The sequence below is a fragment of the Melanostigma gelatinosum genome (genome assembly GCF_949748355.1).
Source record: "Melanostigma gelatinosum genome assembly, chromosome: 8".
Classification (NCBI taxonomy): Eukaryota; Metazoa; Chordata; class Actinopteri; order Perciformes; family Zoarcidae; genus Melanostigma; species Melanostigma gelatinosum.
In genome coordinates, this window is record NC_136641.1 from 18796786 (window position 1) to 18868874 (window position 72089).

Sequence of the window (72089 nt, forward strand, 5' to 3'; positions counted from 1 at the left end):
CTGCCTTTACTTCCCACGGCTCATTCATGCTACGTACTCCCGGACTGCGCCCTAAGGGGAGAGCTTTGGTCCCAGATTGCGCTTCACATTTTACAATCAAGTTTGACAACCTGTTAAAAAAAAAGAAAAAAAGAGTTGCCTGAAACTCTGTCTCCTTTCCATGCTTCTCCTGGCATAGGTAGTCCTGGGATGAGAACTGATCTCAGGCTGAGCCTTGGTCTCAGACTGCACTTTTAAGTTTAAAAGCCTCCGCTGGCTTAGACGGTTGTCTCGTATTCTAAAACCTCTTTGCTGCCCATCATGCTACTCCTGTACTGTATCCTCGGGCTGACGGCTGATGAGGTCTCCAGAAGCAGAATGGTTTTGCGAAGGCGCCGATCGATAAAGTGCGCATCCCAGGCCGGGTATCGCTTCCTTGGGAGGTCGATCCGGATCACAGGTCCCTCCAGTGCACGAGATGAGGAGGAGGTCCTGTGAAGGAGTGCAGGAGAAGATGAAGGGGAGGGACGTACCTGGAAGACAGGCAGGCAACTGTCCCTGTCTCTGTCCTTGTCTCGCTCTCCGGGAACCGGCTCCCCCGTGTCTTTAGTCCTGGGGAGAGTCCTCGGAGGGCTGGTAATGACCATGTCTGTTTGGGAGCCTTGGGATGGGGTGATGCAAGCATCAATCACTCCCGCTACCCCTACCACACTCACCACACCCTCGTCCACACACCCTCCCCACTGTGAGCCCAGAACGGGCCCATCCGGGTGCAGCCAGCAGTAGTACACCAACATGAAGAAGGTTCCCAGGGCAAAGCTGCAGGCCACCAGGCACACCACCACCAGGGCGTAGGAGTCGGAGGTGTGTGGGCCACGGTAAGTGTACCAGGCGGCGGTCAGCGCCACATTCTCAACCAGCGTCACAGAATAGTAGACGGTCATCCGTAGGCGACTGGGGCCTTCCTTGACATTGAACCAGCAAAAGATGTAGATGATGCCCACCACCATGTTGTAGATGATCTCCTCCCATTTGGACATGCAGAAGTCAGTTTCACCTTGGATGATCCAGAAGGTCATGACACACCTGAAAGAACATAAACAAAAGCCTTAATAACGGCACTATGAGTCCTGCTACTAAGAATAATGAGGTCATTCGGATGGACAACCTCAAAAGGACTTTGTAATGACGGTGTATTTTCTATTTTCTAAAAGATAGCACCTATTCTTTGTTTTAATACTGACATGCATTTTATTATTTGTACTACGACCATCATTCAAGTTAAAACTCTAATGAGCAGAGGGACATGAAATTCACTGAGCACATTCATATTCTCTTTATTTTGGACACCTGTATATGCACCCCAATGTCATAACATAATATAACTTGTAGTCTAATGAACTGATTTCAATGCAATTTAGGGAGCATATTCTCAAAATGTGTACGGTGACACGTTTTAACACCTACTTCATAATAAAATCATATTTATTATTGTGTATTTTATGTTTTTAGTGTATTGTTTTTATATATGATGATTTTAATGTAAAGTGTCTTTGAGTGTCATGAAAAGCGCTATATAAATAAAATGTATTATTATTATTACTTCCCAATAACAATGAGATGGGCAACGCAGGTAATCATAAGAATTATCATGTGATGCATGTTTAGTGATTTCAATCTATTACCTGGTAATGGAATGCATTTTTAGGGATTTTACTATAATTGAGAGTTTTCTCCTGATAACTATTAAAAAAAACTTGTCAGTCTTCATCATTTTGTTAAATACTAAGCTTCTCATTGTGGGTCCAGACTCTTTTGCATCAGGTCACATGGCGCACCAGTGGCTGACGATGAAAATTCCGAAGTAGAGCTGGAAGACGGAGGCGAAGAGGGCAAAGGCCACGGTCCTCGCCCCGATGGTGAAGAAGTGCCACAGCATCTGGGTGATCACGGCCTTGTAAGACATTGGCAGCTTGTCGTCGCGGGAATCCCGGAGAACCTTCTGGTAAGAGGCGATCATCCAGGCCAGAGAGACCAGGGAGGCCGAGGCAGAGAGCCCTGGAAGGACAGATGAACAGAGAGAGAGAGAGAGAGAGAAAACAATAAGAGGAAGGGAAGAAACAGGCACAAATTAAAAAACATTTGGGTGATGAAGGGGAAAGTTAAATAAAGAAAGGTAGCAGCTGGCTAATTATAACAAATACACACTGACATGAAATACCAATATTTCAGTCAAATTAACTGTGAAACTTTGATATTGAATGTAAACAAGTGTCTCCAATGTGACAATTTTCAACCATGACAATCACTGTCAAATGTTTGAGACCTTTAAGATATCTTTTCCTGGACCAGAACAAACTGAACAACTGCGAGTGAAAACAACACAATGGTAAAGAATTTCTGTTTACCAAAAGATGGCGTAACGTCTCAATTGATGCTAAAATTCTAATACGGCACCTTTAAATGTTTTGCTTCCTCGCTCATTCAAGTAGACCTGGACTCGTTTCCAATCGAAGTAAAAGGATCATTAGCCCGCACACGTAACTGTGAGGCGCACTGCGAGCCGCCCAGAGTGCAGTTTAAACACATTAAACATTCATGTGCGTTAATCATGCAGGCTTGTCTCAAATTAGCCATGAATCACACTGAGAAGGCATTACAATTTGAGCAGAGAAAGAGCTGCACCGACTTTGCATTTTAATGTAATTTCTTTACGAAGAGATCGGGGAGAACTTGAATATTCCTCTCATATAGAAACTTACTGATATTTTTCTTCTCATCTAGTTTTTCTGTGTGTTGTACTTGAAACACCTTGAATGCCCGCTCATGCACTTTAGCACAGACATCAATTGCAAAGTCGTTAGAGATCGGAAAAAACAACAACAATAATAATTGTACAAACAAAACTGATTGAAAGATAACTTGTGTTCTTCCGTTGTGGAATTCACTCCTCCATGTTTCTGTCAGGACGGCACCTTTGAGAGCGCGTCTACTTCACAGAGTGCTAAATGATTCCACTTTTGTTTTGATCTCAGTTTGTTTTAATATTAATTTCTTACTTTATGTTTTTAGAGTGTTTCTTGGTTTCATGTTATTAGTGGTTCGTTCCTCAGTGTGTTCTGCAGCAGGAGAGATTTCTCTGGATGTTTCCACCATCATCCTTAGCTTGATACATTTTTTCCTTTTGTACAAAATGGAATTTGACATCAACCCAAGCTGACCACAGCCAATGGTCTCAGGGAACAACCCCCTCTTGCTGAGTTGATAAACCCCACCTGGGTTTACAAGCCGGACCAATGACATGACTCGTTTCCTGGAATTAAGGAAATAAACCAAAGCAGCTACTGAAGAAATGAAGCAGAGGGGATTATGGGTGGAAAGAGACAGATGCAGTTTGTTATGCTTGGAATACCCAGCACGTCCCAAATATTTGGAGAAACTATAACCAGCAGGGATTTATAATAACAGATGACTTGAATGATTAATTGGCAGAACTGAAAGTCGGTTAATTTGACTGGTTTGCTGACCAATGAGCCATATCAGCACCAAGGTGATATCAGCTACGTGGGAGAGTCTGTATTGTGTACTGTAAGTGTTTGCTCCTCACTTCTTCAAAAGTCTATTTGAGCTTTAAGACAAGGTTTTAGGGTTTAAGTTAGAATTTTGTTACGGCTAAGGTTAAGGTAAGTAATAAGCAAATGAAGCAAGATCACGAGCAAAACTGATTTTCAAATGTCACACGGAGAGCGATTCGATTTTCAGCAGGAGTTAAGAAAGGTCATTTAGCCTGGCACCGTGGCTTATGCAGGCAGATAGTTCGAACATCGAACAAGAGATTTATTTCTCTTCTGTGGCAGTAGACACAACAAAAGATGACAAACAGTGGTGTTAACATTACCACGCTAAACGATTATACTGGCTGTCCCCCTGCACACGCCTCTTGTATATGAGAACAGCCAGCACAGCCACCACACAGGTGAGCTATCTGTGCAGAAACACTCTCACAGGGCCATACATGTTCTTCTAGTGACGGTCAAAGCTCAACCACGAACTAAATTCGTGGTTACGCGTATTTTCAATCTGTCTTTTGTGATTGCATCCGCCGGATCTGAAAACAGCCGTGTCCTAATCTGTGTGTCCACAGTTGACAGGTTGAATGCAACCCGCCAGATCAGATAGTGGTCAAAGGTGTGGCTTTAAAACGGTGGATAAACACATTTCATTTCCTATAAATTCTTCACAATAAAAGTCCCTTGTTATTTTTACTACTCACTCTTCCTCCCTGCAGTATAGAGTTGTTTTATTGAAGGACAGATGTGAGACCTACAGTACGTTTGATAAACTGTCCCGATCGTGCCCACATGCTGTCCACACCTCCCTGAGGTCTGAGCTTAGAATGAGACAGGCCCCCTCTGCGTGTGGTCCGGCTGATCCGATATCCCAAAGCGAGCAAGATCTGCAAAAGACTTGACAGCTGATGCGTCCTGGCATGATCGGATGACAAAAGTTGCAGTGAAACGACAAGCGTAACCACGGCCTAAGATCCCGGCAGTCGCTGCTCATGTCATGCATGCCGTTGTGTTACACTCAGTGTGTGAACTACAGAATACCACGGGGCTTTGGAGAAGCTCACTTTCTTTTCTATTGCCCTTGTCCCTTCTTTTTGACATATCTGTATGCTGCTGACTAAATACAAAGATAACATTTTTGATATTGCGTCACCATACTTTGCTGGTCATGACAAGCCGGTATCTTTATGAAAGTAAAATACTGATGAATTACCCTCCTTAATGAATCATACATCGATAATAGCCTCATTTTACGCATGATCCATGATGATGAAAACACAGAAAAATAGAAATGCAGGGCAAAAATAGCATATTGTCAGTAGTTTAGAGACCGCCAAGATTTCACAGATCATGTTTTCAAAATGACCTCATGTCTTACTAAGAGAAGCCAAGCTCTCCCTGGCTCCCCTGTATGTTGTACCTTGGCTACACTGAGATGTTACGCACAGTCACTGTCCCCGTGTCCCCTCGTAGAATACAAGTATGGACTTAACAACAAATTATGCATATCACTCAGTTTGTAAGCTTTTCTGTTGGTCATGTGTTGTGTATTTAAGCTTTCATATGTGTCCCGTGGTTCGTACAATTCAAATATGTGTCTGATTCTTCACTTCGGTGCCGCCAGGTGTGTGTGTGAATGCTGAGTGTATACAGTGTGAGCGTCTGTGTGTGTGTGTGTGTGTGTGTGTGTGTGTGTGAGAGAGTGAGTGAGTGAGAGAGTTTTGTTTTATTCATCAAAGGCCAATCTGCTTCTTCTAAGAGGTGCATTAATAAAGCATAGACTCCACTGCTGATATCTGCTGTCTAAACATGCATATGCACACACACACACACACACACACACACACACACACACACACACACACACACACACACACACACACACACACACACACACACACACACACACACACACACACACACACACACGCTCTCTCTCTCTCTGAGGAGAAGCCTTTGTAACAACCAGAAATTGCAATAAAATCCAATAAAATAGGTCCAATAGAAAGTAGATAACCATCAGGATAATTCCACCCTATTGCTACTGGGGTCTATATGTGTTCATAGTTTTCTATCGTATTTTTTAATTTCTTAATCAGTAATAAAAACATTGCACTAAAACTGTGGTAAAGTAGTTTCAATGATCTGGCTTCCTGCTGAATCTGACATGGCTCTATAGCTGTGTCACAAAATGTCAGCAACTCGGTGAGTACAACTCCATCATATAAATCAAAGGCACTCTGTCGGTGAAACCTGCTTCCACTGACGTGTCACACTTTCCACAGCGGAGCAGGAAGTGCATCTCGCTCACCTTGCAGCGGGAGGACGATGTTTCCGTGGATCATGATGCTCAGCTGGAGGACGAGCTGCGGGGCCGACTTCAGGAAGGCCTCCAGGAGGCGCAGCATGGTGATGTCAGCGCTCTCGAACATCAGCCGCCAGCGGAAGTGGCGACGGGGCCCGTTGCCCTGCCAACGGCTCTGGGCACCAAGGTAGAGAGCGTGGACGTACCTGAGGGCGAGAGAGGTTCAGAATAGTGATGCTCGATGCTTCTTTATCAGCCCTGCATCGCCACTGCTTTCAGAACATCATTTTACAGGACATTTGAGGGATTTCTGTACATTTGACCTCATGCAAGACATTTTCCATATTATTAACTTTCACTGACTGGGCCGGTACGAGTGTGCCACGTCAGATATACTTTAACTTGAGATAACTATGTAAACGACCATCGTAAACACAATGAATGCAGAAATAAGTTCCTGCTAGAGCCGAGGAATGGAGAAAACAATGAGTGCTTTTAATGCCGTGTCACCTGAGCGGCGTACTGTCATTGAAATAAAGAAGACACTGTTTGATATGAAAAACGTCTCGCCACAGCGATCAATGACTGCAACGGGAGGGGGTCAAAAAATTGCGTCAAAGTAATCAAATATTGAATGCTTTAGTGAAAAGATTAAACTAAAACCAAAACTGGTAAAAGAAATGGAAAGAAATGATTTTCCAGCACGACATATAATGCAAAAAAAAAGAAGGTACAAGACTGTGTCAATAATTATTTCAAGAGTGAAGGAACTATATTCCGTAAACCGTTGTGAATGGTCGCCCCTCGAAACTCCAGATAAAACCGTTATCTAAAATGAAGAAAGACTCAGTAACTGCCTGCCTTATTTCACGCCTCAAACACATCGTACAGAACTTCCAGGAGCTCACTGTTGAGCCCTGAATAATCACTTATTAAAAAGTGAAAAAACAACAGGCTGTCAGTCAAGGAGGCTTTTTGTTCACCCTGAGGTGTTTGTGTATGATGAAGGTAGTGGCAGTGCATCACTATTGCTAAACAAAAATCTCAACAGTTTTCTTGCTTATGTCAGAGCAGCAATCTAAATTCAAACGGGTGCAAGGCTATAACAGTAAACAAATTGAAATGACATATTCCAGGAGAAATATGAACCCTCACCACGCTGTTCTCCTGGGAGATAAAAACACCTGAGAGTGATGCGTGAAGCTCCAGGGAAAGACCTTTACCCTCACCTGTCACTGTTTAACTCTGTTGTGCTTTTGTTTTGCTGTTTCTTTTGTGTCCGCGACAATATCGGTCGCCAGGTTGCAGCGGGTCAACTAGTATCCTCGTTTTTTGGAGAGATATTTGATGTGAGGAGAGGACGAGGCAGCGCCGTTCAAAGAACTGAGATGGGTCTGTTTTGTTGGAGGTTTTATGTGAACCTGCTGGTGCAGCACAAGGGCTGCATTAAAGAGCCGTCAGTCGGGAACAGGAGTGGAGTAAGAAAGTGTGACAGAAAAACACAAGATACTTTTTGGAAAACAGGTTGTTCGGCCTTATAAGGCAGAAGTGGTTTTAACGAGAAGTAAACACAAACTGTGCCGTGGGTTCAGTTACATGAGTGGTCCAAGAGGTCCCTAAGACACGCCTGAGAGGTCTCTGGATCTGCTTCATTTTTGCGTGGAACTTGATTCATTACAGTTAAAATAAAGATAATCTGCCAGTGCAGTAAGAATGCTTCTTACCAGATACCTGCCTTCTTCTTTCAAGACACAGGCACTTTCTATAAAAACAGTCAAATTCTCACTGTTTTCACTTATCTAAAAAAAGAAGAAAAAGGACAACGGTGGAGGTTTTTAAAAAGAAAATGACTTAAAACAACTCTGAGGTAAGAATCTGTGACTGCAAGGTTCGTCAAGTACACATTGCTTCATTTTAAGGGGTCTCATCTCAGATGGAGGAGGAAAACAAGGTGGCTGAAATGCATCTGGTGTTGGTGTGTATTCGAGGAAGGAGTGAGGCATCATGGGAGTGAAAGGATGGCAGACAGCAGTGCAGCAGGACGGATGAGGAGAGATGAAGCTATGCTGGAGGAAAAGTGAGACGACACTCACTTCCTGCGCTTCTGCATTTCAAGCAGATTTTAAATAGAGGGGTAAAAATAACCTAGAAGTGTAAGCAGACGCACACACACACACACACACCCACACGTCAGCATATATGACGCTGTTCAAGTCTGCAAAACACAGGCAAGCACGGATACACATGTGTATGTGTTTGACATGCAAACTGTCTTACACACCTAAATACACATGCACACACATGATATGCCTCACATGCATATTCTAACACACACACACGCACACACACACACACACACACAGAGAGAGTTACAGACAGGCAGGAAGGCCAACGAGGCAGCCTGGAAATCTGTATCTCTGCAAATAATTTGCTGTCCAAGCACTACTGGCACTCCTCCATTCAGTCCCTGTGTGTCTCTGCCTCTATCTTAATCTCCACCTCAGTATCTGTTATTTTTGACTTTCATTCATTCATTCCTCTACCTTTTTTTCTGTGTTGACACATTTCTCTTTGTTCTATTTATCCGTTTAGACTTATTCAAACAATCCCTTGTTGTACTTCTTGCTGAGTAGGCCTTTCTCTTTCATCCTCTATACTTTTTGTGTGTTTTCTCTAGGAATTGTTCATAATCCCTCTCTTTTTCTGCCTCCTTTCCTTTGCTTGTTATCTCTTATTTAGTTTCACTCTCAATCCAATGTCATGCAGCTATTGTCTCTTTCTCTCGCTCTCCAACCAATTTATTTTGTTCTTCCCTTGAGCGTGCTCTCTTCTTCCAGCTTCCAATCTATAAAATCTATATAAATCGTCTCTCTACTCTTACCTCCGTCGCTCCTCTTTCTCCTTCCCTATTTCTACTTTCTCCTCCTCCCCTTTCATTTCCTCTGGGCAAAAACTCAAGGAGACTATCTACAAGGCCACAGTTGGACCTCTGAACATGTGTGAAAAGAGCGAGTCGAGTCTTTGGAGAATGTCTGCCAAGTGTGATGGTGAGCCAAGAATGAGCCCAAGGAGCGAGAGAAGAAATGAAACTGTGATACACACTTCATTTAAATCTCCTTTAGATATATTTTACAGGTCAACAGAAATACAGTGATCAGCAGCAAAAAAAGGAAATGGAGGCAAAGATTTGTAATTTAACTGAAAACACCAGCAGCTCTTTTAATATCAGCGCGGCCCAATCAGGAAGCTGTGGGATTACATTTGAGGTACTTGTACTTGTCTTTTCTTTCATGGCACTGTCTACTTCTAAATCTCTACATTTCTGCCAAAAATGTAGAGATTTGTTTGATTGCATTTGTTTCATGGTTACTTTACAAATTAAAATGATGGCATACAAAACACCGTTCACAGGGATTCAAGACCTGCTCACATTTTCTGTGCATTATCACGCTTATTATACAGCTACTTACAAAAGAAATCAATCATTTGAAAGCTTTAAAAATGCTTGTAATATAATGCAGTGTAGTGTAATACAAATAACAAAAGTAAGGCTCTATTCATACACTATATGGCTACATGTACAATGGTTCAACCAGAATGACAATTGTCTACATGATGTCAAACAAACACGAGAGGTCATCATGTGGCTGTAAATGCATTCAAGATTATTATGTTGTTGTTGTTAGCAGACATGATGAGCGTTTCCGTTTTTATAATTACGATCATGATTATAATAATTATTGACACTGTTGAGGCATCGATTGACTGTCCGCAGATTCCATCACTACAGCTCATTGACTTGAAATGGATCAGCTTACAGGACACAGTGAGGCGCAGTAAACAAAGGCCAGGAAACAGATATTAGAGGAAGGAATAATTAATGATTTGTTTCCCAAATGACAATAATAAAAACTATGATGATAACTGAAGCAGATAGTTGGCACCAGGAGGCTGTTATGATGTTAAATCACTCACTTATTTCCTCATGATTATTTTTATATCTACTGCTCACAAGACTAATGACATCTCTGTATGGTTTCTGATGTTATAACTACATCTTAACCGCTGTGACATCACTGACAGCCAGGCCATTACTGTAAATCCTCCATTGACGAGACAGAGAGGAAATGGAGAGAGAGAGAGAGAGAGAGAGAGAGAGAGAGAGAGAGAGAGAGAGAGAGAGAGAGAGATGGGTGTTTATTAATAACTCGTCCCTGATTTGATCAAAGACTGGACTGGAGTTCTGACCCGCCCCCTTGTCAGTCTCTACGGTGATAAATTGGTACCGGCACCAGGCTTTTAACGAGCCACTGATCTATTAGTTGACTCGGGCACATCCGCAGCATATTTCTACATATCCGGCGAATCTTTCAGCCGTTAACAGGGGAGGGAGGGAGAGGGAGAGAGGGAGAGGGAGAGAGAGATAGATAGAGAGAGAGAGAGCTCTTTAACCTTCATCACTTGTCTGAAGAGACTCTCAACCTGCCCATTATCACGCCAGCAATCAGTGGCATTTATTACCGCTCTATGTGTGCACGTCTCTCTGTGTGTCGATATACACAGCATGATCTAATGTCTCTTATGAAACACACTGTGCTGGTTCTCACTTCTGATTGGTTGAGTCACATTGGAAGACGTTGTGCAATAACTGAAGAATATATATATATATATATATATATTTGTATATATATATATATATAAATATATGTTACGGTGCATTTGGCGACTGGAGGATGTGGCGTTTTTCGTTTGAATTCCTTCCTTCAGAGCTCGCTCTGGGTTACATGTTGAGTCTGCTGCACCGATGCTGCTGCTGAGCTGAAGTTACACAATAAAGAAGGGGTCATCAACTACATTTGTCCAAGGGACAGAATGTTTCTAGGCAGACACTGTGAGGGATAGACTTTCAAACAATGATAAAAAAACTAAAAAATACCACACCACAGTTGTATGCCTGTCTGTCCAAAAAAGACTTTATCATGTTATCCTTATCGACATTTGTTAGAAATTGTCATGACAAGCATAAGAACTTTTGAGTACAACTTGAATGCCGAAATCATATTGTTGAATGACACCAAATCTGTACGGCCGACCCCAGCTTTAAGTCTCACCTCATCTTTCCTACATGATGTGTCTTTTGGGGACATCAAGTGACATCAGCATAATAACAACAACAACAACAACAAATGTAATTCAGACAAATTAGGCAAACGTAAAACTTGTGGGACGAGGACGAGCTTGCAGTCTAACTTTGAGAATCATGTTTTTTTCTTTTTCTACCTCTAAACTGGTACAAAATGTAACTTAAAGATGTTGAATATTTAAGAATGCACTGGTGTAATGGAGCCACACAGGCATACGTTACTGTGACAGCATCATGGAAGAGCACAAGCAGTCCCCCCCCCCCCCCCCCCCACCCCAGCAGGGATGACAAGCCCCCTGCAGTGGGTGGATGGAGGTTAGAACAGTCAACCGCCTGCTAGTCTGTGAATAATGCAGCTGTCAAAGATCTCAAAATGAAACACACTGAATACACACAGGACTGCCCTGGGCTCTGTTCCATACTGCAGCGCACAAATGCACACGTGCACACACACACACACACGCGCGTACACACACACTCACTCACTCACTCACTCTACGTACAACACATGTGCAAAAAACACACATTGTATGCATGCAGGCAGATACACACAGCCTATAATGCACATTTAATGCCATACATGCACTTTTACAAATGGGGGGAATATAGTCACACTTTCACTCACAAACACACACACACACACAGTACTAAAAGTAGTGCTATGACAAAACAAATTGTACCTTTTACTTCCCATATTACGGAATATATATTCCCTTCTTAAAGGAACAGTGTGTTACATTTAGTGGGATTTATTGGCAGAAATGGAATATAATATTCATATGTTTTCATCAGTGGACAATCACCTGAAACTAAGAATCGTTGTGATTTTTGTTAGCTCAGAAAGAGCCTCATATATCTACATAGGGAGCAGATCCTCTTCCTAGCACGAGCCTTTTGCATTTTTACATGACCAGATGCATCCCTGCGATGAGTTCCTCAGTATTAAGTATTGATAAGCTGCATCGTTACTCTTGCTTTTTTATCAGTTATTCTAAATGTTTATGTGTAATTTATTATTACGCTGCAGAGTGCATCTCCTCCACTCTCTCTGTCTGCAGTCTCTCATCCACAGTCTCTCAGCCCCTCATAAAGTCAACTTCTCAGAGGCCTTGACCGGTCCTGCTGGGTCCCAGCTAAATGTTGCATAGATGTCAGGACCTGTAGAGTTCAGACTGATGTGGAGCCAAGGAGAACTACAAAGCGTGGACCTGATATCCAGCTCATAGGGTCCTCTGGGTTTCGGTGATTTAGATCGGCCCATAGATCTGTATACTGAGTGCAGAGAGGTTGAGCCACTAGCAGTGAGTGAGTGTTTGTATGGAAGCCCACACAGAGCAGAAATAATGTCTGTGTAGAGCTCAGCTGTCACCACCGACCTACTTAGACTGCCACACTGACAAACCCAGCACAGAGAGGAGGATGTGAGATTATGGGAGAGTGTGAGGGGAGGAAAGAGAGAAAGACAACAAGACGAAAAAGCACAGAGGAGAAGAATAGAAGAAAACCGAGGTTATGAGATTATGTGTGAGTATGAACGATGGAAAAATGCAAAATGAGACAGAGAGGATGAGAAGGAGGAAAAAGTGAATGAATGATGTAGAGAGAGCGAGGAGAGACAGGAAGGGAGGACATGATGTGTGTGCGTATGTGTGTGCTTGTCGGTGTGTGTGTGTGTGTGTGTGTGTGTGTGTACAACGGAGGCAAACGAGCATTGATCGCTGCTGCCAAAGCTGCCGAGCTGCTGATCAGATAAGATCACGTCGAGCGCTGAAGTGTTTAATTGGAAAGTGTGTGTGTGTGTGTGTGTGCGTGTGAAGCGGGTGATGTTATCACTTGACTTTTATCTCTCCGCTGCTCTCTGTCTCTCCGTCTCTCCCTCTCTCATATCCGTCATTCAGGAGTTGTACAAAACTCCGAGCCGTCGTTCTGCTGTGTGACGGCTTCAAGGAGAAAATGAACGGGAGGAGGAAGAGGAGGGGTAAAAGGAGGAAGAAACAGGAGCAGAGGGAGATGTACAGGTTAAAGGGAATCGTCATCTCAATTCTAATATGACCTAGTAATCTACTATCGTAATCAAGATCCCAATGTTTGTGTTTCAGTGTCTTTGCAGCGTCATTACTCCTCAATGGTTTGAGACATTCCTGTTAAACTAGAGAAACAGTGCTTAAGGCCAATTCCTTTTTTGTCCATGCGAGCTCTTTACTTCAGTCAATAAAAGCCCTGTAAGGAGGTGTAAAAAAGGCCATATATGAGGCTTGGGAGCTGATTTTTCAAGGCAAAGATGTCGAGGAAAATGGCGACGAATCTGCGTCCGACTCGTGCTATTCTGAAGATGAGGGGATTTTTTGCAGTGAGATCCTTACGAATACCAGTAAGTAATCCACATTGTGATGAAATATGTAGGCTGTGGAGTATAGGGAAAAATGATTTGATGATTTGATTTGAATTGAATTGAAGAGGAGATCGCGGTTCGTGTCCCGTGTGAAACCGAGTACATATTTTACCGTTGTTTGGTTACGTCACGTGCATGCTTAACTAGCGTCCAGTTGTTTAACTAGCGTCCTTATTTTACATAGTTATTTCAAACCAAAACACAATCTTTTCCTAAACCTAACCAAGTAGTTTTGTTGCCAAAAGTGAACACTTTCATGTGAACACAGAAGTAAATTCTGAAAAGACAGTAGGCATGTAGCGAGCAGAAACTGACACGCCGTCCCTGACACGTCCAAAACAGACGCTGGAGAAAACTATGGTATGGTCTTAATGTGGGTCTCAGGGGGTTTAAATAAGGAGAAAATAAAAAGATTGGAAAGGAGGATAAAAAAAAGGAGAGGAGGGATAAGAGAGAGAAAATGGAAAAGAAGGAGAGACAGAAGAATAAAAAGAATGAGTGACAGGAAAGGACAGATAAAAAGAGTGAGGAAAGGAAAGGGAAGGTAAGAAAGATGGGAATTAAAGAGGAGAAATTCAAGGAAATAAAGAAGAGGGGGGGTGGAAAAAGCAGAGGGGGAAAGAGAGAAAGAACAAAAGAGAGGACAGATCAAGGAAGGAGAATAGAGTTCAGAAAATAAAATTTAATGAAATAAAAATGAAAGGGAGTGGGAATTAAGCCAAAGGAAAGATAACGGAAAAAAGTTAATCAAAGAAAGAAATGGGAAATCAAAATAGGAAAATAAAAAGAGGAAAAGGGAAAGAAACAAAAAAGTTAAGGAACAGAAAGAGGGGAAAAGGAAAATAAAGTAGAATGCTGAAAAAAAGAAGAAAGGAAAATTCTAAAGAAATTGAAAGCATATCAAAAGGAAGCAGGAAACCAGGAACTTAAAGGCAAAACTGAGGAGATGACGAGTTGAAGAAGAGCCTGAAGAGAGGACAGGAGGGAGGAGAAAGAAGTGAAGGGGAAAAAGGATGAAGAGGCAAGGAAAGAAACTAAGGACAAAAATGAGCCAGGTGAAGAAAGATGCGAAGAAGTGATAAAGAGACGCGAAGGGAGGTGAAGAGGAACCGAAGAGAGAGAAGGAGAGGAAAGGTGAGGAGATTTATGGCGTGAAGAAAGGGTAATGAAGGGAGAGAAGAAAAGGTAATGGAGGAAAAGAGAAAAGAGGAATGGAGGAGGGGATGATCGGTGAGCTGCTGCCTGCGCTGATCAATCACTGTTTATGAATGGATCAGAGACACAGAGAGGGGGATGGATGGAGAGGGAAAGATATTTATTACACAGAGAGAAATAAACGATAATGGGGCAGTGAAAGAGAGATGGATGCTCAGAGTCAAATTCCTATTTATTTTTGCCTTTCCCTCTTTGCTTATTGTTTGTCTCTGTACCTTTTTTTCTCTTTCCGTTTTGCTCTCCTCTCATTTATCGGCGTATATATTCCTCTCTCTGTTCTCTGTGGCTATTCAAATAGATCTGGTGTTGTGTTTAATGACGGCTGTTTCCTCCAAATGGAAAGAAAACAACTCAAAACACTCGTGAGCCAATCACAGCTCTGTAGATGGGATCAAAAATTTAGACATTTTCTTTGTGTTCCGGATTTCTTTTTAAAAAGGTGATAAGTGTGAATAAGGTAAAAACAGCTCTACAGATTGTTGTGTGAAATATTAACACTTCAATCAACATACCTCCAATCAAATAAACACATGTTACATTGATGTGGCACTCCAGCTGTTTTGGATAGCAACAGTTACCCACGTAAACCACCATGTTCTCAACACACACATTACAAACTAACACCAGCAACAAGTCACGTTTGCTTTTTGGAACATAACAACAGCAAAGTTAACACAATACTCAGTCCAGCACTGCATGATGGGAAATACTGTATGGGCGGTTGCTTGCATCCAGCAACGAGAGCGGGAGAGGGAGAAGGAGAGAGAGAGATTATTTGATTCTTTCAATCTTCCCTCCCTTCTTTCATATTTCCCATGTCGTATCCATTTTTCTTCCTTCTTCTCCTTCCTCCTCCCCCAGCTTTCCTTCTTCACCATTCTTCCTCCATTATCCTCTTCACCTTTCTTACCCTCTGTTTGTCTGCCTCCTTTTCTTTCTCCTCTTTCCTTCGTTCCTTCCCCATGCCATTCCTTCCTCACCTTCCCCCCCTTCCTTCCTTTGTTCAGTTTCCATATTTCCTGCCTTTCTTTCATCTTTCACCACTTTGCTTCAGGTGGAATAGGGCACCACTTCTCCTCTCCTCTCCTCTCCTCTCCTCTCCTATCCTCTCCTCTCCTCGCTGTGTCGCCTCAGATTTTGAAGGTCATAACTTTCACAACATTTAATCACAGTAGGAGGCTGAGTTTCTGCATGGCCTCCTGCAGCTAAGGGTCAGCCCAAAAACATTTCAACAGTCATTCCCAGTTTTAAACAGATTCAATAACTGCCGTTCCCCTTCCACTCATCCTACCTTCCACTGCAGCGAGACAAGCTTTATTAAAAACAGTCTTTTTGCTTTTTAATCACGTTCATCATCTGAAAGCTGCTTGTACAAACTGCCTTACATGAAAAGAACAGAAATGGAACAAAATAAATTAGAATAACCTCACAGGGACCCAAAACAATTAAAAAGATTAGAACCTAAAACCATTAAATTAAGAGATCAATAAGAAAGCATGAAAGAAAAATGACTTCACATAAAAAGCTTGTTTTATAGGACGTCTTAAAAAAATATCTTAAACCGCGACGCTCATAACCAAAACGTACTGAAGCTGTTGTGATTATATAATCCATATGTACTCTATTCTCTTTCCCACTTTTTCTGAGGCCCAATTTCCTCAAAACAGAACAAACTGATCATTTTTATAATTCAAACTTCCATGAAGAGTTTAATTCAGCTGAAAGCTCCAAAACCCAGTTATTTTGGATGCCTCTTGCTTGTTGAGTGCTGGTGGTATTGAGATGTTTGTGATGGCATAAAATGTTTCAGCGATCTAAAACAATCATCGCATCAACAGTACACGGTGGTGTTGTCATGTCTCAGGCGACAACTGATTTATATTACAGGAGCAGGAGCCACGTTCATGCATCTTGTCAAGACGTTGTATGAAGACATTGTGGGAGTTGAAATGATTAAAAGGCTTTTCAGGTTGAGTTTAATGTTCTGATTCACCACCAGTGATGAATTACTGTCACTCCTGCATTCAGTGTGAAGTATACGGGCACTAACGAGTGAAACATTGTCCACCTGCGAAACGGCCGGAATTTCATGAAGCTGCAGGTGTTGAGAGTCAGGGACGTGTTTTCTGATGCAGTGTGCTTCTGTGCTTCATGGTATGACATAAATAATCAATAACCATTGCAGTAATGGATATTATGTGAATTTAGATCACAAGTGAAATTCATCTTGATTGATTCATCAATTTATTTCTGCCAGATTTTTGTCTTTACATGTTAGCCAAACAAGAACACTGAATAGCGCTTTCATTTCACTTCATTCAGTGGGCCTGATGCAAAAATAAAAAACAACACGTGATTTTCTATATCTTTTTAAAGATTTGGGTATTTTTATAATTCACTTCAATATTCTTCACGTTTACTTGGAGTAACATCTAGTGGCCATTATGGGAACTGCAGCTTAAGACACCTGAGCACTGGTTCTACATCCATCCATGTTGGTAAAAGTTTGTTGTTGTCAATAAGATTATACTTGAAACAAATAAGTAGATTTGTTTAAAATGATATGACTGCAGGTTAAACCTCTGTGTGTCACTTTCAGCAGACAGACAGAAGAAGAAATAAAAATGGTCTTCACCGATCACAATCCGTTATCTGTGTGTGCGTGTGTGTGTGTGTGTGTGTGCGGGTGTGTGTGGTGTCTAGGACTTTCTGTCCAATATAGCTTTTCCCAACACACCGCTACCATGGTTACGCAGGCATATAAGGTGGCACGGAAACAAAAAGAAAGACGTTAGAGCATGCGCGCTGCTGATCACCTGGTTGTCGCTTTCTCTCCCACCGCACACACACACACACACACACACACGGACACACACAGCATCTTTGTAAGTGATGCAGATGCACAAATATAAAGACACACACACATATACGCACTAAATCTGCATCTGCTATTAAGGCAACACCCATCACCTGCTGTCTGACACACACATGCTATAAATATCCATGTGCCACTCAAAGTGTTCAGTTGTCCATCCCCAAGCTGCTGTCCCACATAGCCACTCAACTGAGCTGTGTGTGTGTGTGTGTGTGTGTGTGTGTGTGAGAGAGAGAAAGTGTTATTTTAAGTTGTGTGTTTGAACGACGGAGCGAGGGGGAGAAATCCAAGGAGAAGAACAAAGGCAGAGTGTCTGTGTGAGTCAGAGGAAGTGTGTGTATGATTTGTGTTTGCGATGCATATTTTTTTATTATGCGTGTCAGAATAAACATTTCATCTCCCTGCAAGTGATGCAGGCACCCCCTCGGCCAATCAGTCATGAGTAAATAAACGCTGCGCCCCCCCCCCCCTCCCCTCAGGCCAATCGGAGCAGCTTTAGAAAAGCCAGAAGGAAGTCGGAACGAGGTGGCTCTGAAGTTTGAGATAAACTGCTCGACATCACGGCAATTAAACGGATGATTGTGTCGCCCCCCTCAGGCCAATCAGTGCAAGCTTTGAAAATGCTGGAATAAAGCTGAACTAAAATGAACGTTCACTCTCTTTACATTTTTCTTTCTTTGTCGTCTAGCGAATTTGCATCAGCTGTTCTTTTCCCCAAGCTTGTTGTGCTCTACAATACATGTATCTTAATGTCAACAAACCCCACAAAAAGTCAGAAACCAACGTGTTAGTGCGTCTCTTACTTTCTGACTTCCTGCCTTTGGCTCTCAGCACATATACCGTACAAGCACATTGCTCCTCCTGAAGACATTCAACTTTAATAACAAGTTGCAAATATATACAGTAGTATCAAACACAAACGCAAACACAAAGGCTCAGTGTGAACACAGTATGGTCTTTGTTAGGGACTTTTGTCAGCGGGTGATTAATACACATGCTTTACATTTACATACCACTCTGTCACTGCAGTAAACCTCGGGAACAAAAACAAGAAACCCGGCCTTTTTGGGAAACATATCCATTTGGTTGCCTCTGATTGTGTTTCTATAGATATTCTTTGTCCCTACAGCCCATGAACACACTGCACCACAACAACAGGTGTCAGTTGCAATCACACCGCCAGCCTGAAGCAGACTCTTTAAATGATGTGGAGTAAAAGAGATTCAACTTAGAAACGCATGGTATGAGTCTTCAATGAGGTCATAAAATAGTGAAGAAGAGGAATGCATCGTTCTGAAGCCAAGAGCTCAGCAGCACCGGAGGGAGGCTTTTTGAAAGCAGATGGGTGATGTGTTAAATATCTAAGTATACACTCAGGAAGACTGTATTCAGGCAGTAGTCATATTTCCTGCCTCAAACACTCTTCTTGGCATATTTTCATTTTGTTCACCAATAGAACTTGATTATGCCCTTTGTGGAGATATGTGAGTGAAATATTGCAGATGCTTGAAAATCGCCACAACGGCATAAAGCAAATACATAGAGACGCACATACACACCGAAAGCCAAACTCACACCCACAGTTCAGCATGTAATTCTTTAAGCATCACAAAATGTCTTCCCCCCCCCCCCCTCCCCCCATCAAACAGTCGCCATGGATACTGACCCACATTTCAGCCAACATGGAGATCTGCTTCTCATTTACATTCACCTCAAATAAATTGGCTGGAAGGTAAAGCTTCTAAGTTATTATATTTTAAATTAAAGCGGAAGGCTGTGTCGGAGATCACTCACTGTTTTACAACTACTCAGTATGTGTTTTTGTGATTAGGACTTTTATTGTGAAAGGTAAAAACCAAAAGGGTTATGCCCTGCCATTGTCAACGTGGGGGCAGTAAGCGTATTTTCCCAAATGAATGCTAACATGCACACAATGACATGGCAACATGCTGATGTTTAGGTTCATGTCTATGTTCACTATCTTAGTTAGTTAGTAGAGCTGAGGCTGATGGGAATCTTATTGAACCAAAACACTGGACATCTTACTATCTTTTCCTAAACCTAACTGGGTTTCCTATGAAGACGGTAGTTTATTTTGAAAAGCTTGTATGCATGTAACGAGATGAAATTGACAAGTGTTTCTGGCTTTCGTCGGAAAACGCACGGCAAACGAGGAGTACCTTTTGGTAGGATATCGTCAAGCATTGCATGAGGAAACATGAGGTCAGAGTGCAGTGGTGCCATCGTCACAGTGAAAGGCCCTTCAGTGAGAGAGAGAAATGGAGAGTACGAAGAGAAGGACAAACTCAAGCAGGCACAAAAAATGTATGAATGAGTGAAAATAGCAGTTTATTCAAGAGATTCCCACAAGTTCACCAGAGGGACATATTATGCTGTACTCTTGCACAATCGACACTAATCGATTGTTTGATTGAATCAAAAGATCTGAAAAACTTGTGGAGTTTCTCCACAAATAATCACACATTTCTTGGAAATCAGCTAAATACATCTCAGTTGACTCGAACTAAAAACAATCGATAAGTGGACCAACAATAAAGAGTTGAAGTGTACTTATTATTTAGATATTTTCATTCTTTAAAATTCACCAGAATGCAGGAAACAAAGTCTATAACACTCTGTTTCTGCTGTGGTTTAGAAATCCTTCCTTTTTTAACATCTCGAGTTTGACAAGTATTATTTTACATGTCTTGGTTATTTTTGTATTTAGGTGGTTTGATGTCATTGTTTGAATTTGAAGTGAGTAAGTTCTGTAGTAATATTGCTTTATTATATCAAAGGTTTTGTGTCCGTCTTAAACAACAGTTGGGACCATGTGAGAAGTTCTCTCATTTTAAAATGGAATTCAGTTTTGAATGTGTGTGTTTTGAAGTTCCATAAATAAAGCAAATGCTAAAAAAAAACCTCAACCTGACGTTTCTCACACCCTCTACATGTGACTGAATGAGGTGTTACAAGAAGCTGTTTCTTTAGTTTTAGTTTTTTAGCAGGTGTTGCTTTTTTCAAACCGCGGCGATTTCATTTTGGAAACAAACTCGTGAAATGTTCGGCCAGGATTAGTGGAGGCGTTCTGGTGGCTTCAGAGTGATTTGGTTGTTAAAAAAAAGAAGCAGCAGCTACACCGACTGACAAAGAGAGATTGATTCTCAAAACTCAAACTGGAGACACGCTGAGATGAGAAACTGCAGATTCGTGAAACATCATTGAATCCAACATCGTTTTTAACCATCAACCACTTCTTTACAAACACATATCTCAAAAGCTAAATCCCTTTCTCTCTCTCTCACACACACACACACACACACACACACACACACACACACACACACACACACACACACACACACACACACACACACACACACACACACACACACACACACACACACACACACACACACACACACGTGCTCTCTCTAATCAGCTCTGTCAGCTCCAGTACTAAACACAGTCCAGTGATATGAGAAGTCATTAAACCATTAACAGCCTGCTGATTATCTCTGCTCATCTCCTCTCTGTTGTTCCGCTTCAGTCTGAACATTTGTTCATGTTTGTGTGAAAATAATGTGACGGTTGTGTGTTTTCCAGCAAACTGACTTAAGGTCTTTTTAAGTTCAATCTACTAATCAGTGATGTTTCTGCCTCTCACCTTCCAAGGCTTTTATTCAAAAAATGTGCGTCTCAAATGTAGTGTTCTTAAACATAGCGATCACTTTTCATCCAGTATTGCTATCATATTTCTTTAGGTTTGGTGAAAACGCAAACCTAAGTTCCAGATTTAGGCCCTTAGGCTCAGTTGCACCAACAAGTATAAATATCATGTAAGATGAATTCTAATCAGATTTTTAGAAAAACTATGTTTAAAATGAGTTCATCCAGATTTAGAATGAAGCAGAGCTCTGTTGCACAATGGAAATGGAATCGCAACGCTGTACGACCAGCCAGGTATCACCATATGGTGTATGAATAACAAGCCAATTTGTAAAGTCATTTTGCATGTTATCAATATTCATGTTTTGCTTTCAGCATGTCATTTCAGGCCACTGCAATATTAGATGTTCAGGGCTCTGAGAGTCAGGTGACGTGACCTGTGTGAAACCAATAGTCAACTGTTGACATGTTGAATACTCGATTTATGCACGTGACTTAATTCCCGTAACACATGTACTTATTTCAACACGAACCACGATGGTTTCCAAAGACTAACCACATCTTTTTGTTGCCTGACCATGACCAAGAAGTGTTGTTTAAATTACCAACGTAAACCACGTGGTTAAAACTACAACCGTGCAGCCGTGTTATAAGAGACGGGACCCTATATGACACACAAAAAGATCAAAATGCTAAGTCATGACATGTGATATGTCCTAAAAGGGACGTGCGATTCATACATCTTCCCATGAGATCAAATTTTATCAATGTAACTTTTTTTAACCATGTGTTTGAAAAAAGGAGCAGAGCTTTGAGAGAGGAGGAGGAAGAGGAGGTGGTGGGAGAGTTATACTTCCAAATAAAGTGGTTTAGATCATCTGAATAAACTGCTGGCTTGTTTACGACCTGCATTTGTTATTTCTTGCCCATTCGAGACACTTTGTTGCGGTGTTGCCATGTTCCCAGATCTAAGCTTTTATTTTGGGGCCAAAGACGAAGAGCTCCGACAAGGACATCAGTTTGCATGAACCATTAGCATTTACTTTCCATCTGCTTGAGTTCAGCATTTCACCTTCTGATTAAAGTTTCCAAGCTGCAGCTGAAAACTGGCCAGATCACAGCTGGAGGTGAACGCCATCTCCCCCCCCCCCCCAAAGACATACAGAATCTGATTTTTATAAGGAGAGTTAAAAGGATTGATGAAGGCGGGACAGAAAAGAGAGAGAGGAGAAGGGAGGGGAGATTGCAAATGGGGCACGTGTCTCAGGGAAGGAATGGAGCAGGAGGAGGTAAGGGGGGGGGGGGGGGTTCTGATTCGAGAGGCAAAATGAACGGAAAAGATAGTGTCGAGGCAGAGGATATACAAGAGAGAGATGACAAACCATATGCATGAATACTGCCTGCATTGTTCTCTCGCTCTCTTTTTACACACTAACTCACACACCCTGAATTTTTCTTTGCTCCTTCGCACACATTTCCCTCACCTTTCCCCCCCCCCCCGATCTTCTTTTTCTCTCCATCCACCCACAAAAAATACACCCAAACTCATCCGTACTCCCTTGATCACACACAAACACAAAAAATGCACATGCACACACACACACACACACACACACACACAAACACACACAGTAAATGAGCCGAAAAGAGTCCTTATCGCTGCAGCAGCTGCCAGTCCATTCATATCATTATAATAACTCTGAATGACGTTAATGAGGAATACACACCATGAATAGACCAGGATGAGACTCTGTGTGTGTGTGCGTGTGTTGTTGTTTGAGTTTGTATGGTAAGTATTACAAATAATAAATAGGCCAGGATGGAATGCTGTAAATATGTGGTTGTATGTGCAGCATGCAAATGTGACATGTGTTTTTGTGTGTTCTGCTGAATAAACACAATCAAAAGTCATCACAGAAAGAGAGAGAGGACGATTCAAAAGGGGGACAGAGAGTAAGATATTCTGGCCCACCATCAAACATATTTAGCCACCTGAATAAAACCTTCAAACGGATTTGTTCTTTGCTCCTTCATCGGCGTGCTGCGATTTTAAATTAGCTCCTGGTGGCTCTGGACTTTTCTGAGCCTTCGTCATCACATTGGGAAAAGTTCTCCTCATTGCTCGTGTTTTTAGGAGAGAGACCGATCGGGCGTTTCCGTATAGGCGTCGACTTACACCTGGCTGACAACATCCTACAGAACCCAGGGGAGGAAGACTGATGCCTGTGAGCTACAAACAGGATGATGCAATAAACCACAAGTTTTACAGACGATAAACTGGCGGACGATATTAAAGACGATGGATAGAGTATGAAGAACTTTGTGTTAAATAAGTCAGGGGAATATGGCTAATATCAGCTTCAATCAGAGGAAATTCACACTCCAACAACATCAAAACATCAATCATGTGGTTCCTCTGCCAGTGTGTGTGTGTGTAGGATGTTCTGGCTCTGTTCCCGGGAAACAAACTGTGGTCAAGCGAAGGTAATTAAAAAGAAAAACTCGTTAAGAGCGAGACACACCCACTGCATTTCAGTCTCTCTCTCTCTCCCTCACTTTGCAATTCTTCATCTGTCATACACACTGGATGTAACATGTCTCTCTCTTGTGCACGCACACACACACAGTTCATTGATTTTCATTGTTTCATCCATCCATCTTTCTGACAGTCACTCCTCCCCTCCTATGACTCAACTCCCTGATGTGTTTTGGAGTGTGCACATTTGTATATCTGAGGCGTCCTGTTTGTTCAGAGTTCTCTGCAGACATTTCTAACACAGCGAAGTGGGTTGAATTTCTCTGTGAAGGATGACAGTTTGATGGGCGGGTTGATGTGTGTGTGTGTGTGTGTGTGTGTGGAGCAGCATCTCTTCACTAAAGCTACAGTTGAATCTGAATGAATGTGTTTTTAAGATGTGGTGACATGGAATAATGTTGATCTTACAGAGTGGTAGTGTAGTGGTTAATAGCTCCGAAAATCAATACTTTTTTTTTTATTGTAGCAATGAATCAAACGACTACATTAATGTCAAGGTCTCTCGTTGCAAAGAAGAGTATTACCACCCTCTCTGCATCTCTGTGGAACTTCTGTGCCTCTTTTAGCTCAATCTTTAAATCAGCAAGTCATTTACAAATCAGATTACAGATTGATGTCACTTCAATTCTGTTGAAAACCATCTTGCACAGACTTGAGCTATCATATTTGGAATGATGAGAAGTGACGTAGAGACGCTGTTTACAGGCTTACTGTCAATCACAGTAATCCCGCCCTAAAGCATACCCCGCTTTATAGTTTATTTCACTCTAAATGGGACCATAATTTACTAAATAAACATCATGCTGTATTGAAGACATGAAAACTAGCTATTGAGACCATAAACCCATGTTTACAGTGTTTACTGAGGTAATAAATCAAGTCAGAAGTAGGGTCATTGTCTCATAGACTTCCATACATTCTGACTTCGACTGCAACCGGAGGAGTCGGCCCCTGCTGGTCAGTAGAGATAATAACAGTTTTAAGACACTTCCGCAACAGCTTCACTCGGCAGAACAGGAGGTTGCCGCCTGCGTTCAACACAACAGATGTTCCACCGCTGTTATTGCTTAAGGGAGAATTGTGTGTGTGTGTGTGTGTGTCTCTGACACAGAGTGTGATACTGCTAGTCTCTACTGACAGTAGAGAATCTGTAGCCAGGAGTCACATCTTCACTGAAAATGTCACTGTGTGTGTGTGTTTTCTTGGGTCAGAGTCAATATTACAGTACATATGCATATGCTCATATACAATATATAGACACATACTCCCTCAATGACTATCAACCATATCTTTTATTTTCCACCTTCCACTCTGCTTTTTTTGTCAACCCCGTCAGACACTTCCATAGACTATCGTCTTTTTATAGTCCATCTTCCTGCTCATTCGTTCTCACTTCATCTCTCCACCTCTCTTTCCAGTCGTCTTTTTCATCACTTCCTCCGTTTCATCACTTCCTTTTCCATTCTGTGAATCACGTACACTCGTTTTCCTTCTCGTCCTTTGCTGCCTTTTTATTCATCTTCCCGTTTGATCTCCTGCTTTGTATTCTGGATGCATATCTTTTTTCCACCCCACCATCTGTCTCTCTTTCTCTATATTCTCTCAGTTGCTTTCTCTAGTTCTCACTGTTATTCACAGTCTTCGTCTTCATCATGTTGTCCTCTCCCTCTTTCTCTCTTCCTCTATCAGCGAGCAGGCGGCTGGGCTTGATGAGGGAGATGTAAATGTCAGGCCGTGTTTCTGCAGGGGAATATAGGCTTCAGAGCAAACATGACAATACTGGCTTCAATAATGCCTCAGGTCAGAATCAAAGGGGTTTCCCTGGGCTCCTCTCAGGGCTTCAACTCAAAGAGAAAAGTCACTCTGCTCACATAACATCCAATGAACTTTTTAGACCAAACAGTCCCAGGAACTTAAGAGTAGCAAGCACTGAATCAGGAATTCTACAGGGCTCTGGTGGACTTGAGCATGTTTTCCGCAGCAAGGCTTGATAGTGGCTCAGTGACTGCAGTTCACTTCTGCTACTGGATTGTGGATGTACTAACGCTACAACTAAACTTTTCTTCACTTCCCTGCATCACGTTTCGGTCGGGGAGCCAAGCAATCAGCACGCTCCAAAGAGCCACTTGTTCGGAACAAACCCGGCGTGAGCGGGCACCACTCTTTAGACGTGAGGGAACTTCTAGGCAGGGACAACGCAGGTGGGGTGCGAGGCCCTGCTCTCTGTCATGCATACGCATGAATCAGGGTCACACAAACTTCTCCTGCATGCATGCAATTCGCATCAACATGCACATAGTCTCAGCCATGGCTTTTGGCTGTTATTGTCTTTCAAAGAAAAGACAAAGAACACTAAATTGAAACAGAAGAAACAAGGCTACTTGGTTATATTCAGTTGAACATCATGTGTTGGCTTAAAATAAGAAGGTTTGTTATGTTTTTTAAGTCACAGGCATAAATTAAAATAAGCCAACATCGACTTTTCATGTTTCACATGAGACACGAACAGCACCTTTTTTCACCTGGGTGAAAGTCCTGTGATTCATGAAAAACGTAATATGTAATTGACAATGACATTGTGTTGTATGGTACTTTTTATGAAACCAGGCTGGCTAAGGTGTACGTATGTCCTTGTTTCCCTTGCTTGCTTTTCAGGAGTGAAATGTTCTGAAAATGACTTTTTCTTTATGCTGTCAGAGGAGAACAGCAACGTAAGGTTTTGTCTTCATAACATGCAGCTTCTGATTCGGTTGGCATCACTTTATAAAGGGATTGAATGCAAACATTGTTTAAAAAACGACACCGTGCAACTCCGACAGGCTCACACCTTCAGCCAATATATAAATGTGATTTGTAAAATAAAATGTCCTGTTCTTGCCGTCTATTTTATTATGCATCTGTAGTCATTTCTAGCACTTTTACCAGAGATAAAGAGAGGACTCACTTCTTTCCTCTTATTCATGTACAGAGTCTTTAAGAACTGATCCCACGTTCACAACAACCCAAAGTTCAACATCACTTTAATTGTCTTTTCTTCTGTGCAGGAGCCCAGTGTTACTCATTCTTCTTCCCAGCGCCGCTCTGAGGATTCGAACCTCTGACCTTGACCTGTGTGCTGCTGTCGCCCTCAGTTAGGGCTGCAGGCTCAGGCTGACTGCTGCTCTGTTATCTCTGCTCTGAGTGAACAGAGAAAAAGAAGAAATGGGAACATTGTGACCCGCAGCGGAGAGACCAAAGCCTTACTGGCTCGTATCGCTCTATGGGGACTTACTCACAACTGCAAGGATTATGGGAAATTGGGACATTTTATTGTCTATGCTCCAATCATCTCTTTATCTGCCCGCCTTTCTTACCCTCTTGTCCTCACTCTCGTTTTCCTTTCTATTTTCTGCCTTTTCCCCCCTTCCTCCCTTCTGTTGTCCTCATCTCACATCCATTCTTCACTCCCTATCTTAACTATTTCCCATTTCCACTTCTCTTCGTCGCCTTCCTTCTTCCCTTCATCTGTCTGTCCCTCACCTCCTCATCCTCGCCGTCATCCCTCACTTCCTATCTTAATTGTTCTGCCCACAGGGGGACACAGTCAGGCTGGACTCTCTGCTGGCCGTATTGTCAGCACCAGTTTTACTGGAAGGAGCTAATATAAAGAGAGAACAGAGGGAGAAAAACTGAAAATTGTAGACCTTTGTTTCCCTTTCATTGTGCCTTCCCAGCAGGCTTCAATTATACTAACAGCTACTGCAGCGATGAAATAAAAGACATTTTGCCTAATGCCTCCCATTTTGGATGCTCACGTTCAAAGAATTCAACACTTGCAACTCATGAAAGCGGCAGGTGTTACACGGCCGGGGAGACTTTGATTATGAGGCAGAACATGACATTTTATGACAAAGGATGTCAGAAAACGTTTTCAAGATTTCTTTTTTAAAGAAAATGCAAATCCACTCTGTCAAGTTAAAGTCAGAGTGCAGCCAAAGTAAGACACATTTGTTTTCCTAAATTGGTGATCAGTACATCATTCTAGCATATCCAGCACAATTAGATTTCTTCCAAAAAACAAACGTATTGATGTACGATGTACGTCTTTGTCAAGACACTTCACAGATTAATTCATGAAGCCGAGTCAAACATTTTTACTGCAGTCACCTGATGCATGTTGACACTCCAGAAAAGCAGCAATATTAGCAGCTACAGTGTGTCGGTAAGCCAGACGACTTTACCTTGACCTGTACTCTGTTGTCTCAAATAATGCATTCTGTGTGCAGTGTTGAATGTTTTGTTGTGCCATAAAGGGACTGTGCCATACACTATTTAAAGCCTATTTGTATTATGAATTACAATAACCATTGATGCCTGAACACCAATAACTGAATAGCCTGAACACAACACATAACACAAATAGTAGCCTAATATTTTGCCTACTAACGTAACTAGACTGAACGTGAGGATGTTGAGCAGCGATGTGAGCTGCTATATATACTATGCGGTCCGCACGATTCTGGGATGCACTTTCTAATTGACCAGCTACCCTGATGCAATTTTCCAGTGGAAGAATGCATCCTCATTATTGGAGGAGCATATTACCCATAGAGCCCAGTCGAGGGATCCGCTTGTGCTAAGACAACTAGGTTATACTATTGTAACCATCATTATGTCCGTAGCTTAGGTTATGTTACAAGTAATACACATTTTAAGCCAAACCATGATTCTTCGAACCATACCAAATAGTTTGGTTGCCGAAACATAACCGCCACCGTTTCACAATGTTAGCATGTGCTAAACTTCTGTGTCAAGATACTACGCAAAAGGCGGGGGCCGCTTCTCCCCAAGCGGCAAAATCAAAGTAGGGATGGAATCATGTGTCACAGTCGGTGCGTGACAGTTGGCAGCCCTGATTTAAAATCATGAACAGACTCTGTAAAAGTGTTTTCAACTCGATTGTCTGCAGATCTTATTTTCACTCTCAGCTCAGAACTGAGGGATTGAAGCGCTGCTGTTAATCAACTCCTGCTTCACATTTTACTGTCAGTTTTATTGATTATTCTCAAGATTGAGATAAAACCCCAGTTGGAGAGATTTTGGGATGTTGATATCATATTCTGTTCTCTGTTGTATTCTTTCATATTTTAAAATTTCATTTATTTTATTGTTTTTCACTGTATCCACTTTATTTATTTATTGCTTTTGCACATTGACGTCTTTTCCAGTTCTCAGGAAGGACACTGTTCTGTTTGTTTGTTTGTTTGCAGTTTCAATGAAGAAGTGAGCCTTTAATTCGTCGAGCACCTGTCTCTGTTTGTGTTCTGATTGGATTTGAGGGATTATGGGATTGTGTGTTTGTGGTCTGTATTTATGACTCTCAATGTTACAGGTCAGCAGGTTGACATTATCCTGAGAATGTGTGTGTTTGTGTCATACTGAATTCCATATTACTGCATGGATCAGTGGGCATGTTTGCATTCAGGTGTACTTTAAATAATTGGATTTTATGTGCAATGTGTAAATAATGGCCTGACCACTGCATATAAACGTATAAACACACGCAAACCTTGTTTCTGTGCAAACTTCTTTGCAGACAGAAGTTAAAAAAAACAAGAGGAGACATGACAACAAGACCAAAACAAATCAAACCAACAACAACAACAACAACAAAAGAGCAGATATGAAATATTGATGTAACAGGAGGGAGAAGGAGAGGTGAGAAGAGCAAGGAAGCTTATTTTTCATTGTTTGTTGTCCCTGAAGAGAGAGGGAAGGGGAGGGAGAACAATTACAAAAGAAAAGAGAAATGAAGGGAAAAGGGCAAAACATCTGACAAGAAGGATACAAGAAGAGAGTAACGAAAACAAGAGTGACAAAACAAACTCTGAGCATTATATGCGTGAGACTTGCCCTTTTAATTTAGTGTGTGTTGATCGTTATTACATTATTAATCATCACCTGTTTTTGTTTTATTGACTAACTACTCTACTTGAGTGGAGCATGCGCCAGTGCATATGCAGCAGCCAATCAGAAGCATGCATCAAATCCATCAGTTTGGCATACGTCGTTTAGAAACAAACCACACACAATAATTACTCATAAACATACCAAAACAACAAATGAGAGCAGCCTGTGTGCCTGGATACATGAAAACACTCGGCACAGATCAATTACGCATTTTTGGCAGAATATCCTTGTCGACACAACAGCTCTTCCTGTCACTAGTTCTACGCAGCTTTGAATGAATATGACATAACTGGGGAACTAATGTCCATTTAAGTACTCTGAGTGAGTTAACATATAAAAATGCGAGCAGAACTTGTGACTGAATGTGAACGTGGATGTTTAATAAAGCACAACAAAACACTGGTGTATATCGGGCTGTTCTCATGAACAGTTTGTAGCTATAAGCAGAGTTATGCACTACAGTTTGCATATAATTCACGTAATCGTAAGGCAGGAGAGGTGGATGGGTGGGTCTAAAGACACCTGACTTTCACCCAGAAGACCGCAGTTTGTGCCCTACGTGAAACCAGAAGTCAACATTGACTGATTTGTCACGTAACTTACATACTTAAATAATGTCACTTACATAGCAACTTGTTCTCACACCCAACGTGTCAAATAATGCAGCTTGGTCAGTGCTCCTCGGCGTCTAATTCCCTCATTTAGCATGTGTATGCGCATTACGGTCAAAGCGTGTTCCTGTATAGTTTGAAACTAAAAACAAAGTTCAATGACGCTGGAGGGGTACAAAGAGCGGCATAGTTTGAAGCTTACTGCCACTGACCAAGCTGCGTAATTTGACGCATTGGTGTGAAAATGTGTTGCTGGAAATTCGTAGGAAAATAACAAAATAACTTTTCGTAAGATATCATGCGAACCGTTGTATGAAGATAGGTTGTGCATATACTGTACACTCACTCGCACGCAGCTGGAAGAGAACTGGACTGACTAATGGAGATCTGAGAGTGAACACCATGGACTCTCAGTCAAGTGACTTCGGTTCAACACAGCCATCAACCCATCCGTCCGTGTGTCTTCTTTTTATTCCCTACCTGATATTCTGTCCTACTTAATGTCTTCTCTTTATCGTCATAGCCATCCTCCCCTAAATCCCAGAGAGAGAAAGGGAGATGAATATGCATCGGGACAAGTCAAAAAGAGGTTAAGCGCTCAGTTCAGGAATATTCTCCTCTTGTCTCATTACTCTTTTGCCGTTACTCTCAATCCCTCTTTTTCTTTCTTTAACTCCTTTGAGTCTCTCTCTCTCTCTGCTCTAGTAATGAAACATTGTTTTCGTTGGATTTTTGTGAAAAAAAAATCAAACATCTAAGTCTCAGCTCTCTCTCTCTCTCCGCTCTGCCTTTTCATACTATATTGTGCTCTTTTCATTCATCCACAGTAATTTCCACTGTTGATTATGAGCATATTCTCCATCATCTACAAGCAACACATTCACACACTCATTCTTTTACTTCTCTCTCTCATTTTGAAATGAAAGGATGTCGGAAGAGGAAGCCTCGACAGAAGTATTTTGTCTGTCAATTGCAGACAAGTCTCCTCTCTTTCTTTCACCCAGCGAAGTACAAAACACAAAGCAACAAAGAAAAGTTGGGAGTTGGGAGGGAGGAGGGAGGGAGGAGGAGGTGAAAGAGAGAGAGAGAGGGAGAGACAGATGGACATGTAGAGCAAGCGAGAAAACAAGACTGAAACTGTCAGATTTGATGTGATTGTCTGCATGTCAGGATTTGCAATCTTTCTCTTGTTTGACTGACAGGAGGGGCGGTGGAACTTGTTCTTTAAGAGCCAAAACAATAGAAACTAGATAGCAGAGAGCGAAACCTCCACTGAGGCTGCACAATCCTCTACACTTGTTAATGTGTTTAAGCAGAAGACACACCAGGGCAGCCTTTAGTGTCCGTATGATACTGTATTAGTATTGGACAGCCAACTGAGGTAGTATAAAGAGTGAACACAGAGTTTCACCCAGGAGGCAGCGGTTAGTGTCCCATCCAAAAGTGATGCTAGAGAGGTACCTAGCGGTATAGTTAAAAATCTCTTCTTGGTGCCAAAATCATGAATGCACAGTTAAACTGCTCAATGCTATTCTTCAATGAATAAGAAACAAACCATGAAGCCAAACGTCTTTAAAAGTAAATATCCAAAAAACTTCTAAGAGCTCAGAAGTCAAATCTGATGCTTGAATTTCCTCTAAAGACGGTTTCAAAAGCTTTGTTCCAAAATAAAAGCTCCAACCATTCGAACAGGTGACACCAATTAACAATACTTTTAAGTTAAAGGAAGACAACTTGTGTCTTTGTTTGACCGAGCTGACAGAATTTACACACCTGATGACGTTTACTTCAGAGACTCTGGATGATGAACTACATGTGGATGAATGTTGTCTTTCAGAATGGAAAGAAGTGTTTCAAAGTTATCAAATTATTACTTTAAATAGACTTTAGTAGTATTTGATATGAAAGCAAGTGAGAAGTAGAAAAGGACAGCTTCAATCCAAATACTGGAGTTCTGTGAAAATGAAATCAAGATGAATTCAAACACAATGAAGGTGTAATGTATACCATGTGGCTGTTTTCCATGAGCTTATTTACGCATTTTATCTCCTGAAGAAAAAGCCTCCCAGGACTATACTTTTCTTTATAGTTGTGCTCGAGGTGAATGGAGAGCATGACGGGGCCCAACGAGTCGAGTCCAGAGAGGATTGGACCAACGCTTTGCACGGTGGACAGGTTGATGATCGATCTATAAGGCCTGTTCCTTCAGGGCCTCATTTCTCACTACAAACAGGAGAGGGCTGATCAGATGCAAGTGTAAATCACAGACACACAGCGACGTACAGTTCAGAACGACTGCAGGCTGTAATAGCTGTACTCAGGTTTTACTGTATGCTGCCTGACGCAGCTTATCCAGTTATTGATATACAGTAGTATGTTTTATGTTAACTAATCGCTGCCAACATTTATGCTTTGTCCATCGATTCAAATAGGTCTGATAAAGAGAAACACAACATGCATTACTATACACTAAGCTATACACTGGCTATACACTAAGAAAAATACATAATCTGAAGAAAACGCAAAAAAAAAATTGAAATCCTATCATTGCTAATACAGGATCCCTGATTGTCCTTGGCTCCCTGCTTTTCCCCATTTACATGTTACCACCAGAACATATGATCCGCATATTTTTGGTGGTTGAGTGTGGGTCGATAAAGTGCAAACACTTTGTTTCTAATGAAATAGGTGACAGCCGTTGCCCTGGTTGGAAAAACAAACAAGCCTGTTTGCTGTGCAAGAGAAATAACAAGGGTGGCTGATATGACTGCAGCTCTACCGGTTGTTGTGTGTTGATTTATAAAAAATGACTACTCCTGCATCAGCATATTTTTTTTTTCGATTCCATGAAAAATGCTAAGATAACTGCTCCGAGCAACCACTAGGTCCAGGTCGACGAAACATAATTAAGTCCACCGAGTAGATGTTGAGATACGGTATTTGACTGGTTGATTGAAAACATTGCTGTGTGTACACTTGTCAAAAAAACATCAGTTTGGCATTGCACCTAGAATGCTGGGCGGTTGTAAGTTGGAAATTTCAACAGGGGAAACTCCAACCTCCATCCCAGAATCATTTCATGTGATATTTAGATATTTCTGTCTTCACCAAAGAAGTGGACTGACAAATAATGCCATTTTCAGAGCCATGCTTCTAGTTTGGCTAAATATATAAGGTCATGTACGGACAATGTTTGGCAATGATGATCACATCTTTCCCCTGCTTTGCACTTTAAGGGGTGACCCAACTTTTTTACTTGACGGAACATAATCTATTACACTCAGATTAGCTATCATAAAAACGTCTGTGGACACTCCATCTACAGCGAGATACAACAACAGATTAGTTTCCTCAGGAGACTGAGGCAAATAGATTTCTTTCTTCTAAACTCTTACACATATACAATTGTATAAAGTGTTGTATAAAATTAAATCACCATTTTTAACATCTGTCTGAGGTTTGTCTTGACTGTTAAAAATGTGCTCAAAGACACACATTTGAGTCAGAATTACAGGCTGCAAGTGCAGAAAGACTGTTGAATCTTGCAGCCTGTAGTTCCTCTCATGTTTTATTCGGGGAATGTGTGCGTATACGCTGTCTGGGTTCCACAGTTAGGCTTGATAGGATGCAGTCCTCAGTTTTTTCTCAGCCAGAACATGCAACAGAATAGTTCAAACTGTGATTTAGAGTTGTTGCTGTGATTAACATTAGATTAGATTAACATTTAGCAGGTAAAACGAAACATGACTCCAATGTGGTCACTGTTGCTCTGTAACTGCTGGACGTGTAAATAGGCAACTGTTTGATGAAACGTCGTCCGTAGAATCTTTATGAAGGTGATAATATGTAGGTGTTTTTTAACCTGTTCTGATGCTGTGTATTACTAAACTCTAAATTGGATTACAGCCGTAATTACAACTTGAATGTTGAAATGGATTATATGGTGTTGAATGGAGTCTTGCAGGTCTAAAAGTAGTCATGGTGACTTGGTATGACACCAATGCCTCAACACTTCCGTTTCAAGTGTGTGTGGTTCTAAGATGTGTGAATATTCACATTGTCTTTAATAGAATACAGAGAAGTCGTATGACGTCCATGCACAGCAGCAGCGTTTCACATGTTTAATCAACTGTCAAGTGTTTCTTGTTCTCCACTTCCGATGTCAAAGACAAACTCAAAACCATTTGAAAGCGGCATATGCTCCAAAAAGAGTGAACATATAAAATTATAAAATGCAAAACGTCCTTGACAGAAAAGGTTACCATGAGTGTTGAATGGAAATCTTTCATGAACTGGTTCTACTACTACAGATCAATCATCTGACTGGAGCACTGAACTAAAAGGCCTAAAATGGTCCCTGTGTTTCAGTTTGGAAAGACAAAAAGGTCCTCTCCTTTAGATGATTTTCCTCTGAAACACACACACACACACACCGAGAGAGAGAGAGAGAGAGAGAGAGAGAGAGAGAGAGAGAGAGAGAGAGAGAGAGAGACGCACAGAGGAAAATCCAGAGAGACAGATCAGAGAGTGTGAGTTCAGAGAGCTCAGAGAGAGAAAACTAGAATCCACAGCGATACAACTGCTCCTCTGGGCTTGGAACATAAAGTTCACACACTCGAGGAGAACGTGTCTGAATGTGTTTGTATGAACCAAAGCAAGAGAGAGACCAAAAGAGGAAGAGAAATCTGTGTGTGTGCACCTGCAGGGTACATGCTAATAACATGCGTCACTGAAGCGCACACAGAGTTAAACTAACAAACCCTGTGCAGGCCCGAGTCCATGTTCTGTCCCAGATTACACCATCTATAGATCTCTATATGTCTATGTCCATCCCACCATCACTTTTCTGTTGCTTTACCCTGAAACCATGAGGAGAATATATCGAGGTCAACATAAAATTGGTTCATCCCAAAACCGAACTCAGACACGGAAGAAAAGGCCTCGACTGATCTTTATAGGTCATTTACTGATGATGTGTAATTTTCTGCTGTTTAGCTGGTACAATTAGTGGTTTGACATGACGAATAAGATATTACTGATGAACTGACTTGATTGATTTATTCACAGGTTGGTCGTCGTGTGCCACATGCGGCTGCACTCTCATCCATAGAGTTATCACACTGAGGCTGGCAAATAATGGATTGCGACGGTTAATATGAACTGCCCCGTTATCTGCCCCGTCAGATCTACAAAAGATATGTTGCCCCCATAAAGTCTGGGTGTGACACCCCTTATAGGGAGCGGGTCCTCCAACAATGTGTCATTCTTGTGAGTGAATCAGGTTCCCACCTCGGTATTACACCCGATTGTGTTCCGAGAAGACCACCTTAATTTGAATATGGTACCATTTGATACATATGCCTTGAAAAAAACGCAAACCCATGTCGGTTTTTGGTAAAATAGTCAATCTATAAACAAATTGCATGCTTATTCTACACACACCATTAAAAATAATCTTTGGTATTTTAGTCATACGGATATGGAATGATGATAATATGTATGTTGATGATGTCCAGTCTTTATTTCATCATGTGACGAGACAATATGATATCCAGCAGTTAACCTAGTTGCAAAGTCTGACCAAGATTGCCAAGCTAAGCACATTTGCCAACCAAGCGCGCAGTTACGCCTTTCAAACACAAACGTGTCAGTAAGGAATGCTGCGGCCCATCGTACCCCAATGCTGAAACTGAACCTTGGTGTGGCCATCAGTACGGATCTTTGTGAATTGGACTGTTTTTACAATGATTATCATTTGCATAAAACAAGACCAATTTTGCACCAAATGTCTGCATATTACTTCATTTGATAGCACAGGAGCACCGAGACGCTGTTTGCGCGGCAGCACAGTTAAGGGTGCATTCCACCCTTTGCAGGTGCTTTGAAAAATGACCGTTTCTCTCAATTGTCTTATTTTTGCAGGTATAGCGGCTGCAAAAGGCCGGCAATTTGGATGCATTTTTGAATTAAGGAGCCTTCGGGAGGGATGCACTTAACCTCTGTCAGGCTTTAACTGACTCAAACCATAAAATAACTCATTGAAATACAGTCTGCTTTTCCCCATCCATCTGCTAATAATGATCAAATGCATATGGTGAAAAAGAGATATTCTGACTGTAGTTCATTTGGAGCAAAAGGCTGTGAAACAAGATGAACTTACTTGATCCCAGAGGAGAAACTGGGTCATCGCTGCAGCGCTGAGGTTCGGAGCAAGCAGCGAGCGGTTCACTGTTCAGGAGGCACAAATTCTGCTGAGGATGTTTATACACAGAACGCCGTGGTGTTCCAGTTATTATGTGTTCTACCTATGTGCCGTTTGTGTCACGTCACAGCTATCTACCTATAAAAGGCTTTGTGTAACCCATTTGCCAAGGAAAAAATGTAGATATTGTATGTTTCTGCAAACCGCGGATGCATTGAATGTCTACAATATTGCATTCAGTCAGAGCTAGCAACGTAGTGTAAGGAGCGACTGTTATTTAAAATGAATTAGTGTAATAACCAGTATAACAAGCTAGAAAGTCCACTGAAGGCGGGTGGCAGAGATGGTGGATGCGTAAAACAAACAAAAAAACAAAATTTCCAAGGAGACAGCTGGTCGTGTCCTGTGTCAGACGTGACTTTATGCTAGTAGCGTAACGTTGTTATGTTTACTTCGGAATGTCTTCGACGAAACTTCGCTGTGGGCGGTTTATGTACGCGAGTTAAGTTGTTTCGCAATATTGTTACATTTCTTATCTGCTTTTTCATAAGAAAGTCGGCGAAAGGTAGTCGTCGTTATGTTGTTGTGTTATTGTTCGCACACAAACGAACTATCTTTTTTCGAACCGTAACCAAGAAACTTATTTATGAAACACATTTTTGTCTTAAAAATATAGCCATTCAACATATCGCATGGTTTGCAGAAATGTACAATGCCAACACTGTGATGACTGGGATGTTTTGTGACATGTACACTCTGATTCTTCCGAAACTAATATCGCTCGTTGAGAAATGAAATACCTTTTCTTTCAGGAATGCTTTAAAACGGACAACACAGAAGTGCACAATCAGCCAATGGTCTGGCTTGGCTTTGCACACAATTCTTCCTTTTGATTGCTAGATAGCCATAACATTGGAACATGTTCAAAAACACATTGTTTCCTGAGATTAGTTCTAGCTTCTCACCCTGCTCCTCCTCAGCCTTAATGAGTTTGTGTTTAATTCCACAGTAATAGGCAGTTTGGTCTCACCATTGATGACTGCGGTTACAGCGGGTTGCATGCAACAATCACAAAAGAATTAACAAATATTTCTGAATGAATTACTTAGTGCGTAGGATGTTGCTGGAAATTCATATATAATTTAGAGCTGGTGCTGGAACATCAGAACCGGCCATTTTAACGGGTGCAGGTGTGGTTTGGGTGTTCGCTGGCTGCAAGACCAACATTATATGTACCGGTAAGCTTTTAATCACAGTAGAGTGTTGGTATATGTGCATACTCTCATTTTGTGTCTGTGAATTCATTCGTCGCATACTTCAGTGTGTGTGTGTGTGTTCCCACCTGCAGGGCACATGCTATTAACACGCATTACTGAGCACGTGCAAAACTACGTGAGCTGTCCTACATACAACACACAGACGCACGCAGAAGCACATGTCAGACTTTTCAAACTGTTCAATGCAACATCCCTACACCCTGCGATGCCACCCACCCCCACCTGTGTTGAGTTCAGGTTAACAAATAACAGTAAAAGCAGAGAGATAGACTATAAACAGAGTCAGAGAGAGAGAGAGCAAGTGACAGAGACAGATTGGATGACAGGGGAAGCTAGCAGGAAACGCTACATCCCTTCACACTCATACAGGCACATTGGAAATGATTGACAGCTCCCTCAAGGGCTATAATGAATTATTCAGCACAATCTGACAGACAGACAGACCGACAGGAGAGCATACAGAGAGACACCAGTCGGAGAGACACAGGCTGAGAGAAAGACAGACAGATGGTGAGACAGGCAGACAGAGACAGAGACAGACAGACCGAGAGAGAGAGAGACACAAACGGACAAGACAGGTAGCCAGGAGGCTGTGGATCATCAAAACTTCCCTCCAGCCATATTTTTTGTACATAATCGATAACTCTATTGAATTTTACATAAACCTATGTGCATTTACAGTCCCAGGACTAAATTCTTAAAGAGATGCCTTTTGAAATTCAGCGTGTTCCTTCACCTGCTGCTGTCCACCACCAGGGAGGAAAGTTACAACTCAAACTTTTTATTAAATTTATCAAGTGTAGTATAAGGCGTTTATTGTGGAGCAGCTGCAAGTGATTTTCTCTGTTGGTCATCGTCCAAAACAAATACCTAAAAGAAAATCATTACCTTGAGATTATTGTTTCTGCATCGCATAAAGTCAGGCCACAGTCTCTCCTGCTCTCCCCAGGTGTGTCACATCTGTCTCTAGTCACCTGATTACGATGTCATCTCTGAGCTTGAACACACCCTGGTCTAACAAAATGGACTTGGTTCGGTTAAGGCAATAAGGACTGATGGATACAAGATAAGAAGGACCCTCTGACCGGACACTTGATCTGCTCTCGTTTGTGTGATAGAAAGGATGATTTGTTATTCTATACATATACATAGAAATGTCTTAAAGGAAGACCTGCTAACATTCTTCCTTTTACTGTCATTTATCCAACATGGCTGCCAAGAGGTTATTACCCCACGCAACCATCATTTAAAGAGACTCTGAGTGACAGGCCCTGAAATAAAATGAATTAAGCGCAATAACCACTTAGAGTCACTTAATTTGTGAATGAACAGTGAAGCCACCCTTCTTTGAACTCTCTCTCTCTCTCTCTCTCTCTCTCTCTCACACACACACACACACACACCAAGATTTAAATGATTCAGCTACATTGATGCTGCCAGTTATCCACTCGGACTGATAACAGCTAACGGGCAGACCACCTGAGCTGAGTGACCATTTGGAACTGATTCAATTATTTCTGGGATTGATTGATCTGGCACAAGCAGGAACCAATTGGATTGTCCCAAAAACTGCAACGCTGTCCGACCATTGAACTCCAGCAGTGGCTGATTCTTTTTGCTGGTCTGTCCACCTCTCTGATCGGCTGTCTGCTCCGTCTCACAACCGGTCTTTCTGTGTGTGCGCGTCTGTCTCTTTGAAGATTTTTCTTCACACGCATTTTAAAACAGGAAAAGGGGGATGAATGTCTGAATTGCATTTTTTGTTTTGACAGATGAGGATGATGGGAATGTCACCTCTCTGTATGATGCAACAAACCGCTTCCTCCAAAATGATCACACAGTTCTCTTTGGAACAGTTTCAACAAAGACGAATCATAATCTTCATGCAGGAGGGATTTATTGCAGATATTATGTATCAGACTGCATTTGCTTTAAAGGCGTACCATAGTAGTAGTATTCACTCCTAACTTGTAAAATACTGCAGCTTGGTCAGTATCCCTCGTAGTCAGGTATCGACACACCCTTTAGCTTCTGTATGCAACGCACTGGGCTTTCAACTAACTCCAATGTAAACAGATGGCCAGCGCAACCACAACCTAGCTGAGTGGTGTTGTTGCCTGATCCTTACTTCCTGTGAAGACTGACGTCTCTTTTAAAAAGACACAATGCATGTCAAGAATGTTGACACGGCGTCCCTGCCACGTCCAAAAAGTGACGCTAAAGAGGTACTTAAAGCGTCACATTGAAACTTCGGGCCACTGACCAATGCTTTGGTATTTGACTCGTCTGGAATGAGAATGGGTTGAATTAATACACCGACATTGTATTTGTTATCAGTTTAAAGTCTTTAAAATACACCATCAATTCATCTTTTTACAGTACAAGACACACACTACATCAAGATCACTGGTGATTAGGTGCAAACATTCTCTTCTTGAGTGATCCACATTCTCACAAAGTGCTTCATCAGCTTCAGTTAAAAAATCGCTACATTTCCCAGAACGCCTTTCAACAACCTACCAGATAAAGAGATGTGACCTTGCTGCTTTTCAGCTGTGGATTTCAAATGTAGATGGAGGAAGCGATATCAACAGCAGAGCGAGTCTCCTGTAGAGGAAAGGTGAGTCGACCTTGATTCAAAGCTCAACCTGTCTTCGTACTACAATGCATCATTGGCTCTGCCCTGCTGCCGTGGCTACTGACACTGGTCTGTTTTTCTCCTTTGAGAAGGACTTTTCCCCCAAGATTGGATGATTTAAACCATTTGGTTTTGTTGTCAATGTTGGAAAAACCCTCTGCCCTTGCACTGCTGCAGGAAATATCCGGAAAGGAATTTAAATGATTGTAATATTTGTGCAGGAAAAGATAGAAACTGAGTGTGATCTCTTGCTGCTCTGTTTCTTTATCAGCGTTTACTTTAATTATCCTTTCATGAATGACAGAGCGATGCAAAACAAAAATGGGAAAGAGGTTTTTAAACCCATGAGATCAGTGTTCACCATAAACAGGCTGAATATTAAAACATGTTTAGCGAGCAGGATATGCAACAGGGAGACAGAAACACAAGATGTTGCTCATCTGCTATGAATGAAAAAAGGTTATATATTGACTAAAGATGCATCTGATGCTTCTAACTATACTTACACTGCAGAGACAAGAATAAAAAAAACTTCAACATTAAAAGTGCTCGTCGGGAAAACATAAACACGAGGAAGCTCTCCGCTAAATATAATGGGATTGTCGGCAGCCAGAGACGGAGAAAAGGGATAGAAAATCACAGCAAACACATCTAAAATACCCCTCTTGAGTTTTGATGAATACATGTAAGGTACAGCCTATTATTTTACTGCCGAAATCGATTCTGGCAAACACGATTTGTCAACAGCCTAGACGACAGGGAAAAATGTTGGCATTAAAAGTTCATAAAGACCACTGATTCGATGAATGTGGACGTTTTTGCGTTCAGAAGCAAGTGACGTAGAATATCAAACATTTGATCTAACGTTGTTTTACATTACGTTGTTTTACATTACGTTGTTTTACATTACGTTGTTTTACCTTACGTTGTTACACTTGTTATATCACGGTACATAAACGAGTATGCTGAAAGGGTCATTTTTTTATCTACAGTAGTTGTATTTTTACACTCGTTACATTATGTTGTAACGGCACATTGTTACGTTATTTTAACACGAACCATGACTTTTTTTTCTAACCTTGACCAAGTAGTTTTGTTATGTGAACCTAATGAATTGTTTCACAATTTTGACGATTCAATATGCATTTCCCTGCATGTTTTTGTCCAGACACGTTCAATGTACCCTATGGTTTGCAGGATTGTACAATGCCAACATTTTCTCCGCTGACTGGTTTAAGCAGTCAGTGAGCATTTTAGTGAAATTTAGGCCAAATGCCATTCAAGTTATCTTTCGTTGAGCCATTCTTCTTTCGCTCTGCTCTGACCAGCTGCTATATTGCAAAATGACGGCACATTTTCTCAGGTGATTCACATGAGCCAACAAATTCCCATTTTGAGTATTACAATGCATTTTATATGTCGGTTTCTCACTGCAAGATTTGATTTTATTGAGCCAATGATGTGGTGCAGATGGGAACACATGATATTTTGCAGTTGACATTGATTGGAAGATCAGATTTGAATCACAGGGGAAACAAATCTGAAATTGTTTGGCTGCAGGTGGAATTCGCGAGCCATTTCCACAGGTGCTGAATACATCTCAGCTCATTACATTTGTAACTGGAGTCACACTCAAATCCCAGTCACACTGAGCAACTCTCCTGGCTGCAACTATCACATTAAAACCAACTCATGCTCATTCTCCACCTCTCAGCATCTTATTGTTGTTCATTAATGCAGCTCATTACTGAATCTGCATGTAATTATGCTTGTGTGAATTCCCACATGTTCCATTTCTGAATTAGTTCAGGTAACATCCCTTAAAATATTGTGGTTTCCTATCATCTTCCACCATCACAGAGAGGTCAGAGGTCAGCTGCAGCCCTGGAGCAGTAGGCTGAAGGGCATTTCAGCAGGATGGTCTGTGATTTAAATTCTCCGAGGGGTAGAAATCATTAAAGTCGCAACCACAGTGGTTTTATCCTTTATCCTACTCTTTGAGCAAGGCACCCTGCTGTCTGAGTCTGACCAGCAAAGAGTCAAGTTCAAAAGGTACCGACAGCTTGTCATGTATATTTTTTACACCATATTCTGTTTTCCAAAAAGTTGACACAACTTGTAACACACAACAAGTGTAAGAACACGAACAAGCAGAAAATAAAAGACTCCCGTTAAACTGGTGCGCGAAAATATCAAATTCAATAAAAAAATAATGACTCTGCTGGGTAGGACATGGATTTTAAAGTGGTGACTGTGTGTTTCTCAAAAGCTTCTGGAGTAGGTTACATTGTTGTTTGCAACGCTTGTATATTAGTCCTGCATTGCTCAAGTTTGGTCTGTTTATTTTTTCTATCTCAGACTTGTCTCAGTCTCGTGGGTGTTTCAACTCTTGACTTGTTTCACTCTTTGGTCTTGACCAAGTCCAGTTGGATTTCTTTCTTTCCTTTTCCTTTGTTTATCAGTTTCCCTGCCTAACATCAGTAGCTGCTCTTGTAGCAGCCATAGACAGGCTGCTCTGCTGTCAGTCAGGTGTCGGTTCACCAAAGATTCTTCAATATTACAGTGCAGGTGCAGAAGTGTAGTTTTACGCACAAATGTACATAAAGATACACTTTCATTGCAATGGTGGAAAGAATATTCAGAACATTTGATGAAGTACCAATACCATGATGTAAATATACTCCTGTACTTGTACTAAAGTAGAGAAGAAAAAAAAACTGACTGAACAATATTATTATATGCTCTCTTTGTCCCTATGTATGGCGTCACGAGCCAAAAATGTTGGGAACCACTGGTTTCACCTTTCACAATACATTGTATTTTAGAAGACATTGAGTGGAGTTGAACTAAAACGTAGCAGAAAGTGGAAATACTCAAATCAAATACAAGCACCTTAATAAATACAGTACTTGACCAACACTAGTAGCTTGTAATATTGTATGTATGTTGTATTTCCAATAAGACTTGATGCACATAATATTTTTGTCATTATGAAAAATATTACTTAACATTTTTGTACATCAAGTTGTTCTGCCATTTTATTGCCTATTTAACAAATAATACTGCTACATTTATTTTAGGACATTTTCATGTGATTTTGATTGTTGTAGACTTAATGTACTGTGGTTTCATACTGTAGAGTACCACATGTGTGATGTACTGACAAATTCACAAAGTGTGTGTGAACCTGAGGTATTGTGATGTTAATCATGTTTTACAGTCTTTGAAATAATCAACACGTTATCTCAAATCAAGTGAACGCGGCTCATTTGAACGTACTCAAAGCCAACCACCAAAGCCATCCATTGGGGAATACACACAGTTCAAAGCACAGGATAGGACCATTAGTGTGGATGTGTTGTGGGTGGAATGCTGCCTTAAAGATTTTGACAATGCCTCCTCTCATTTTACATTTGATCAATCTCATTGAGTGTGGAGGAAGAAAAGATTCAGTTTCAAGATCACTAACACGACAAGCAGCCAGAGCTTTGATGGTATTCCTGTCAGCTCGTCCGGACCATGAGAAACAGAGGTACCAGAGAATGAAACAGTATATTATAGAGCTCAGGCACCTGGAAGCAACCCTCCAGATTCTGTCACAACCAGGACAAGAAAGGAAGATGGGCAAAAAGCCAGTAATTCACATATTTACGATCACTGTTGTGTGAAAGAGAATGCTACAAATCCAACATTGTGGCAACTGAATCTCACTCTTTCCTGATCAATTTCTACACATTGCTGTCACCAGTGGACGAGAAGGACAGGCAATATTTAGGAGGATAAGCATACACACACATGCACGTGAACGGGCATGCACGCGCGCACACGTAACACACACACACACACACACACTTCTCCAACACTATCCTGTTGGGAATACGATACTCACATGTGCACCACGCACATGTTAAACACACACCACCACGTATGCATGCACAGCCCTCCTGTTCCCCACACCACCCCCAGCGGACCTACCTCCAGACTTGCCCCAGCTGCAGGACGTGAAGCACGGTTTGAAAGACCCACATGCAGACGATGCAGCACCTCCGGGGGGCTCCGACTGTCCCTCCCGTCGCAGACAGGGCAGAGGATGTGCAAACCGGGGTGGCATTCCCGGTGTTGCCCACCACCGCGCTCCCACCGCGCTGGTTGCTGTCCTTGGTGCTTAAAGTCTGGTCGCCCGCCGTGGCTGCTTCGCATGCCGCGCCTCCCGCCGCCGCCGCCGCGCCGGTGCCGCTGCCGCTCGCTGCTCCGTCCCCGCAGCTCAGATCCGAGTAGTCATACACGAACCACCTGAAACTCAATACCTGGACGACAGCGGAGGGCACCACGACGAAGACGAGCGTCAAGCCGAACCACCAGTAGTCACCTCTCAGGTAGTAGTCTGCGGCCAGCCACAGGTCGGTCGCGCCGTCGGAGAAAAAGACGAGCAGGGCGCAGAGCACCCAGCAGCAGTCCAGCAGGGTGTAGGGTTTCCCGCCGGCGGCGCTGCAGCGGGGCCGGGTGGCGGGGTTCCCCGGCTCCGAGAGGCTCCTGGGCGTGTTGTCATCTTCCACAGACACCGCTGCTCCATCCGACTTAGCGGCCATGTTGGTTAGGATAGGAGAGAAAGACAGAGAAAGAGGTGGGGATACGTGAGAGAGAGAGAGAGAGAGAGAGACAGAGAGAGAGAGAGAAGGGAGGGGGCTGGCAGCGTGCAGGAGAGAGAGAGTGAGAGAGATTACATCATAACTAGCCTCATCATCAGCCAATTAATTGCGAGGCATCATTACTAACAGCGCGTTTAACACCATGACACCGCGCGATGTTTTCAGGACATTCAGTGTTCTGCAAACATTTTTGACCTGCAGGGTTTTTAGTTTGCGTTGCTGTCCATAAAAAAAACCTCTCCCAGTTACATTGCGCTGCCTCTGCAGCACGCTGCTGCACATGACAAGACTGTTGTTAAACTCATATTAAAGCGGTTAATAAGGCGGAGTATCAGTTTCTGACTCGGTCACCAGCTGTCACCGAGGGGACGCGTCATGTTTAGCCTACTATGAATGTTGTAAACCGGCATCCTGTCCAATGTTTCCTGTGCTGCTCCTGCGAGATGAATCTCCCTCCAGACAATACATGTGCTGTGCATTGACTCAAAATCATGACCCTCCTTTATTCGGTGAGAGACTGCGAGACAAAGCACTCGGCAGTCTTCATGAAAGTAACTCACAGCAACATTTTTTGGTTTTATTTATCGAGAGAAAGGGTTTGCTGAGGTTTTGTCCTGCTTCACATTCTGACAGTATACATTCTTATATATATATATATATATACTGGATAATTTAGTTTTCAAAAGAAATTGGTGAAATTCAGGAAATAGTGCATTTGGTGAGTATTTGGTGAGTATTTCCAGTAGCAGGACTGTGTTTACTGGATTGTGTCTGAACAAACTACAGTGTGTGTGTGTTCATGGTAATGAAGGAACATGTCACCCAGTGCAACACTGTGGCTCATTAATGTGTTTTTAATCGTTTCTAGACAGCAATAGCGCTTCGGCACAGAGGAAAAAGATATATTAGGCTTATACGCACAATACTTATTGTTTGGATGTCTTCATTGTTGTTTGGTCTTTTCATGGGATTTGTTAAGAATTAAGACAACAATAGAATACCACATATCCTTGAACACTAAAAGAGGGATGTTTATTCCTCAGTGTTGCCTCCTCTTCCTCAGCTGGTCCCAGACCAGAAGCTGTTTAACGTCGGGGCCTTTAAAGTGCATTTCTCCGATTCTAACGAAGCAGTGACGCATGAAGCTGACAGGAGACCGAACAACCAAGTCTGTTTACAGCAGTGACCGTACTAATTGAAAAGATTCCATAAACTCTGAGCAGAATAGGCAATAAAAAGTCTTTGGTGAATTACGGCTCTGCGCTTCACTGCCCTCAATAAACCAATCAGTCACTGTGTTTCCACATCGGTGCAAAACAGGGTTTATCTGAACAGTGCTCAATCCAAAATATCTGTGGAACAAGATACAAAGCCCATTTTGTTAATCTGAAGCTATCGCCGCACTCATGAACCACCTCAGCAGCAATCACATTGCAGTGTGTTTTGGGTCCTGGCCCTGTTTGGCTCTGGTGTGGAGATTAACACGATTTGGCAAATGGGTGCGGCTGCATGAAGAGCCCCGATATGCTCTGAAATAACAACAAAAGGCCATGTTACAGCAACTTTCTAACTCTGAATATCCTGGTAGAACCTATCCTGAAACTGTTCATTAATGGACTGGATTTGAAATGATCTGAGATGGGGTTTGTGTCCTTTGAATCTCAAAAAGAGTTCAGCCTCAATTTCATACAATCTCCTTCAATAGCAGCAATTTATAACATCTGTACAGCCACATATTTCAGACATTTAAATGGTCTGAACAACAGAGACCACAATTACTGCCCTAGATGATTTATAACGGCTCAGTGCTGTTTAATTCAAAGCTGGAAGTGTTAGTTCTTTGCTTCACATCATCAAAAATACACAGATTTGTCTGAATAATCTTTTTGATAAACCTTACCCATTATGAGCCTGAGACTAAGGGGAGCTAATTAGAGAACCTAGATCACCACAGCTCTGACTCTGACACAGTTTAGAAAAACAGAGTTTCTGCATTGAATAGAAAACACTGTCACATTCTTTCCGCAATTATAGAATAAAAAGTTACATGCAAAGTTTTTCACAACAACCCTGAATTAATTAAATATAGTTTGTAGTTGTCCGGGCGGAGCCCTTCTGCCCGTCCGGCTGGCCGCCGGAGCACCTGTGTCGAAAGCCTTCTGCGGTCCGTGGCCGGTCAGATCCAGTCACCCCTCCTCCGGACCCCCTCCACCCACCCTTTTTTGTGTCTGGTTGTACGTCTGGAATCCGTTCCTTAAAGGGGGGGGGGGGGGGGTACTGTCAGGATCCAGGATCCCTGTCTGACCCGTTGTGTGTTTCCCCTGATCTCCTCTCCTCATGTGTCCTGTCATTCCCCTGTTTGTCATTGTGTGCCATGTGCTCTGTTTGTCCTCTGCCTCCAGACACCTCCCATGGCCACACCCTTGATGGTGCACAGCTGAGGACACTCCAGCCGATCACCTCCTGCAGCCTGACACACCAGACTCAGGGCCCACTAATGATTCCCCTGTCTCGATATAAACTCTGGTCCTGCAGTCTGGGGGTGTCAGGTCGTACCGTCTTTCACCCGCTTCAACCCCGTGGCATCCTCTGCCCTCCTTGTGTTCTACGGATTACACTCCGCCGCTCTGCCCTCCTTTGTGTTCAACGGACTACACACGCCGTCAAGCTGCCAGCTCTCCGGTGTCGAGCCACGGGACTCACACCGTCGATCTGCCTACTCTGGTGTCGGACCACGGGCTCCACACCTTCCTGTCTTAGTCAGGCTAAATAAAACCTGTTTCCATCAACTTCTGTCTCCTGTGGTCTTGCGTTTGGGTCCTACCTGTGAACTCCAGTGACACAGAGTCAGAGTGTCAATACAGTCTACCATCACAACATGAAGGTAGGAAAATACAAAAACAATAAATTGCTCTATAACCCAAAGGAATAGCATATCATTACCAAAATATGTCCAATACATACAGGTATTGCTGTTACCAGGGAAACACTTCAAACTATAAGAAATTCCACCTCAGTGCAGCGGGCCCCGGGGTCCACCTCAGTGCAGCGGGCCCCGGGGTCCACCTCAGTGCAGCGGCCCCTGGGGTCCACACCCACGCATGTCATTGTTGGATTGACTTCTCTGGAAGACAGGGCTTCAAAAGTAGCCAATACTGCAAGGCCATCCTTAGTTCATAATGTATGATGTTCAAATTGTTATCGCAAATGTGCAGTTAATGAATTTACCAAAAAACAACAGACAGAGGATTTTGGGGCCTCTGGGCCTCCTACTTAGTGTGTTTGGGTAATGCAACCTTGCCATGATCACACCTAATTCACCTTTAATCAATTATTACACCAACATAAACAACATTGTTATAATAGAAATCTACTTTTGGAAATTCACATATGAATATTGTTTGCATTGGTGACAGTGCTGAAGTACTCAGTGCAGATGCTCGTTCCGTGGCCCTACTCTTCAAACTATGACGCTCTAGTGTTTTGGACTGGTCAGGAACAGAATGTCAGCTAAGGCGTATTACGCCGTGTCCCTTCAAAATAAACTTCCGTGTTCACAGGAAAATATATATTTTTTTTTTACAGTGATCTGTTTAATTGGTGTAATGTGTTCAACCATCAAACCTCATGAATTGCATCATAACTTCCCACTTACAGCTGTCGTGTTTGTGATATCCTTTTAAAATAATGTTTTGGCCTTTAATTAGAGCTCCCCCATCAGACCAGGGAGTGCACATCCACTGTGTTCCCTTGGGAGTTGCAGTTCTCTTCCTACTGCTTCACCTCAACACACACACACACTCTGTTGTATCGCTCACAAGCTGCACATTCCCTGACAAATGAGGGTCATTACGAGTTTGAGAGCACAGGGAGCTAATTAGAGGTCTCAGATCAGTGCTGCTGCGATACACTTTGGTGAATACTCACAGACTCCGAGCTTCAGAGAGACTCTTAAAACATCTGCACCAGTCCACCACCATTTCTAAAATAATGATTTTCATTTTGTTTTTAAATGCTTGGTAGCTTTCAGTGGAGAGTGACAGAAAAGACGGGAGTTGCATAATGAATGCGTAACTTTGTGCATCCATACGGTTGGAGTCTGTTCAGCTCCCAGGTTGCTGCAGACAAATGTCCCTCACGTGGAGTGGCCAACAATATTATTGCTGTTATTAAATATTGTTTGCTTATTTATGCATAAGTCTCAATTACATTTATTTAAAAAAAAAATGTTTCCCCTAATCTACATTTATTTGGCCAACACTAAAATTACATTCCCACACAACTAAACTGCAAAATGTTCTCCCGGATTACTTTTGCAGTTTTAAACACATGGTTAACGTTGCAACAAAAAAACAAAAAAAAAATACTTGGTTATGTTTAGTGAATCACGGTTTGGCTTAAAATAAGTATGCTTGTTATGATATTTAAGTTTAAGGACGTGAATTAAGAAAAGTCAATGTTGACTTTTGGTTTTCTTGGTGAAAGTCCTGTGTGTTTTCTTTTTAACCATCCACCAACACAACCTACTCCCGAATCAGACTTCCACGGATTATGATCAGAAATGTATTTGTGTCAAAAAATAACCGGTAAATCCGGTAGAAAATACATTTACCTCAAAACGGAAAGATACGTAAATACGTATGACACCTAGAATCCCAGAAAGTTGAGAAGAAGCTCAGAAGAAATCTTCATATTTTGAAAGAAAAGAAAGCATGAGAAATTTAAATCTTGCAACAAAAACAGCTCAAAAGAAAGCTTGATGAAAGGACATTTGAAAATTTAAACAGAAACCTGAAAGCTGTATTGACAAAAACACTAAACTAATGTTTGAACCAAAAGCAGATAGAGGACAAAAATGAATAGCTGGACTCTGCCCGTACTAATTTATCTCAAACGCTGATTAGCCAACATGACTTTCTGTGGTCAGATAAACAAAGTGAAGATCCTGAAGCTTTCACTTTCAGCATCAGTAAGAGGATTATGAGGAAACAGAAACTCACATGGAGTCATTAAAGGAGTCCATGAAACCCAGTTCTTTAAATAATTCATAGCATGGAGAATTACACTGAGCCCACACTGATCTGAGAGAGCCCTCAGTATCCCAAAATGTCATCTTTCTCAAAAACTGCTTCACTTTGTATTTCTAAGCAGGAATGGCTGAATAACATTATCAGCTTGATGTGTTGAAATGTATGAAGGGTCTGTGGGAACCATTTCAGTTTGATCAAATCACAGCAAATAACATCGAGAGAAATAACTAATAGTCAGGGCAAATGCAGATTTCCTGAGATGTTCCTGTTTAATAAAGACACTAAGGTTACTCTTGGGGGGAAAAAAAGCTTAATTTCAACTCGTTAAGTATCATTCAAGTCTTACATGTGAAATATTGAATCTTTTCTGAAGCGATAACGAAACGGTCTTTGTTTCACCAGCAGCCAAACAATCGTGCAGTTATGTGGGCTCCAGCTGACAGCTGTATGTGAATTATCCATTATTGTCCATTAGCTCGGCCCCATCAGCTAGCTTAGCTCATTACTGCCCCTTCACCCTCATAAATCCATCCAGCAGACTTTTCTGCCTCCTCATCAGCGAACAACCAGGCTAAGCAGGCTGGAGGCTCCTTCTCAGCTTTTATGTTATTCAATTGCTTCTAACAAACACAAGCAGTATGTTTTTGTTCTTTCTTTCCCTTTTTTTTTTTTTGCAAAACCCAAGTCAAATTTTGTGTTGTGTTTTTTGGTCTCCTGTCTTTTTTTGTTGTTGCAAAAATCAAGTCATGTTCAGTTACCCAGGTTTTACTTTCCTGAGTGTTGACTGGACGGAAGTTACCGTCTCAATATACCACCACTGGCTACACCTCACTCAGATTAATACCCGCAGCAAACAAGGTCAATATACAGGAGATCATCTGAGGAGTGAATCAAGTGACCATTCAAAGAACTGCAGGTTTTGGCACTTCTGAGTTTGCGTCATTTCTCTGCTACAGTAGTTGCCGCTTGGTGTAAATACAGCATATGCACGCATGTACTGTACATATTGCAATTAAAAGAGTACAATTTTAAATATGAACATGGATGCTGCAGGATTGCAATTAGACATACACACTCATGCAAACATACACACAGTATCCTAGAGGCAATAATGTTGCATTTTTAACACAGTTATAAATATGATTTCTCACAGCAGAGGGCTGTAGGTGGATAAACCAACAAAACAAAACAGCAGTGTGAAGATTATCTGTGATCATTTGATAGAGAAGATAGATGAATATGATAGATAGACAAGATAGGATGACTAAGATAGATAAGATGGATAAGATACGATAAGATAGATAAGATGGGATACAATATAAGAGATAAGATGAATGAGATAGGATAAGATACGATAGATATGATAGATAGATAAGATAGATAAGATGAATAAGATAGATCGATAAGATAGATCAATAAGATAGGATAGATTAGATAATATGATAGATAAAACAGGATAAATCAGATAGATAGGATAGATAAGATAAGACAGATATCATAAATAGATAGATAGGACACACGCACGTATGACAGAGAGACACAGACAATTCTGTGATTGTTTCCTCTAGATCTGGGAACACAGATGGATTTCAGGAATCTGCTCAATCCGCAGGAATTGGTGTTAATTCATTGGTGTTAATGAAGCAAACAGTGAACAATTCATTTCAGCAAAATAAAACCTGAAGTATTCATTTAGCCTTTTGTTTGAGACTTCCATAATCATAATGCAAAAGAAGCCTTTAATGACCAGTTCCCTGGTGGTACTTGTTGACCGAAGTTGTAAAACGTTTTAAGGTTTTAAAAACAGCAAATATATTTCTGATATGAGACATTCTCCTATCAGAGTTTTCATGATCTTTAGCTTTTATTGTTTGAAAGTCATTGCAACATTTGTATTTCAAAATGTTAGTGAGTTATGAGTCTTAAGCATCTCTAAAAGCTGCTGTGGTGATTACATACCACATTATTAAAGCGTTGAACAAGTGAATGGGCAGTAGAAAATGAATACTTGCATATTCAATTTGTGTTGGAATTTAAATCATTGCTTCTTTTTTGGATTCCTTATGAAGAACCAAATATTGCAATTTGAGGTCACCAAAACAGTAGAATTCATCTTCTGGGGATCACGAATTTTCACAAAAGAAGAAATGGAAATCTGGAGAGCAGCTCATTAAGCAGAGTGGAGGTATGCAAGTTCTCACAACTTGCTCCCAGAGATGCTTTCTACACTCGCTCCTCGCCCGCTCGACTCAAATCACTCTCTCGCTCGCTCTGAAAAGAAAGAAACAAGCTGAGTTGTATTTATATTCGGGCCGTAGGCTACCACGACATTTGAAGCTTCTATTGAGGTGAGAAAAAGCTTTGATTGCTTGTCATCGTATTTTCAGATGACGTCGCCCTAAAAAAAAAAAAATCACAAAACAAAATTCTCAATTTGATAAAAGTGATTCATCTAATTACTTTCTCCAAACTTAACAATAGCCTAGCTGCTGCAGTTAAGGGTTTAGCTAAGCTGGATATGTCTATTTTCTCAGGCCTGTTCCCCAGGCCTTCCTGACTAATTTAAAATAAACTTCTGCTGGTTTGAGCAGACCATGGCGAAGCAACTTGCTTCTGTAATCCTGAAACTCCATTCTTTTTTTTCTTTTTTTTAAAGTGTATTGCAACAAAAGATGATAAACAATTAAAGTTTTTCTTCTCGGCATCCAATGGGAATAAAAGAAGGCAGGATTCTCTGCCACGGCTGTTTCACCAGAAGGTTATTTGTCATTAAAGCGACGACTGTCAACCAGATTCGCCACCATAACAGGGGAAATGTCTGCAGAAGAGACTTATATGTTTGTTGTTGATTTTTTGTGTAAAGTGACAACTGCAGTCTTTCACTGCTCATTATACTCGGTTGGAGATGAGAGGAGAACAGAAAGGCCAGTAACACAGTGTTAATGTTAAGGTTAGACATGCTGGGTTAGGCATTACATGCCTCTGAATGCTTGGGGATGTGTGCGTTGATGTGAGGACAGGTTTTAGTCCTTAAAAGTGTTCAATTCCAGAAAGTCTGGGCATTTTGTCCAGTCCTCACTTATTAAAAGCTCTTTGAAGCTTAAAGGCCTTTACACACTAGGTAACGAATAAACAATAGGAAAATATTTAGCATCTAAACTATTCATATCGGCAGCGATGCAAGTTATCTTCTGTTGATCCAGGGACAGGTTGAGGAGGCAGCAGGCTTAGTATCGAGGGGCACTCCAGACGTCCCTCTCCCGGCAATATTTTACAAGCCAGACGAGATATGTGATCTCTGCAGCGTGATTGTGAAAAATCAATAAAATAACAATTTCCCGAAGCCAAAGGTAACTAATATTACTGAATTTACAGTCCAGTTAATTATTGTTTCTCTTTGGGATTTGAATGAGAAAATATCTGAAACCAGTAAATCAATTATAAAAATTGTTCAATCATTTTTTTGTTGATTAATAATGGCGCTTACTGGAATTAGGTTTAGGTTAGTGTTGAGTGTAAGGGGGCTAGCACATTATCCCTAGAAAGGTCCTCATAATAGTGGTCCAAGTGTGTGTGTGTGTGTGTGCGTGGGGTTCATCCGAGGAGAGATTGTGCAGCGTGGCAGCTGTCATGTTCACTTTCTGTTGTTTAGTCGCATGCTGTTCAGAGTGCGTGCACACACACAGACACACAGAAAAAGAAACATTCAAGTAGAATCACCTACTGTACGAACTCTACATATACTGTCTGCTACAAGTGTACACACACACATAAAAACACACAACGTATATTGTCCAGCTGACTGGCCCTCGAGAGCTCACTGTCTCAACAATTGATTCATAAAGACAGCCTGAAATAAATAATGACCACAGAGGATAGACCGAGGTACACGCACAGACAGACAGACAGACAGAAGGGGTTGGTTGGGGACGGCAGGGGGAGGATGTGGGATTGTTTTAATCCCATTATAACGTACATTAAAAGTAGTAATTACTCAACCCTTCATTAGGATTGTGTTCTTACTGAGACTCGCTGCAGGGCTGAGAGGACTGAAGAGCAGAGCTGCAGCCATCCACACAAACAAAACAGCTGCTGTGTTTACCGTACAACACACTCCGGGAATTATGGATCTCTTTTTATATTTTGTAGCATGCAGGCATTCATGCAAATATGCCTTGTGCATGAAAAATGACATAAGGGAAAGGATAAGGGGTAGACATACCAAAGAAAAGTCTTTTTTTACAGTGAAACAGTGGAAAATAACCACACTCCCCAGCATCCTGTAGTTGACTTTCTTGCTCTTTATACTACGTGAGTTTCGCTGACCTAATAATGATGCGGATGTGTTTAGCAAAAATGATGGCCTTTAATAGTTCTGCTAGATGGCCACAATTTTGAACAAAAATGTATTTGCGTCACTATTTGCACAAAGTCAAGCGATTTGGGTCAATATTCATGTCAAAATACAAAGGTATGGCGGTTAAAAACAGTAGAGTTTCTTCCCTGAATTAGAAGCAGAGAAGATGTAGAGATGTAGAAGAGAAGGGTTTAATTCAGCAGGGAGAGGGTAAGACTTGAGCCACATACACTGCTCATAATGTTTTGAGCTAACAGAAAAGCTGATCAGGTTTAGAGACTGTTTTAGTTCCAGCAGCACATTGCTTTATATTCTGCCACTAACAGTCACACATGGAAGCCTCCCAGAAGAGTGCTCAATGAGTGTTTGATATCGCAGCCCTCCCTTGCCAAAATATCTGTATGTGTAGGTGTAGAATGCAACAATATCAGATAAAAGAGGGAGGAATGCATTCATTTTTGAGTTCATAAAAGGCCTTAGAAAAGGGGAATTATATGGCAAAAGTCAATGATGGAGGGAATATCTCTTGTAGTTACTCCTAAATATTTGGAACATTTAAAACAATGACTGAGCTGTTTTGAGTTTTGTTTTTTGTGAAGAATTATCACCCAAGTCTGCAGTAGGGGTGAAATTGAAGTTCTTGGTGGTACTATTACTCCAACTTTCATTGCCTCATAGCGTTCTCTTCCCACCCCCAGCTTCACACATCCACATTCAGTTTTCTAGAGACTGTATGGTGTAAAAAGAAACTACGGTACACAGACTTGACATCATGTAGTGCCAAAGAATAATTTGTGAATTTTGACAAATCTTTCAAAATCACACTAATTTGTTTTGTTTTAAATACAAGAAAATTACAACTAAAAGCATCAACAGCAGTTGAACATTTTACAAGCACTGCATATGTTTAGGAAGTAAAGATACACAGAGTTACAGAAGTCACATTGCTAGTTTGACCTGCTGTCTGAGTTGTTGGAAAAGAACTGAAACATTAAACGTCACAGCTTATTTTTGGCTGTCATTTTACTTTAGCTAAAAGCCCACTTGTCAGATGCAGCAGAAGTTGATGTTAAACAGTTTTGGAAATGCAGAAAGCGAGATGTTACTCAGTAATTGGTGGAGACCAACCAGTGGTAAAAGGAAGTGCATATTAGACTTGCATTCATCAGAAGCTCCTCTCCAAGGGGATGATAAAGCTCAATAGCTTTAAGTTATATTTGTAAAAGAAAACCTGACCTCATCAGCATCAAATCAACACACTATTTGCAAAGTTACACCCAAGGGGCAAAGACTAACTTAAGGATTTTCAAACTACAGAAACGTTTGTTGAGGCAGGACCAAGCGTCACTCAGGGTTGTACACTGTCACTTTAAACAGGCAGGTGACAGTGAGTTACTTGTGCCACGTGTCATCAGTGTAAGCAAAATAAATCTGGCAATGTTTTATACTGTAAAATCCCACCAGTAATACAGCAACATGTTTGTAGCGCACTGGTATGGGATTGATACTCTGCATCAGGTATCGGTATCTGGAAGCAGATAATGGTATAGAACATACAGGTATGATCAGAAGCGCTGCATTGAATATAAATGGTATTGTGCAATATGTTAGATATAAAATAACGTATTGCCCAAAAATCCTACGTAGAATAGTTTCACTGACACAATACCTTAATGTACCTTATTGCTGCAGTTTAGGCCCAGTGTCCATTGAGGGCTCATGAGTTTTGACTTCACGGTTGATATTTGTGTATTTGTGAATGTTGATTAAACTTATTAATTGTATTTGCCTATACTTGATAGCTGATGGAAATGTGCTTATAGCCTACTTATGATTATGTCTGTCTAGAATACCTCAATATTTCTCCTCTCTTCTTACCCAACATCTGTGCCGATCACAAAATGTAACCGTAAAACTGTAAAACTAGATGAAGTGCTTTCTGAAGCACCAGTGATGCTTGAAGCTACCGACTTCATCAGTCACGTGGTTATCCTCATTTGACACAAGCTCCAACACATTGTATTAAAACAGTGAAACAAGCTCCGGAGCTTCAGTATCACTTGCCCATCTCTAATGATTTGTAAGAGATGGAAAAGGGGACACATGGTGTGCTCTAACACATTTTGTTACAAATCTAATTTAGCTGTCCACTAACACCAGTCTTCTGCTGTTGATGCTTCACAAATTCAACTGGAGTGGAAGAGGGCCAAATTGTACTGTATTCCTTCTCTGCAACTTTTTGTCATATTGCTCAATACATCTGGGCCATGGCTCGTCTGTCTAAACTCTCAGTAAATCCATCACTGTCTGAGGGCTGATTGATATTTCCACCGGGTACTCAGAGCCACCACTGATCCCATATTACTCTGTTCTGCTCTATAAATAATTTAAGTCCCGCTCCTTTATCAACAGCTCTTCATGTACTCCTTAAAATGAAATGAGATGTAAGAAAAGAGAGGGAGTGATGAGTCAAGACAGAATGCAACAGTGTCAGATCTAAACACAACAGAGGCGCCACAGTTGCAACGAATCAATCGTGCAAGACAGAGGCCAAAACAATGTTTGGCAGTTAACTGGCTTGTGGGCTAATTTAAGTTGTCTCAATCTTCTAATTGGCTGCTGCCTCTAAATGCTGTGACATAAGCTCAAACTTTGAAACAAGATTACAGAAAGATGGGGAACACCACCTAACAAAAGTCCCCGGCTCGAGGTGGAACGCAGACCACCACAGTCTCAGGTCGGCCCCTCGACCCCTAAGCCACCAGGGTGTGCTACTCCAGAGATCCCACCATGCCAAAGATTATATGGGGTTTAGTTGTAGCTGGTTCTGGTTTGGGTTCAGGTAAAACCCGTTCTCACTACAAACTCATCCTATACAGACGCTTGGTCAGTGCCCCTCTGCACTTATACCGTTACACCCTTTAAGCTTCTGTATGGGTTTCAACTAACTCCAATGTAAACACATCCGCATCATTATTAGGTCAGCGAAACTCACGTAGTATAAAGAGTGAGAAAGTCAACTACAGGATGCTGGGGAGTGTGGTTGGTTCAAAGAAACAGACCTTTCGCCCAGGAGATGGCCGTTAGTGCCAAAAAGTTGACGTGGACAAATGTAACCTACTTTTGTTATGCAACTTTCGTACTTAAGTAATGCAAGTTATGTAACAAGTGCAAAGCAAAACTTATTTTAAAACAAACTACGATCTTATCCTAAGACGAACCAAATAGTTTTGTTCCCTAAACCTAACCATGTAACCGGTTGTATATGGACCCAAATGCAACACACAGGATTCCAGGAATCTTTGGCTTTTATTACAAACTTCAATAACAGCAGGCAGAGTTAATCAGGATCAGGATCAGAAGGCTGGTGGGTTTACCGGGAGTCAGGCAAGGCGGGTAGAACAGGGGCAGGCAGGGTCGGTAAGAGGAGATCAGTCCGTGAGAGCGTGCTGGAGAGTCTGGCATAGAAAACCGAAGAACAATCTGGCAAATGTGTGTCTGGGAGGCAGGAGTCTATATAGGGCCTTGATTACTGATCAGAGGCAGGTGAGTGAACAGGTGAAGGGAGTTTAGACTGATGAGGAGGGAGTGACTGACAAGTAGAGTGAGGAGGGTGTGGAGCTGAACTGTGACAAACCAAGTATACCTAAGAACTAAAAGAACCTGTAGTTGGAGGTTTATTATGAAAATACATGTGCATGCATGTGACTAGCGGAAAACTGTACGTTTCCTGTGAAAGCAGAATTTTAGACAGGTTGATGAACTGCTCCTAGTGAAAGAAGAGAAGATACTTTGTTACAGACTGATCTATAATCTGCTCTATAACACTTCATTATTTTGTCTTCCTAGGGGGGAAGCTTGTTACGGACTGATCGAGCTTGTTTCGGTAGCCATTGAAGCAACGGTGCTATAATATGCATCATCATTCAGTGTCAGTCTGTCTGAAAACCTGCCACTGGTGAAACCCACTGTAGAGTTCTCTAGTGAATTCAAGCAACTCCCATCCACTTCACACCTGACATGTGTCAAAGACTGCTACATGAACAAAAAACTAGAGTATGCACGACCATATATGGACCACCTCCTCTGCTAGTTGCACCTTCTTCAGTTTTTTCTCAAAGTAGGTTTATTTCTGTTTTCTTTGTAACTGTTTCTGTTTTTATTCGTCCAAGATAACTGGCTTGTATAGTACTGGACAGTACAATTTGAACACATTGTACTATTTCAACCAAAGTAGAATTACAATAACCTCACTGAAGTCTATCTGTCATGATCTGAGCTATTTCCAGGATAATTCATAAATTAGATCCAAACCCGTGGGAACATCATCTTTCTTTAATTCCTTTCCGAAACCATCTGCACAACTTTCTGAGAAAGTATTGGCACACTTTCCAAAAAACCTGAGCTGTTAAAGAGATTCTGATTTTGACACAAGTGTCAGTAGAACGCTATTAACTGTCCTCTCTCGACCTATGAAACTCTACATAGCATCTGAAGCCCCAACACCAACCATAGCCTCCTTCTCAAAAACGTCCTCATCCTTTCAATTATTTAGCTTTCAGTGAATATGAATTCCTCTCCCAATCTCAGTCTCCAAAAACGGCAACAGTCTCATTATGATTTGAATGGACCCGCTAACAGAAGGATGAGAGAGAAGAGGGAGATGATGCAGAACTGGATGGGTGGAAGGCTCTCTTCACTGTCACATTTACTTTGCTATATTTATGGTGATAGATATTTTTGCTTCTTTGGTCATTTTTTCATTAGCCGTTTGGATTCAAATCCCCAATTTGGAACAATACAATAATTAAATGACAGCGTATGATTGAATCAGAGTAAAGCCATTTTAAACGGTTATGCAACACATCCACATACAACAGTTCGTATGATATCTTACGATAAGTTACTTTTCCGTGCATTTTCACACGTGTCAATTTCCGCTCGTTAAATCTTTTCAAAATAAACTGAGATGTCAAATCTCTTCTAGAGATGGCAAAAGTATGGCAAAGTAATGCTTTAAAACATTGCTATCATCACGCTTCATCATGCTACTTAGATGGGTCTGCAATTACCTACATTATAGCAAAAGATTGCTTGTCAGCAGGCATACGAAGGTGAGGTTGTTTTAAGTGTCTGAATAAATGGCAATGCTGTTGTTCTAGATCTTACAAAAGGTAATATTACAAGCTCTTTACTTTCTCTTTTAGAAGTTGGCATATGCAAGTCATGCATGTGGTCGTGTTTATTTTCTTCTTGAAAATATTAAGCATAAAACCAGTAAGTAATCGTTATGATGCAAAGTAGTTTATATCATCGAAGGATTGATAATCCTCAGCTCGATACGAAAAAGCCTTTCTAACGCTGACGTGTGCCACCGAGACAATTTGTGGAAAGTGAGAAATGCAACTTAGCCGAGTTCATTGAAAAACTCCTGACGATGTGTTTCCCCTTGCCAACGCTCTCCCCCAATGGTTTAATATCACTTACAGTTGTTTATTTATGACCTGCATCCCCGTTTGTGTTCTTAGCTTAATTACTTCAGGGTTATGTATAATCACTGATGGAGCGGCTGGAGACAGAGGAGAGAAATAAAGTGAGGGGATTTTGTGAGGGGATGAAAGTCAGAGGTGAAATCTGGGCGTCAAAAGACAATTGTGTATTTTGACCACAAGAAGACAAAAAAAGGCAAATGAAGAGGCATTGTGAGGCTTCTAAAGTGTAGCGTAATCACATGGTGAGTGGATGATGATCATTATAATCACAGAATCTTAATCAATTCAAAAATGCTGGTTGGTCTGAGACTACAGCCAGATACATGATACTAAATGAGATGTAATGCCCTCATGTTTGATTATATTTGTTTTGATGATGATATTGTCTAAAATGTTGTATCTCCTTCAGATGGACTTGTTATTTGCATTAAATGATGCATCATAATACACTTCATTCATTTAAAATGGGAGATTTGAGCCCACCATTCTAAGTGGTGTGTCTGCAGCACGTCCACTAATGCTGACTTTACACCATTCATAAAATTGCTTTAAAATTGATTTAATCTATAAAATGAAATCGTTACATGTGGAGCACGAAATGACAAAACACCTAACACTTAAAATAGCAGTGCTTGTTTTTGCTCATCTGGGGGCAGCACAACCAGCTGCAACTCCTGAGAAAAACACCTGATGTTCCAGTTTCTTCACAAGCTCGGCGCTGAATTTGTCCGTCTGCAGTCTGGTCTTTGGCAGGGGAAAAAAACAATGTTTGTTTGTTGTTTTTTTGCTGAAAACCGCAGCCTTCCTCTGCTGGAAACAAGGTTAATTAGAGCACGGAGAGTGAACGACACAGTAAATGTGTTGTACAACTCAAATAATGTCCTGAACCTAAAAAGAGATTTGGTGCTGTGACTAACTCTGGAAAATGAGACTTCTTTAAGAAATGTTAAAGTATTTTTTAATGATGTCTGTGTGGAACGGACAGAAAATGCAACATAAGAGCTGATAAAGAAGGGTAAGCTAGTTCAGCCACATGTGCAGTCTGACCGTGCAAAGCTCTGTCAGTAAGAGTGAGCATTTTAAAGTGGATCCTGAATGCTACAGGGTGCCAGTGAAGAGATCTGAACATGGGGGGTAATGTGAGACTGTGTAGCATGATTTAATAAATGATAATGAATTAATATCAAGATATGTAACAGTCATTAATAATTCAGTTTTGATTCATAAACCCATGAATTTGTATCAAAGAATGATGGCACTCAGCTAACGCCATAAGCCACCATTAGTTTAACGAACAGAATTTCACATGAGATTACATTTTGGACGCCACCCAATTTTGGAAAAATAGGGAAAACTTCTAAATGTGATACTAATAAATCAAATCTTAATCTCAGGTTTGCTTTTGTCTTTTGGAGTCTCTTGCTCTCAATAGTTGCTGGAATAAATCTTCAGCATGTTGGTGCATCGCAGGTCGGATCTGCATGGCACATTAGACATTAAATCGGTTGAGAGCAATATCTGCAAGCGCCCGTATCACATAAATACATTTTGCTCCATACATACTCCAAGCTCAATGTGACTCTGTGTGTGTGTGTGTGTGTGTGTGTGTGTAAACCCCTCCTGCTTAAGTGGCCTGGTACAATGTCAAAGGTCAGAGGTGTTCCACTGTGGCTTGAAGCTGCTCCTCAGATAAAGAAATGAAAACCCCCTTTTGATCAAATTTTAGGTTTGTCAACCAAATCACAATGTTTGATACTTAGTGCCCTTAAAAAGTTAGAGAGCATCTGACAGGTCACAGAGGGAAGTGAGATGTGGCCTAAAGGAAAGACAAAATGCAAACTTTGTAGAAAGTATTTTTTTTACATCACTATGCATTTAATATATTTAGATTTTGGGCTGTTGGTCGCACAACACATTTTAAAATCTCACCTTCAGCTTTAGGAAATTGTGATGTGCATTTTGCTCTCACTCGCCCACCTTCAGTGGAGGAAGCTCCTTTTTTTTATTTCACCCCTGATCCTAATGGAGTCCGTGCATTCTACTGACTGCAGCCTTTCAGAGAAGCACAGACAGATAGTGTTTTGAGCTGAAACAGCTCGGACCTTCAGACTCCAGCAATAAGCCAGCGCTGCTTCATGCCGCCAAAGCAATAAGCTAAACACGTCTCCCCTTGGAGTCTCATGCCTTAAAAAACAATAAACCGGGAGCAAAGCATAATGAAATGGGCGATTCAGGGAGAGCATGAGCCCGAGTCCACAATCAATAAAGAAGAGAAATGCTTTTTTTCCCCCCCTGACTTATCTGCATTTGGAGACTCTTAACTTTGGAAGAGCCTGCCCAGGGAAAGATGATTGGCAAGAAGTGCACCTTCTTTTACAACTCTGCACCGTCTTTTATTTGCATTTAAAGTGGTAATGTCAGTTGTGTTTAGTTTTTGTGTTTTTTGGCTCCATCTTTGCTGGGATAGGGGGTCACTGCTGTTTCCCGTTGACTCGCTTCAAGTTTATTGTTTTCTTTGCTACAGTGTTTCAAAGGACTTAGACCAAGATCTTATATCTTCATAGGATCTGGAGCAAAATAATACATTATAATCTGAAACACAAGACATAAAAGAGCAAGAAGTAATATGCTCAAATGTATTTGATAAAGACATGTAAACAATAAGACTCATATTTTGTTATTATGTATATTTTGTCATACATTTGTCTCGCAAATACATTGTTTCTTTTTAAAGCAAAAGTCTCATGAATATCCTGCCTGGGAATCTGTACAATCTGTCTGTGGATTTACTCGTACAATAAAGATATTAGTCTGCACTAGAGTACAACTCATACAACTCTGTTCTTCTTAAAGAGGACCAACACTTCTGCCAATCACAATCACAGCTGCTGTATCAGGCTTGTTTCTCAGCGCACTGTTCATCTGAGCGTGTCATGTTAAATGCCAAAGGGTTTACAGAAAGCATATGCAGGGTTCTCCCCAAAGGAATTGTATCCCATTAAAAACACTTCACACTCATTGAAGAAGACTGTTAGATGTTGCGTCTTCAGCAGTTCCCAGGAGCCGTCTCCCAAAGATCAAAGACAATGATGGCCTCGCTGTTTAAAGCCTTTATGTCTTCCTGACTTTGCCATATCCCTCTGAATGCAGAGATGAATTCATTCTTTGAGTGCATGTGCATATTTCCCACTTGCATGTTTGTACATGTGTATTTCAATTTGCATGCACACTGTGTTTATGTGAAAATGCTGTATGCAGGCGTGCTAGCACGTGTCTTAAAATGCACTTGTCGAGCACTTGCACTGCCACCATCAAGTGAGAGATACAGATAGAATGAAGACAGAAAGAGAGCAAGACAGAGGAAGGAGAAGCAGAGGTGAGATGAGAGACGGAGACAAACAGAGAGGGGAACATGATGACAGATTGAGCGAGGCGTCAGGGAGGGAGAGAGAAGGGATGACATCACGGCAGATCGGTGGGGTAACGTCTGACACAGAAGCTGAACAGGCAGAGCAAACAGCCATGTTTCAGATCAGAGCTGCTGAGACTGCAGCTCACACCCGCTCAAAATACAATTCCATTTAAAAGATCTGAATCTGTAAAAAGAATCTGTTAATAATATAAACTGTGAGCATAAAATTATTTTTCTTTTACAATTTCAATGACATGTAAACTGCTGATAATTGTCCTCTGTTGCTGTTAGATTTATGAAGAAAGGCATTGATGATTGTCTCAATTCATTCACTACAGTCATGGATGGATTTCTGAACCGGGCACGGGCCCAGGGACTCAACAAAATGACTACAGAGATGCAAAACGTCCACAGAAGATGCTTTAAGAGGCGCTAAAACTGAGCGTTATGTCCCCTTTAAAAACAGGATGTGTCGCGTTTTCAGCTAGTTTGAATGAGATCGATAACTTCTCCTGAGGCTAGACTGACAGTTCCGAGGGTAAGTCGGTCTATGCTAGAACACTTAGAATTGTGTCGCCATATTGTTCCCAAGTTCAATGCACTTTCTGATGTATTGTTCTTTTTATCCTGCCTAGTTTATAAACAAGTTTTATTACAACCCTTTCTTATGAGTTATTCATTTGATGTGGACACAGTATGCTTATCTCCCCCACAATATCTAACGTGGATATGTGTGTAACTCCTTCTTTAAGCGTTGCTGTAATTCACTGAATTACTGATATGTTTTTTCAGAAAAGTCTAAACCTTGTCAATCCATTATTCACTAGTTACTATCCTAGTACTAAACTGATTTAATTCCTTTCAATGGCTGTATCACTCAGGCACTTACCGGTTTGTCTGTTGTTTGGCGGCCTTCGTGTTATTTAGAATAATACAAGTGTTTTAAAGAGATTTAACAAAAAGGTAAAAAGTATGAAAAAGTAAATACAATATCGAACGTCTATTCTATGTTAATAAGTGAAGAGATACTCAATACGGTATCAGGCAGATGTATAAGAATGTCAATACTTAAGCATGTAAGTAAGAACGAGTTGTGAGAAGTGAAGGTAATATCATAGTGAAATACAACAGTATATATAGTATTCTTTGTGAAACGTTATGCGTCAAACAAGGTTATAATGCGTAATACATGACCATTACTAATCACTAATCCTGAATTTAAAATCAGTGCATTCAATTTCACCCCGTTATCTACGCATGCAAACTGTCTTTTTATTTTTCAATCCAGAGACAAAAAAAACATGATTTACCACAGAATTGTCTGAACCTGTCGAGGTTAAAAAGTCTCTTGAAAGATCTTTGAAACCCAGTGACACAGATGCTTTTTTCACACTTCATGTCTGCATTGCATTCGTCGGAGGGAGAATGATGTCATCTGAACGCAGGCATTGACACTAGCACATGTAAAAAGTGCATCTCAGTCCTCTAACAGGAAAACGTTGGTGTCTCATACAAGTGAATTTTGAAATATAAAGACAGAAAAGACACAGTGTTATGTGTCTTGTCTATCCATTTTACTTCTGTGTTCAGACCGTCAGTGTTGGCTGGATGAGACAAATGCTCTGCTGCCATCTGCCGGCTATACCTTGTACTTACACCCCAAACAAAAGCTCAGCTGATGAGATGCGCTGAAAGTAAATATATATATATACATATAAATATATATATATATATATATATATATATATATATATATATATATATATATAAAAAAAAAATATATATATATATATAAATATATATATATATATATATATATATATAATGATCATTTATTTGAAATTATATACATATATACACACATACATTCTTTTGTCATACTTTGCAGTAAAGAAATCACATTAAACTGTCATTATCAGACATTTGCTGTACGTTTTGTGGCTCTTGGTGAGTTCACTGTATCTGTGCTTAACATGGATCCTCAGCTGTTGCACAAAGATAAAATCAAACTAGGGGGCATAAGGGGGTCCAGGCTTGTTGTCACCAGCGCCATGTCATAAATATCAAGTCCAGTGTTTCTGTGGTTTATGTAATCTGGTTTCATCAGGTTTGCTTAGATTCTCCAGATGAAATTGATTCATGAGTAATGGGGCCCATAGCCTCGTAAAAAGTATGTTGTGTATTATGAATAATATAAAACATAACATACACTCACACATTGTGTTTTACATTGTTTGATCAGGGGAAATCAAGGACTGTTTTTAGTTAAGAGTTTCTCTGCTGACAGGGCGAGTGTAGCAACTTATGTCTTCCTCTTTTAAACCTCCCATCTGCTCATTTGAACATAAAATGTTTCCTGGCATTTATTAGCCCTATTGCAAAGGCATTAACAAATAATGATTCATTTCATGGGTTTGGAGTGACCCTCCTCTAAAAGGTTTATCAAGCAGCAAAAAAAGGAAATTGTGGAAGACATTAACATGTGTTCACTTATTATTTCTCTTTATGAGTGAAGCAAAGTACAACACCTGTCATAAAGCATGGGGGGGGGGGGGGGGGGGGGGTTCCCTCCAACAGGATGTTTGGAGCTGAGAACAGGAGGTTGACATCTCTCTCAACCATTTTCTCCATTTCCTTCTCCTCTCTCTATTGTGCTCACCCCATCCCATCTACCATGTCAACAATCTCTGACCTCTGACACTGTGACAGAAGAATCCCAGCATTGTTTTCACATTTCAGCATAGACAAGCAGAATGTTAGTGTGTATTTACCTGAACTTCTGTTTCTTTGTCCCTTGGTGGGATTTTTCCTTTGTTGAGCCTTTTTCCTTTTCTAACTGTCACTTTGATATATAAATAAACCTCAGCTTCAGTGTTGTCAGAGCTCATTCTGTCAATCCAGCTGCAGATGACTCAAACACATGTCATCGTGCTCTGTTTGGTTTGGATGAGAACTTAAGAACAGCTTACTGTCATTATTTGATTGTAACACTGGACGATCCTGTCTGTTTGTGAAAATGAGTGGACAAAATTCCTTAAATCTTAAAACTTATCGGCGAGACTTCTTTAGAGTTAGAATTTGGTTAAAAGTAATTTTGGTCATCATAGTAACATTGATCTGTTTGCATAGCCTGGAAAATCAAACAATGTTCTCAAGTACAATTTGCCTCTCAGGTTTGCTGTCCTTGATCTGAAAAGCATCTGTTTCAGTTGCACCATGCTGGGAAATGAGCCTAAAGTCTGATAAATAGTTTGTCCTGGCTCAGAAAAACAGCAGAACTCACATACAGACACAGACCGGATTCAGAAAAGAGAGCGACAGGCTTGGGTCCAAACCACGAAACAGGCAAACTTACCGTGAGGGGTAATCAGTCCATGGATCAGGTAAGAAGTCCGCCAGACAGAAAGGCAGGTACAGGTACAGGTAGTACAGGTACCAGTACAGGTTCAGTCCAGGTTTTGACTGTGGTGTGGCTCTATAGGGGTGGTAATTTGTCCTTTTGTCCAGACGACAACTGGTTGGTTTTCCAGGACATTTTGTAGAGACATCCATTGTCTGCAGAGGATGGAGCGCATGGTCACCTGACCTTTCCTCTAGCGCCACCAGGAGGTTTTGAGTGAAATAAGTATTTGATGGATTGCCTTGAAATTTGGTATGCATTTACGTACCGCACATGATGAAAAATAATAACTCTGGAGGATCGCTTTACTTTCATCTACCTTGCATCTGTTATGATGTGGGGTGTTTCACGGACCCAAATGCAGACTCAGACAGCAAAGTTCTATTTAAAAACCAAGGTTCATTTATTTCTCTCAGTCAAGGGAAAAGACAGGAAATGGACAAAGTCAATAGGAGGCGTCTCCACGCCTCCGCCCAGTTCCAAGCCGGAAAGTGGCTAATCCTGCGGAGCGGCAGACGAAGCCGACAGGAAAACTGTCAAACGTCAATACGGAGGCGCGTCCTCGCGCTCCGCTCGGATCTTAGCCGGGAAGTGGCCGGTCCGCGTCCGCGGCTGGCTGGCAGGCTGGATCGTCTGTGTGACACCCGAGGCTCCTCATGGATTGCGGGAGCTTGAGCTTGACCGTGACCGGGTTGATAACGAAGACAATGGGGAACGGGCCAATGAATCTGGGAGAGAGCTTCTTGGATTCAGTGCGTAGGGGTATGTCCTTGGTGGAAAGCTGTTGGCCGGGAAGATAGGTGGGGGCGGGTGTGCGGCGGCGATCAGCCAGACGTTTGTTCTGTTCAGAAGAACGAAGTAGGGCGGCACGAGTCTCTTTCCAGACTCTTCTGCATCGGTGCTGGTTGATCTGGACAGACGGGACGGAGATCTCGACCTCTTGGCTAGGTAGAAGGGGAGGTTGGTAGCCAATGGAGGCCTCGAAGGGGGAGAGACCTGTTGCCGTGGAGGTATGGCTGTTGTGTGCGTACTCTATCCAGGCCAAGTGACGACTCCAGGGCGATGGATTTGCCGCCGCTACACACCGGAGCATGGCTTCTAGCTCCTGGTTCAGCCTCTCGGTCTGCCCATTGGTCTGGGGGTGAAAGCTGGAGGAGAGGCTAGCAGTGGCACCGAGGCTGTGGCAGAACGCCTTCCAAACTTGGGAGGAGAACTGAAGACCCCGATCAGAAACAATATCCATAGGGATGCCGTGGAGTCTAAAGACATGTTGAACCAACAAGTCTGCGGTCTCGCGGGCCAACGGGAGCTTGGGAAGGGGAATAAAGTGAGCCGCCTTGGCAAACCCGTCCACGATGGTCAGGATGACCGTGTTGCTCTCGGAGGGGGGAAATCCGGTGACAAAGTCCAATGCCATATGCGACCAAGGCCTGTGGGGAACCGGCAGAGGTCGTAATAGTCCGACAGGGGGTCTGTGCGAGGTCTTGTTGCGCGCACAGGTGGTACAGGCTAAGACGTAAGCTCGGGTGTCATTGTCCAAAGATGGCCACCAGAAGAGAGGCGCGGCAGTGGGCGTCGACTCTTAGGAGGACACTACTGAGGGAAATACAGCAGAGTTAGACATAAATCCTCACAGCATCATCACCTAAACATTGTAATATGTCTAATACATCAGCTTTTGACCAAAAATCTGCAAAACTAGAGACATTCCCAACAGTCTCAGTTGGACTTTGTCATTAATGCTAAATCATCTTAGCATCCCGACATGCTTATGTGAGGTACATATTGTAAACGTTAAACCTGCTGAATGTCAGTGTGTTAGCATAGTATGTTAGCATGCTAGCATTTAGCTAAAATCACTATGCCTACATCCTTACAATATTACTCATCTGCCGTACTCAGCACTATATAGACTGCTGAATCTCTGTAAGAAAAAAAACACCAGGGACAACGGTTGATATAGATAGATAGATAGATAGATAGATAGATAGATAGATAGATAGATAGATAGATAGATAGATAGATAGATAGATAGATAGATAGATGTAAACTTTATTTATCCCCAGGGGGAAATTCGTTTGTAGCAGCAGCAATTTACAGAGTAAAATAAAATATAACATATGGAATGCACAATATCTACAGTACAATAAAATACCAGAGCAGATATTGAATCAATTAATATAATATTATTGTTGAATCTCTGACAAAGTCTGATATGTTGTATTTTATGATTGTATGATTGCACAAGAGACATAAATGAGTCCATTTACAGTCTCACATCCTGTACAGTTTCAAAGCAAACTGCTGCCACGTCTCTAGGTCACACTCTGTGGTCTGGTGGACGTCTTGGCTTCCGCAAAGTAGTCATAAAAACCTGGATCTTTCTAGAAGGTCGTATGGCTTCAAACCCAGGCTTTCAAACAGGACCAAACCTGAGCAAAATACGAGTTGAAATAACTTTAAATACTTGTACTTTATTTCTTACTGTCTGCTGTCCAAACCAAATAGTGTTTAAGTCATCTGGTTTAGAGGGATGATCTACAAACTAAAGAATGCCTCGTCCTTGTGTGTTTTCTCTGTTGTGGCTTCAAACAGCAAAATCGCTGTTTCATTTACTTTTACTCTTTGTAACTGAACAGACTTTACAGATAAGGATGTTTTTCTATTTTATTTTTGCTTCCTCATGCGCTGAAAACCATAGTTTTTGACTTTCTCAAAAACTCAAGTCTGACTCAAGGTCAAGTACAGTATTGAAGACCTACTTGCAAGGCAATGGCTTAACCCCCCCCCCCCCCCCCCCCCCCCTGGGGCCATGCAGATGAGTTGTGCAACAAGGCGCCACAGCAGTCGGCCTTCATCTACACTGATGCTGCCTTAGAGACACAAAAATGTGCACATCCTCACCACTAAACTAATAATTATCATATACAAAATGGAAAATGTAGTATAATTATATATTTGATCCATTGTTTTATGTGTATAGTGTGCTGCCATTTTTGCCACGACTCCCTGGAAACAGCAAGGTAGACTGTGATTGTTCAACAAAGGTGAACAATAAATAAATTAATAATTAATTTTTCTTTCTTCCTTCCCTCATTCTTCCTCTTCCCTGTCTCTCCTCTGGAGGGAAAGCTGGATCTGCAGCGCCGTTCTCAGCACCGGCTGCAGCATCCATGATGTGTGTGTGTGTGTGTGTGTGTGTGTAAGGGACACCTTGACCGTATCCATGACCTGTCTTCTCATCCGGCTGTTGATCACACATTAACCTGACGTCACTGCTGCTTACTACTGCATCCTCCTCCTGTATGTGTGCGTGCTTAATGGGATCATGACAATTCAGAGGAAAACAGGAAATTACATCATCTACAACATGAACACACAAATTAATATGAAATATGAGTTTAGGACGACTGAGCAGAGAGACAGAGAGACAGGGAAGTGATTTAAAAAAAATACATTTTGAGGATAATTTAGAGGATAAGTGTAATTTATGCTCATGTTTTCTTTGTTGGTCTTGTGTTTTAAATATTAATAAAAGGCTCCTAAAATTACAATATTGGGTTTATTTTTCATTTGTCAATTTGTAGAGAATGTTATATCTGATACTGATTCCAGCAGTTTGGGCTGGTGGTTCTCCTGGCAGTAGACATGACGATTAAAAGGTTCAGATGGGGTCTGAGGGTTTGGAAGCTCAGGAAAGGATGCTTGTACTTGGAAGGTTGCTGGTTTGAATCCCGACACCAACTGGGAACATGTGAGAAAGTGTGTGCTGGAGCTGCTGATGACTAGTAGATGTTGAAATAATATGATCTCGTGGGAATCAGTGTCAAATGTTGAAATTTGAAAAGTTGTATTTTCTTGCTCAAAAGGTGAGTAAGGTTATTTCTGGTGGAATCTTTCCTTTCCAGATTTCGGACACAGCAGTTTTCGCAATGTATTTCAGAATACAAATGACCTCCGTAGATGTTACAGATCACATACGGAGAAGGTCGAGGCAGCAGAAAATGACAGAGTAAGAGAGAGAGAGAGAGCGAGCTCAAGACAGACAGAGCGAGGTGCCCTTGTGTCCCTGGTCACACCAGTGGGTAACCACACACTTCATCCCATGGCTCCAGACACACACACACGCATACAAACATTTAAACACACTGAGGCCAATGATATGTTGGGAAACATAGCGAGGGGAAACCTGAGAAGGGGAAAAATTACAGAAGAAGAAAAACAATATAAAGGAAAGATTGACGGATGGATTTTTTATACTTCTTTCTGTGTGACCCTTATTTACAGTAACACTGTATTCTGTAACATTATCATGTATATGTACTAGTGTTGATTGTTATGTTTAGATTTGCTCTAACAGGAAACACAAGGAACACAATACAGCAAATGGAAAACTATAACAGAGACACTACAGTCAAAAACTTTATTTTTTTCATGCATTGGTGACTTTTGAGAGTTTGGGCTGTAGATTTCGCCTTAATTCAATTTTTATTTATTTTCAAATTTACAATATAAAATTTAAGAAACCCTGCCTTCTGGCCTATATTAGCTGAAATCTGCTCCACTCCCTGAATGGGATAAGTGGTTACAGATAATGGATGGATCAATCTGTCGTGTCTCCCCTTAAAACACTTAAAACATCCAATCAGAGCTCATCATGTTGCTGTTAAATGATATGTGTACTTTCACTTTTTATCTTTTTAGTTTCGTCACTAATCCTTGTTCTTTGCATTTCCCTCTGTTTTTCTGTCTGTTTCATCTTCAAAGTTTTTCGTCTCTTCATCTCTTTTTTCACTCTCACCCTCCCTCTTTTTGTCTTTTTCTTTCAATTTCCCACACTGCTTTTCTCTCTGTCTGCTGGCAGCCATGTGCGATGCTTACTACGGCGTCATGCTGGGTCACCACGCCACACACACACACACACACACTCCCACGCGGCGTCAGTGCCTGTTATAGTGACAACGCAGCGGACAAAACCGACAACAGACAAATACATAAAAGAGGGCTGAAATTCCGTTTAATTTTAGAGAATTTCCACATCAGCACTGCTCTCATAAACCCGGTGTTTAGACATGCATGTAGGTTTAGGGAAACCAGGGGAGCCAGAAAGATAAATAGACTGAATTATAACAGAACGTTTTGGAGCCACTCATCCCAAATAGCACGGGTACTTTTCTGGTTTAAAAATGGATGTTTGAGACCACAGAGAGCCTGATATCCCTAAAACTGTCCTCATCTGTACTCACAGGGACTTTTGTCTTTCATTTGGGTCATGTTTTTCTCTGTTTGTGCTGCTTTTCCCATGCTTTTTAAAATATTTTTAACATGTGATATGCTTGGAAATGTAGGGATAGGACACAAGAGGATTACAGGGACAGAGGGAGGGAGA

The 72089-nt window shown here is 41.4% G+C and overlaps 1 protein-coding gene across 2 annotated transcripts; it reads right to left on the reverse strand.

The window, feature by feature from the left end:
• Positions 1-257: 257 nt before the first annotated feature.
• Positions 258-44949, reverse strand: xkr7b (XK, Kell blood group complex subunit-related family, member 7b; the record flags this gene model as incomplete). 2 transcript variants are annotated; one of them, XM_079272981.1, is made up of 5 exons in its annotated part: positions 258-1065; positions 1818-2037; positions 5860-6059; positions 44336-44420; positions 44589-44949. In XM_079272981.1, the coding sequence occupies 5 exons, from the start codon at positions 44947-44949 to the stop codon at positions 258-260; spliced, it is 1674 nt and encodes a 557-aa protein (XP_079129107.1). The 2 variants fall into 2 exon arrangements, with proteins under 2 accessions (XP_079129107.1, XP_079129106.1); XM_079272980.1 differs by having other exon boundaries at positions 44336-44949.
• Positions 44950-72089: the final 27140 nt, after the last annotated feature.